Source organism: Uloborus diversus, chromosome 8, assembly GCF_026930045.1.
Source record: "Uloborus diversus isolate 005 chromosome 8, Udiv.v.3.1, whole genome shotgun sequence".
Classification (NCBI taxonomy): Eukaryota; Metazoa; Arthropoda; class Arachnida; order Araneae; family Uloboridae; genus Uloborus; species Uloborus diversus.
In genome coordinates this window covers 4,295,654-4,367,742 of record NC_072738.1, presented here as the reverse complement: position 1 = coordinate 4,367,742, position 72,089 = coordinate 4,295,654, and the positions used below count along the sequence as shown (strand labels likewise).

Below are 72,089 nucleotides of genomic sequence, written 5' to 3'. Positions count from 1 at the left end.
AGAGTATTATAGATACAGATACAGATCGTAGATTTTATGAGCCAGAGCAGACCCCTTTTACTCCGTGTGAGGGATGATAATTTTGAAACGACATGAAGTGGTGATCTGAAATGAAAAGAGAAAAAAGGGGGCAAGGAGGAAAGCTGGGAAAAGGAGGAAGGGAACAGGAGGTGAAAAGCCGGAAAAGCAGCACCAGGCGGTGAAGCTAAGGTGGCGGGAGGCTGGAGCCGAGTTCTTGTAGGATACAGATACAGATACAGATCATAAATATATTGAGTCAGAGCGAAGCTCTTTTACTCTGTATGAAGGATAAGATGTGATGGAGTTGACATTAGTTAGGTCATGAGGGGAGGGGGGGGAGGAAAAATAAGAAAAAGGAATCGTTTCAGGGCCACATTATATACATATTTACATATTTACAACATGAGATAAGGCAGTGTAATAGAAGAATAATGAAAATCCGGATAAATAGGAAATACTAGGATAAATAATAACATGACATTGAGAATAAGTATGAAGTATATACAAATTTACATGAACGAAGTCAAGAGTTGGAGAAAAGCAAACTGCCAGACCATACCTGGCAGTTTGCAGCAACTCCCACGAGGGGGAGCAAGTGAACAATGTCACTAGCTATACTAGGGTTGCTAGCCCTGGTATAGGAGACTAATAGAGAGCGTAATGAATAAACATTGAGTCAGACGGGAGATTTTTCCCGCCAGAGTTAAAGGTATATAATACCTGTTCATGAATAAGGGGGTTGGTGTGATTTTCAAGATTAGTGAAGAAGTGAGTAGAGGTGTCAATGATGAAGTCAGTAATGTGATTGACTCCAGAGTCATTGTGTAGGGTAGCGTTGGAAACGTACCACGGGGCTTTAAATATTTTCCTAAGAATCTTATTTTGAATTGTTTGGATTTTTGCAATGTTAGATTTGGCAGCATACCCCCATGCGGGTATACTGTAGACAAGGGCTGGTCTGATGATGGTAGTATACAGTAAGAGACGGTTTTTTGTGCTAAGGGAATTTGTTTCGTTAAGTAAACCATAGAGATAGCCAATCTTAGTGTTAGCTTTTTTTATAACGTTATCAATGTGAGGTTTGAATGTGAGGCTTTTGTCGAGGTGGACTCCGAGGTATTTGACAGTATTGGAGTAAGGGATAATATCGTCGCCAACTTGGATGGGCTTAGGATATTTTTTGATGTCGTTATTGTAGAAGCAAATAGCTTGTGTTTTACTGGCATTTATGGCGATCCGCCATTTGTTAAGGTATTCTAGAATGACATTAACATACTTTTGTAGTCGATGTCTGGCAAAGCCACGGCAATGGTCGCTGGTGAGAATGCTGGTATCATCACCAAAGAGACAAGTTAGATGAGAGTTGTGAGTGGGGAAGTCATAAGTGTAAATGTTATAGAGGGTCGGTCCTATCGCCGATCCCTGGGGCACTCCAGCCATAATATTATGTTTACTTGATAAGTAGTTCTGAATTTTAACTTGAAAGGTACGTTTGTGGAGGTAGCTATGTATGAGGTGAATGATGTAGTTGGGGAACTTAAGTAGAATGAGCTTGTGTATTAGTCCGGCATGCCAGACTCTATCAAATGCTTTAGCAATATCGAAGAAGACACCAATAGTGTATTTTTCTTTGTTGCAGTTATCTTGAATAAAATTTATCATTCGAACAAGTTGATGGGTGGTAGAGTGATTCTCTTTAAAGCCAAATTGGAAGTCAGGAATTAGGTTATGTGTGTGAATATGTTCTTTAATTCTGGTGAGGAGGATTTTCTCGATTAGTTTGGATAGAGAAGAGAGGAGGCTAATGGGTCTGTAATTTTGTGGGAAGGAATGATCGGAGTTGGGCTTAGGGATGGGAATGACGACAGCATTCTTCCAAGAGCTGGGGAAGTAGCCAAGTGTGAAAATTTTGTTGATAACTTTGGCAAGGAATGTGATAGCTTTGAGGGGAAGGTGCTTTAGATGAACGTTCTTAATACCATCTTCACCACCTGCTTTTCTAACGGGGAGGTGCTTGATAGTAATCATGATCTCAAGAGGGGTGATGATAGGGGGAGGAACAGATGTGGGAGGAGCTTGGAAGAAACGATTTATGCTCCGATTAACATATGTGATTGTATCCTCGTCATACTCATGAGCATTAAGCTGAAAGTTGTCTTCAAGAGTGCTAGCGATAGCGCTAGCTTTATCTTGGGTGGTATAAACCAGTTTGCCATGATCGGCATGTATAGTGGGCATAATATGTGTCTTATTAGAGAATTTTCTGACAAGTGTATAAAATGCTTTTGAGTTATTGTCAAGTGAGCCCAGATAGTTGTTAAAAGTAGTCGACTTATGCTCTCCAGTCAGTTTTTTAATTTCATTTTGTACAGCATTAAGTCTAGTTTTAACAGCAGGATCTTTGGAGCGTTGCCAGTGTTTTTTAATTCTGTTTTTATACTTGATGAGATTGATGATATTGGGAGGAAATCGGAGAGGGAGGCGTTTAGAGAATTTCTTAATACTGGCTCTTTCAAGAGCAAATTTCATGTTGTCAGTAAGTGTGGAGATGCAGTTATCAATGTCAGATATAGAGGTGATGGTGGGATTTCCCTGGATTCGGTCATGAATGATTTTGGTGTAGTAGCTCCAGTTGGTAATCGTAGAAGTGAGAGGAGCTTCGGGGATGCTCATAGAGATACCAATGTCAAGGAAGACAGGGCAGTGGTCGGAACTAAGTTCAGTGACAGCTGATATCCTAGTATGATAGTTAAGGCATTTTAACAGTGCGATATCAAGGGTGGAATTTGATGATGTACCGTAATAGGTGGGGGTGTCAGGTGCGATGAGCTGGACATCATTATCAATGATATAATTTAGCAGTTTCTCACCATTTGTATTTGGGAGACCATCAGTCCATATCTCATGTTTGCAATTTAGATCGCCAATTAAAATGGAGCAAGAATTGAGGAAAAGTAATTTGTCAAAATCACGTTCATAAAAGGTATTCCCAGGGGGAAAATAAATGGAGGAAATAGTAACCAGTTTGTTGTCTTTATTGCAGACAATAGTGGTATTTTCAAAACCAGAAGTGGAGCAGGGTCTAGAGTAGTGGGGGATATTAAACTTAATGAAGATCGCAGTGCCGCCACCACGAGAATGTGTACGGTCATTACGATAACATTTGTAGTTAGGGAAGTACACCCTATTATTGGTAAGGTGCGTCTCTTGAACGCAGAAAACGTCAGGAGCGTGCTCAGTGAGGAAGCTTTCGACCTCCCCCCTTTTAGAGAGAAGGCCATTAGCATTCCATGAGCAGATGCGAAGCATAGGCGTACTAATCATGTTTGAAGGCACCACTGAGGTCATTAAGATCCCGCATGAGAGATTGCATTCCCTTGAGGATATTAGCAATCAGATGGGGGATTTTGGTGAAGTTTTTGAGCAAGTTGCTTAAGTCTTGAATTTGATCAGAGGGAGGGGTGTGAGTGGAGAGGGGAGTCTCATCAGTGGGGGAGCCTTGGAGCTTTTCAGCATATGTTGGGAAATTCACTGCGTTTTTGACAATGTTGTCTGGATTTTCAGTGGGGGAAGTTTTAGGATTTCTATCGGGGGGCCTCTTGGGGCAACCCCTAAAATTAGCAGTATGGTCACCGCCACAGTTTGCACATTTGGCGGGAGTATCTTTAGGTTTGGTACAATCCCTAGTCGGATGGTCGCTAGCACATTTTAGGCACTTAAAAGGCTTGTAGCAATTTCTGCTAGAATGGCCAAAGTCCTGGCATCTAAAGCACTGTGTTGGGGAGGATTTAAGCCTGAGTGCTTCAACTTTGATTTGAAAATATCCCAAATAATTTATGTGGTAAATCTGTTTGCTTTCCTCGTTACGAGGTAAATTGACCAGAAATAAGGGGAGAGCTTGTCGATTTTTCCCGTGCATCTGGGATATATTGTCGGGGTGAAACCCGAGATCGGCAAGTTTTTCCTTGATAAAGGAAGTGTCTGTGTCACGGGGGAGACCCCTAATGACAATTTTTAGGCATTTATCCCCATTGAGTGTGTATGTGTGGTAATGTATATTGTTTTGGGTTAGGTGTCTGATGATGGTGCGGTAGGCGTCATCAGTGGGAGGTTTTACAATGTATTTGGAGCCCGTATATTTTACGGTAATTTTGCTGTTAGTAATCTCATTAAGAGTTTCAATGAATTTAACAGAATTTTCAATTTCATCAATAATTATGGGGGGAATTTTGTTGTTTCTTTTTAGTTTCTGTGATTGAAATTCACAGTTATCATCATTAGGAATGTCATTATCATTGGTTGTGAGTGTTTCTAAGTCATCATATTCAGACTCGCCATTAACAGAGGTGAGGTCGACTGATTCTGGACGTACAAATGGTGTGGTTTCCATAATAGGACTAAGGGCTGTATTAGTCGATCCTTTAACAACATCCTCTATAGTTTGATCAATGGAATCACGTTCTGAGTCTTGAGATATGGAAATTTGTTTGGTATTTTTTCTGAGTACCCTTCTGTTGCTACTGCTCTTGGGAGCAGCGAATTTAGATTTTTCGACTTTCTTTACAAGTTTCGTGTTAGTCAGTACTTCGAACTGATTCCCAACAGGGATACTGACTTTGATGGGAGTCGTGCTGTTATTTGATGCAGCTTTCTTTGAAGGTTTAGTGTCGAGGGCAGTGAGTCTAGCATTGAGTTTAACATTCTGATTTCTCAGTATTTGGTTTTCCTCAAGTAGGCGAGTAGTTTCTTTATCATTCAGGTGATGTGCAAGAGAGACACGGACATTCATAGCCCTTTGCTTGGCCATTACGTGGGCGAATTTAGCATTTATATCGTCAGTAGCATCTATCTTTTTGTCATAAAAGTCGCATATAATGCGTAGATTATCATCACATGTTGCCAGTTCGAATACATCGTTTGTCTGTAAGGTATAGAGGTTTATCTTAGAGACAAGTTCCTCAACACTTTTGACAGGGAGGGAAGGGAGGGGGTAGTCAACTCCAAAACATCTTACCTCGTGAGGTTCCCAATCTCTTGGAGCGTCTGTATCTGACTGTAGACCAACGTCTGGGCGGGGAGGAGAAGACTGTGACATCATGAGTTAAAGAATGGGGAACTCCTATGAGGAGGTGCTCAAATATGGCCCTGAAAAGAGCCGAGCGGGAAGCGACCCGGTTTTGCCGGAAGGATATACCGGACCTATCTCAATAGGCCGCGGCAAACCAACGGGCTACTTGCGGGAAGGGGGACCCTAATCCGTCGTGTACGGAGAGCGAAGCATCAGCGGGTGGCCAGGCAGGAGAAAAAGAGAGGTTCTTCCTTCGGAGGGGGGAGCGCAAAACACGAGTTCTTGTAGGCTGGTGATGAAACCCTCTATAAGGCCCTTCATCCTAGTATGGTAGTCCTTCTTGTAGATTTCAGGAGCGGAGGTCCTTTGTCTGCTGCTGGTAATCGGGAACCTTGCGGGGTGAGGCGCATGAGTCCGGATCTTGGGTCTTCGGGGGCAGTTCCAGTCAGAGGCTGAGTGTTTCCCATCGCAGTTTATGCATCTGAGGTTTGCTTTTTGGGTGCACTCTCTTGAATCGTGTGCAGCAGCGCAGAATCTGCAGACAGGTGTTTTCCTACATCCATGTGCCGAGTGGGCGAATCCTTGACAGTTATAACACTGTGTGACGTCGTTTTCTTTTTTCTTCAGTTTCTCCATGCGGATCCTGAAATGTCCGATAGTCCGGACTGCGGAAAGTCCTTCGTTTTCTGGAGTAGCGGGGGCAATGACCAGGTAGAGGGGGAGTGGCGATTTATCCTTCCTAGTGAACTGGATGACTTTTTCAACGGTAAATCCTTGGTCGTCTAGCTCCCTGGTAATTTCCTCTGTAGTGAAGTCCTCGGGGAGGCCTCTGATGACTTTTTTTATGGGTATTTCATCTATAGGTCTTCTTGTCCAGTACTCGACCTTGTTGGTTTCCACGAATTTCTTCACGAGGGCAAAGTCTTGTTGGGTCTCAGGCTGAATTTGGATTTCTTTTCCTCTGATGGAAGCGTCGATTTTTGCTTTGGTAGCTTCGGTCAGGTCCTTAATAGCTGAGCTGGGGTTTGCAACCTTGGCGAGGGTGATGACTGGGCATTTGGGCTTGGTTTTCTGGGTGGCTTGCTCGATGTAGCAACGCTTGCGTAAGTAGTTTTAGCTTCTAGTTCCTTCTTGAGTTGGTTGATCTCGGTCTTTAGTCGGAGGTTCTCTTCTATTACGTTGGAACGGAGTTCAACTTCCCTTTTGCATGATGTGTAGTGGCTTTGGTAGAGTCGAAGGATTTCCATTACTTCATCGGGGGGTAGTGTCTGGGTTTGTCCTGTAGTTGATAATATCCATGAAAATTCTATGGATCGTCTGATTGATGCTTTGGACTACTGGGATCAGCGGGCAGGACTTGATTTCCTCCAAGACTTTCTCGTGGTTGTAGGCGTAGTGTTGGAAAATGTCATCGTAAGGCATCAGGTCGTCCATCTCATCGTCCGGATCATTAGGCCTAGGGCTGGGCGCTTGGTTGTTGATCGACTTCGTGGGAACATTAGACGGGGTTTCGGTGACGGGATAAATCCCACCGGCCCTGAAAAGGGCCCCTTGGCCCGCGTCTGTAGCGAGTTTGCCCTTTTTCCGCTTCCTGTGATCCAATAAGTTCGAAGGAGAAGAGCGAGGTACGTAAGAAGGAGCGTTCTTGAAGGGATCCTCCATCCTGAATGTAATGAATCTGAATGAAAAAATGAAATGTGTAATCTCCCACTAACCGCTGTGACAGGATATATGTATAGTATTATATACTTATGTTGCATTTAAATATGTTAGTTGTACACAAAAATAGTTTTATTCGTAGTCCAATCAAAAGTTGCAGCTTATAAAGTATCTGTCAAGTAAGCAGAACGTATACCAATTGCAATCATTTTAGATTATAGTCGCCTCAGAGGAACGGTAAGACTTGCTTAGGACTAACCAGTCAATGACTGCCTATTCCATTTAACGACGTGTTGCGTTAAATGGAATATATTGTGCCATGGCCCCTCATATCAGAATGAAAAATCGGGGACCCCATTATTCTCAATCGCTCCATTTTCGAGAGGCATTCTTCGTATGTAATCTCTCGAGGCATTTTAAATCTTCCTATTTTGTAGCTAGATTCACTCCGAAGAGTTTCTGCGTAGGCCGCGTAGGTCTTTTTATCCATACAAGGAATACAGAAAATCATTCAGAAAGTTAACGAAGCGACATAGCCTTTGCCGATTGCCAAAACTGACTTAACGAGTTTTTTGTTCAGTTTATATTTCTTTGACCAGTGGGGTATTGAATGCTGAAGAGAAACGTTGATTACACTCGTTACAAAAAATCTTACATGCATACCCAAACTTACTGCATGAACGAACATCCAATGATTTGTTTCCACATTCAGTGCATGCCAATTCAGACAACAAATAGCCCCGCACTTCTTTTGAAATTATCTCTAACAAATGTTCCTTTTTAGCCTAGTTTTATTAAGTGCCACAGTATGTTTTCGAGCTATCCCGAATTGCTTATTACTTTCACTGGATCGAAGTTGATGTTGATCTGATTTTTCAGGTAACAAGGAGAATAAATTTAGCTCGTTACTTTAATTTTTCTTAAGAGGACCAGTTTTATATGGTTACAAATCGTATGCATTCACTCAAGGCTTATCTTAAACATAAAACTTAACTACGCGAACGCCACTCTCCTGCGGCCTTCGCGAACGGGACCACTTCAGGGTCGTGGCGTATGTTCCCTACACAGACGCGCGCTCACACATACACACACGTAGATAAAGCTAATATATCTCACCAAAACGAGCGTCCTCAGCACGTGCGGTTTACATATTGGTCGTTCCCAAGCGGTAATTCTGTAAGCCACGCTATGTTTTGTAAGACGGCTTGGTTTCTTCCGCGCTCGATAGATGGCGCCACTACCTTTTCAATATATTTTTGTGCACTTTTTAAAAATGTCTTTTGTCTTTTGAAGTTTTAACTATGGATAGCTTACCATCCGGCTTTAACTTTCAGAGTAAAAGAAATCACTGATGAAAATGCTGCAAATGTAAGTTTTAATTTTTTTTTCTTAATTTAATTGCGTATAATCCCGAAAATAATGTTATTAAAGGGACAGAACAGTCGATTTAAATTAAAAGAATTTTAAAAAAAATGTGACAATCCATGTGCCTATAGGTTTAAAGTTATAATTAATAATTTAATGAACGGTCTAATTGATACAACTATATCAATTCGATAACATCATATGCAGTATTCGGGGGGGGGGGGATACATATATATAGTGTGAAAATGTAAGTCAACATTAAGATTTTTATTTTTTAATTTAAAAAGATCGTAATTACATTAATTTCAAGCTATTTTATTTCTTAATCAATTGGTTAATTACATGTCAATAGGTGAGCTGACTGATTACTTTTAATATCTTCTCACAAATTACCGTTTGGGAACGGCCAATTTGCGTGCGGTTCGATTCATAAATTGAAGACAAGATTTACTGATCCCTCCTTATGGAAGAAACCTTGAACGAGAATAAGGTATGTCATTTGCAAATTAAGAATAAGACATTACCTATTTTAATATATAAGTAAGTTTGTTACAAAACTCACTGGTAGTAAAATTAACATTGGCAATCAATATCAAAGCGCGAAAGAACCATGGATGAGTAGACCTATTTGTGTCTTGTCCCGTTGTCCCCATACGCGCTGAACTATCCCGTTTTCTGAAGCGACAGAATAGAAATATACCAATAAATATAATTGTGCATAATTATTTAACCTATTTTATGTTTACCGGTGCCTGATTCAGTTGTAAAACGGGTAATATCGCTTATTACTAACTTGTGAACCATCGGAGAAGAATATTTTGCAAAAACTCAGGTCTTTAAGCAATGCTAATTTTAAAAGTTCATTGCACGAAAATATGCCAAAAATTTCATTTTTATTTAAATTTTGTGCAAAACATACTCAATCAAGTTTGTTATATTAAAAAATTGCATAAATTTCTCTCTTTTCAGTGTTCATCTCGGTTTTTGTCCGTGATAACCTTCAAAAAAGGCCACATATTTTTACACGAACTTGCAGATGCCCTTAATTGATAAATGTTCCGATTAGAGGAAAAAAAATTAAATAATCAATTTAACCACGGAGAAATCTTCAGAGATAGAACATTGATTAGCTGGGATTGTAGAATTGTTGTCAAAGAAATTTAATTGATTTAAGTAACAAAAGGTTGTTGAATGGCCACGGACAAATTTGAACATCATATTTGAATAAGACTGATGGCATTTGAGTTAACGACATTTAAACATGGTTTTGCCCTACGTGAAATACACCGCCAGCTCAGTCATTTCCAGCCGAGGACTGCAGTTTCGTGCTTATTAGCACTCATCAGCCCGGCATAGGAAAGTGACTGAGCTGGAGATGGAAAACCTCTTAAGGAAGCCAAGAGTGCCAAACAAACTGGTAGCTAATATAGAATTAGCGCAAACCAGACGAGTGACCGAAACAATGGTTCGGTTCAAACCAGACGAGTGACCGAAACAATGGTTCGGTTCAACCGAACCATTGTTTCGGTCACTCGTCTGGTTTGCGCTAATTCTATATTAGCTACCAGTTTGTTTGGCACTCTTGGCTTCCTTAAGAGGTTTTCCATCTCCAGCTCAGTCACTTTCCTATGCCGGGCTGTTGAATGCTAATAAGCACGAAACTGCAGTCCTCGGCTGGAAATGACTGAGCTGGCGGTGTATTTCACGTATTTCTGCCTTAGCCCTGGCTATAGGGCGGTAACTTACTGAATATGGTTTTGCCCTGTTTACGGATCAAGTTTATAAAATAATTCCCACTGATTGGCCGGAGGTTTTCCTGATAAAACAACGAAATCTGGTTAAATGTATATTTAAAAAAAAACAAAATAGCCTCCGGCTACTTGTATGAACTCAGTTTGGCGATATAAACATCTGAAGCAACAAAATTTTCTAGTGCCTTTTTAATAAATTTAAAAATTAATATAAACAAGTTTTTTTTTTTTCTTTTAATATAACTGATGCAAGCGTCTAAGTATTTGTAGGGTAATTGGTAAAAGGTCCCTTATTCCGTGTTTGCTTAAATGTTCATCCAGTTTAATAAAACAAAGAGAATAATGAAAAATGCACAATATTTCTGAAATAAAACATTTTACCGCAACAAATGAAATTCTCTACATAAAATTATTGTAAATATTGTGCAATAAATCTGCGGGAATGTTTCAGGTAGAATAGTAATGTAAACATAATATCTCACATTGTAATTAAGACAAAAAATATTACAATGATTTTTGAAAAGAAGCAGATATTCCTGTGTAAAGGTTTCTAACATAATAAATTTAAGCATCGAAGTATTTAAAAATATGAAATATGAATATTCACTCTAACAAATTGAAGCTAGTAATATAAATACTTAGTTCCAAATCTCTCCGGTAGATGATTTCCTTTTTGCCAGGGATTTTGCTGTGTTACTATAGAGAAATATATCGGTACTCTAAATATCCATTTGGCTGTTATTTGATCACTCCTGAAGAGGAGGGACCGTTAACGAGGAAGTTTTATTCTTTGACAAGCAACATGTGGTGGTACTTGTTTACATTTCTATGCAAGTTTGTTGTAAAAGTGAGGGGTAGAAAGCACTTTCGGAAAGAATAAAATTGCTTTTGTATCATAAGTTATCTTAACTAAGTTTTTTTTCCTCTCATAATCAGAAATTACCATTTTCATGTTGGGAAAATATGATAGGTGGGGTTCGTGTAGCAAAAATTTCCACGATGCGAGGACCGTCATCAAAGTTTATATGGGGGGGGGGAGGTTTGTGATCAATACATTTATAGGACAAAAACATCGAAATACGGAAAAAATACCAAGGTTCGTTTTTTACTATTTTTAAGATTCAGACGGTCATTTGACCTGCCAGGAGCATTACGACAGAGTGTACAAGACTAGGGATATGATTCCACATTGTGCAAAAAAAATATCTTTAATACGATTACAGCAACGATTACACAAGCCCATCATTTAAACGTTTCCACCCGGGGGGGGGGGGGACATATTTGGTGCAATCACTGTGGAAAAACATCAAAATAGATGTAAAAGGCGTCATTAAAATCTGTTTGTGAAAATCCCTGTCGCACCTGCGATTACAGTTGACCGAGGTTCTCAAACTGGGTGCCGCGGTGTCCTGGGGTGCCGTGGTAAGAGGCGAGGGGTGCCGCGAAGTGTCCATATTATCAATGTATGTATGTTAGTTAGGTTTGCGTAATAAGGTCATACAGACCAAGGCTTCTCAACTATTCAGAATGGACCCCTGTCATTGATTATAGATAGAATTGTTTCGTTCAAATGTAGAAGCAATTTTCACCCGTCATACCTTGGCGGCCCGTTTTCCAGTTATTTCAGGAAAAATAACTCATTATGCGTGACTCTAGTGTTAATAGTCATTGAATACGAACGAGTGTTTTGTTTGTCTTTGTTCTGACATTCGTTGATCTTTCAAGTTGAGCTGATGCAGAAAAAACAATACGTTTCGATTTTGAGTCACAAACGGCTAAAATCAGTTTTTCAACTCCAAGCACCTAAGATATTTTTTTGCACCCTTATGTTCAATACAGGGAAATCTTTTCATTAAAAGGTGATACACAATTTGCGTTTACAACTGTAATATCATGAGATTTGTGCGAAACTGATATTTAATGAGCTAATTTTATCTGAAATTACAAAGGCTAGGAAAAAAAATTACTTTTAGCTAGCAGCAACGAAATTAGACACAGTGACTATTTTTCAGCCATTCTGCTAAACTTAATGGGGTTGCCAGATTTACCAAAGCTCTCTCAGCTGGCAGAAAGGAAATATTTCGCCAATGGTATCTGTTTTTGAAGTTTTTAGACTGATATGAAACAGTGAGAAGCAGAGGGATGTAAATGGACTTTGAGTAAAACGTGTTTGCGTAAAACGCGGTCCTCGGAAGACTTTTAGTGAAAGGTTTTTCCAAATCATGCTGTATGACAGAAAATACCAAAGCTACAATTAAAGGAATGTGAGGAAAAGTAATATTGTTCAGATGACTGAGCTTTTTCAAAATGAACAAAATGGAAATTTATTTTGAAAATTACAGTACATAAAGAAAGAACATTCGATTCTGTAATACAACTTGCATTGAAACAGTATTTTTATTTTTTGGCAGTAAGTTTGCGCCTTCAAAAAAAAAAAAAAAAAAAAACGTGGAAAATTTACTTTTTCTTTCCATGGAGCAAAGTGAAAAATGAAATATTTTTTATTCAACTATATTCTTTTTTGATCAAATGAATCAGTAAATAAAAAGTTTGATAAATAAATGAAAAGATACTGAAACAATAAACTGAAAATTAAATTAGTTAAGTAATTAAAAAGTGAAGAAAAATAAATGAACAACTAAAAGAGCGAATGAATTCGAAAATAAATGAAAGAATGAATAAATAAGTGAATTACTAAATGGAGGAATGAAAATGAATAAATAAATAAATGAATACGTAAGTGATTTTGTACTTAATTGAGCGAGAAAACAAAATAAACAATATCACTTTGCCCCGCATGTACTTGACTGATTGTAAAAAATATTTAAAATACAAATAATCTTAATATTAATTGAACAACTATTTTACATAGCATTAAAAGGTCTCAATTAATATTTAAAATGGTAATAACAAAATTTTTATCATTGTATAATAACAAAACTAATTTTTGCCTTACAACAAAATATTACAATAAGAGTATCAATTTTTAAAAATTGCCTGTATTATCATATGCTTTAATCTTCGTTGGTTTTTTTTTCCTGACTGGAATAGATTACATGTGCTACTCTATAGATTTAAAATATTGCCAGATAGGTGGCGCTGAAACCAGAGTAAATATTTCACCATTTCACTTTGCTCCGCTATTTCACATTATCTCTCGCCCCAAGAGAGAGGAAAGTTTCACCTACCATTGTATAGTTGTCTCCAAATTTTAAAATTTGCCACATCCTTCCTACATTACATCCTTCTGCTTCTCACTGCTTCATATGTACAGTAAAGTCGTCCAGGGTATCTTTGAGTCCTTCCGGGTAACTTTGCTCTACTTCATATTTTTTAGTTTATTTGCCTTTTGGAATATAAAACTGCAAGTCCCAGAGATGAGCTCTACTGGCGAGTTCATTAAATAATATTTCTGCACTCTTTGCTCTTAAAATATACTATAGTAAGAGAAATATGAAGTGGCGTAAGAAGAACTTGCTCAAAGATACAATCAGTGAATGTACCGGATTCATTCCTGTGGGGAGGAGAGGGTTTCGTTTACATTAATCCTTCCTTATGTAAATTTTGTAAATCTTAGCAAAATAATAACAGCAATACTAATACTGTTCGAAGTCATTGTGTAAAGAACATACAGTGCAACTACAGACAATTTAAGAGTATGCAGCAATGGGTCCCGCAATACGTTTCCTTAACTTACCAAAATTTTTCCCTTCCTCAAGAATCTTTATTTCGCAAAATAAAAAGAGATAAACTGCCAATTACGGCAGCCATCATGCTTCCTGTCGACAGTGGCTTATTTTCTTTACTTACTGTCACGGGTTTCCCGTTGAATGGCGCAGATATGCTGCAACAGAACTGAAATGAACTTCTTCACGTGCTGCTTCGAGGAAAACTCTGCAAATTCAGTGCCTTTCCACGATTGTTGAGGAACGTAAACAATTGTTTCAAATTTTCTTGTTAAACATTACAAAAAATTTACTTTTTCGCTTCACAATCAAATGGATTTCGTTTCGCTGTTGCTGGTTATTGCGTGTATTTGTAGTATGTGTGTTAAATTAGACAAGTCTGTAACTATAATCAAAGTTGAAATTGACCTATCGTAATCAATTTCGATTTTTTAAGTTACAGCAATCGAAGCTGTGGTCACTTCGTAGTTGACTTTTTGGCTTGAGGACGGATTACAATCGTAATGTATTACAATTTGTCTCATCTCACTGCTCTGTGAGAGCGTGGAAAAATAATTTTCTCTCCCCCCCCCTTTTCCCTATTTTTCAAGCATAAGAACAATTTTGATCTTCGAACTAACTGTTGGATTTTGATTGAGAGAATAAGAAAACTTTTGTTCAGAGAACTAACGAAGCCAAAACAATTTACCGATACTGTTTTCGTTATTTCTCTGCCAGTTCGTTTTTAAACAAACTTGCATATTAATTAAAGAAGGTCTAGCAAATATTACGCAGCATGTCTGTATAATATCATCTTCTTAAAAGTCCTTTACAATGGAGGGATTGAACTAGCTCGTTGGTTAAAAACAATCCTTCGGTGTGTATAGCAGAGCGACAAAAAGTGTCAACCAAGACCCCCCGTCATCGAAACCGTCCCCCAGGCTAGCGCATCTATTTCTCCGGCGTCGACTACCTCTACGACTTCCTCTCGGAATGATAAACCAGGACACAGATATCGATCTACGGACCCACATTTCCAGGCAGTGCTCGACAGATATCGATACGACTACCAGTATATCAAGAAAAGACTCGATGATGCGGTCGACGAACCAACTCTCGTAGGCATCAGGGCCTACCTCGAGAAATTCATCTTCGATATGCCTATGGAAGCGAGTATCAATAATGAAGGAAACATACACAAACAAGCAACCCAACTCTCGAAGGCAGCCAAAGTAAAGATCCAACAACTCTTTCACCCTGATGAACCATTGGACATTGACACCACCGACTACGTCCCGGACAGCGATACCGACAATGATCCTGACTCACCACTGCAGTCCCCCTTCAAGAAAGTCAAGGAATCATCTCCTCGCAGGACAACGCCAGACATGAATGACTATCCTACAATCCACCTCAGCAACAAATTCGAGCCTCCCCATCCAGAAATGACGAAAAATCCTAGTATGATTGAAGCACCAACCAAGCCCACTACTCCTAAGCCAAGCCCCCCCCCCCCCCAATTACGGTCGCCAATGCTACAGAACCTGTCAAACTCCTGGACACCCTCGCCAAGATGTGTGCTGGAAATCTACAAGGAAAGATCTCCGGAGACGATCTCCTAGTCTTCCCGTCGCTCATCGACGACATCGAGCTTATCGAAGGATACCTCCAAGACAAGCAGCTTCAATTCCACAGCCGCACCCTCCCATCCAAGAGGCCCCTCAAGGTCGTAATCCGAGGACTCCCCCTAACCCATCCTACCGAAGAGCTCATGAGTGATCTGAAAGGCCTAGGCTTCGATGTTTTGAAGGTTCTTCAAATGCAAGCCGGACCCGAGAAAAGGCCTCTCCCCCTCTATATTGCTATCATCAACAAGGGGGAAAACTCCGATGACATCTTCAGGGATAGTCATATTGGCTACCTCCGCATCTCCGTCGAGCGTCTCCGGCCCAAGTCCTCACCCATCCAATGCTATAAATGTCAACGCTACGGACACACCGCAACGAAGTGCTTCAGGACTCCCCGCTGCCTTAAGTGTGCACAGGAGCACCGCTCATTCGAATGCCGAAAGGACTCCACCTCCCCCTGCCTGCTGCGCCCTATGCGGGGGCGCCCATCCCGCAAACGCACCTACGTGTCCCGAGAAGCCGAAACCTCGACAGCCCAGGACTCCAAGGACATTTCCAGCCCAGACAAATAACGCTTGGACCCACAGGACCCGCAGTTCTACTGTTACGGACTTTCTACCACGACCAGTTGCTCTGCAACAGCTTTCTACTCCAGGACAAGACATGGGGCAACTCATGTCACTCATGACCCAGATTCTCAACCAACTCCAGGCCCAGCAGCAGCAAATCAACGCCCTAATAAGCGGTCTCGCAGCCCTAGCGAGGCCCTTAAGCTTATCCCCCCCCCCCACTTTTTGGACTTTTCCCAGGCATCCTAAATGCCTGGAGGCTAATTCATCATTTTCATCTCCTTCCCTTCTCATTCTTACCCACCCTTGAATCTGGGTAAAGGCGCGCAAGCGACATAGGCTCAACGTAAAATGTCTACTCATCAGTGTCAACCAAGACGCGAGCAAAGTCCTGCGTCCACTGTCATGGCGTGCATCCCAAGTTGAAAAACACTGAGACGCATGGCGACCGAAGACACTCTCAAGGGTGCCCATCCGGGGGGACCATTGAAAAACCATTGAAAACCTATCATTGAAATTTTTAGGGGGTGCTTTAGGAGTTTGTTTCCTCTTTTTTGGGGAGCTCTCGCTCTCATTCTTTGAGGAGGTCATTGTGGTGTGTGTGTGGGGGGGGGGGAGTTCGCAATTGCTCTCGGGGGAGATAGGCACCTCTGGACCTTCAAAAAATTCAAAGTTCAATTCACATTAAATGACATTAAAAACAGTCCATTTACTTTGAATTATTAATTCAAAAAAAAAAATTCAATCCACCGTGTATGATATCTAATTTTCAATAAGTCATTAATTTTTATCTTTGAAAAGTGAGGGAACAGATGGTGCAGACTGCGCCATCAAATTGTTTAATGAGTTTTTTAAGGGATATTATTTTCTTTCTATTAAATTGGGTATAATATCCATTGGGGGGGGGGCATGAGCAGCGCCCGTATGTTACGTACGTACACCAGTGGCGTGCCAAGCATTTGTGACACCCGGGGCGGTAATTTATGAGATAACCCCCTCCCTCTTCTCCCCCGCAGACGCATAAAACAAATGGCTTCAATGTTCTATTTGATCAAGGAATTTATAACATTTTCAGAAACAACTACATTTGTGTTTTACGAAATTTTAAGTTTGGCTAATGCCCAAAAAAACAATAACAGTTCTGTAAGCTTTTTATCTAACTCGCCCTAGATGCGTGTAGGGCCGATGACAGCAAAGTGAGGAGGAAAACGGAATTGTTTGATTTCAGTCTTTATATTTTTCAGAAACTCTAAAATACATTTTGGGCGTCACTCTCCAGCAGGGTGTCAGCTGGCACAAATGCCCCCTCCTCCCGTGTTTGATAGATTGAATATACACTGTTCGACAATGAAAATGCAACACCAAGAAGGAGTGTTCAGAAATTCATGCAAATTTTAGAGTAGACGTACATCACTGAGTTATGTAAATGATGTGAAATGCGCAGCTCTCCGACGCAAGTGAAGTAAGGTATAAGAGGAGGAACTTGCAGGATGGACAATATTTGTGTCGTTATTTCTGACTGGAGAATTATCGAAGAAATTTTGTTTTTGTCTTGGAGGACACGCGCAACACGAGAGAATGCCAGGTCGCCGTCAACGAAGGCACTTCCAGCAGATAGACGATTTTGGAAGGTTCCCAAACATGTTTAGAGGGACGATTACAGGTTGCCACATAAATCAAATAGGCGGGCGTAGAGCCCCTATAACTGAAGAGGCTGATGCATCCGCCATATTGGAGCAAGCGTACAACAGGGAAAGCTACCTTTATTGGCAATCATTCGCCAAACAGGGAACGAGAGAGTCGGAGAGCGAAGGTGAACATTAACGACGTTTTGGAAACGGTGTCGTTTCCAAGCTGCTAGTCACTTCGCGGGCTATTAATTATCCATTTCTTTTCTCTTTCTGCATCTGCTGGAAATCTGAAGAGCTGAAATCCCTTTTTGACACGGAGAGTAACACGTCGACGTGGCACCCGGGGCGAAGCCCCATATCCTCTGTGTGAAGTGAGTGGGAGGAGCCCCCAAAGGGAGCGCTGGCTTGCTATTGGTCGATTTCGACCATCGAGTGAATCCTTGGCAAGATCCCGCAATGGGAAAATGAAATTGTGAAAAAATTCTTGAGAAAGTTTACGGGGCTGCGTTTAAGCTAAAAATAGAGAGGGGAAAAGAAAAGGAAAGAGAAAGAGAAAAAAGAACTAGTCAAGATCAAAAAAGATCTGGGCTAGAGTGGATAGCTTATCCAGGGTACTGTGGCTGTTTTTAAGTTTAGGGAGGGCATTCTTTAGATTAAGGATTAATTTCTTTAGGTTAAAAAATTGATTGAGTTCTTTAAATATGGAGACTATTTCATGGATGCTAAACTCCTCCTGGGGGGAGGGGGACTCAGGTAAAGTTTTGGTGTCCGAGGACACTGCAGCATAAGAGGCTTCCTGCCTAAGGTTACTTTTAAATATGGGCCTGCCAATCTGAATTTTGGGTTTGGGGAAAGCCTTGCAACCTCTATAAGAGGCCGCATGATTTTCCCCGCAATTGCTGCAGCACACTTTTTCTTGGATCACCAAGTTGGGGCAATTAGATTTTGCGTGCTCCCCACCGCACACAACACATCGGACCTTGCGGTTGCAATTAACTGCCAGGTGGTTGAACCCCTGGCAGGCGTAGCATTGTCTTACGACTTTGCGGTTACGGTATTTTTCAACCGTAACCAAAGTGAACATAATGTTTTTGATTTGCATAAATTTAGCGGAATGTCCACTGTCCGGTAAAGTAATTTGGAATAGGGAGAGGGGAGTATTATTTCTCCGTTTGAGTTGGGCAACTGTAATGGGTGAGAAATCTAATTCTTTGATATGAGACGCAAGGTCCTCAGTGTAGGTACAAGTCAAGCCAAGCCATGCAATAGCTAACAGGCGGAGGGGGGAACCCCCTTTTACCTGAAAGCTAGAAGAGTTGGAGCAGAAGAAAGCGCCGGAGCGCACCAATAAGAAAAGAAAAGGGGGGGGGGAGGAGAAAGCATTATGGCCTCGCTAGGGCTGCGAGGCCGCTTTGAAGGGCGTCTATTTGCTGTTGTTGAGCTTGAAGCTGGGAGAGGACTTGAGTGAGAAGAGCAAGGATCTGGCTGGAGTCAGGGGTGGTGAGTTGTTGCAGAGCAACAGGACGGGGAAGAAAGTCCGTGGTGGTCTTTGGTGCAGTGCTTGGAGTCCGCTGATTCCAGGCGTTGCCGACTTGTGTAGGAAAGGTCCTGGGGAGCTTTTGCTGGCGGGGCTGAGGTCGTGCGGGGCAGACCGGGGCATTGGCAGGATGGGGACCTCCACAGAGGGCGCAGCTGGCTGGAGTAGACTTGTCCTTCGTGCACTCGAAAGAGCGGTGCTCTTTGGCGCACTTCAGACACCGTGGAGCTCTAAAGCACTTCACAGCAGTGTGGCCGAAGCGTTGGCATCAGTAACATTGTACTGGAGTAGACTTTGGGTGAAGGCGCTCGACAGTGATGCGAAGGTGCCCGATGTGGGAGACTCCGAAGATATCCTCGGCGTTGTAGGTCTTGTTCAGGACAGTCAGGTAGAGGGGAAGAGGTTTCCTTTCGGGGCCGGTCTTCATTTGGAGAACTTTGGTTACTTCAAAACCGAGTCCTTTGAGATCGTCTTGAATTTCATTTGTTGGGTATGACAAGGGGAGACCCCTGATGACAACCTTGAGAGGCCTTTTGCTGGGGAGGATGCGACCGTGGTATTCCATTCTGTGGTCACGGAGATAGCTCTCAACGAGCTCGACGTCATCAGTGAGGGAGAGGTAGACCTTGAGATCAGGACCCGTGATTTTCCCTTGAATGGAGCCTGCACAGAGCTTGTCGAGTTCAGCAAGTAGTTTAACTGGGTCGGGAGCGCTGGCGATCGTGATGGGAGCCGGTCTGGATCTTGCTGTACTAGGGTTGGCAGTAGGAAGTGAGGGAGCTACACTTGCTTCGGTGTGATCGTCGTCTTTAGCGTTGTTGCCGTCCACTTGAAGGGGAGAAAACCTATTGCTTAAGGGTAGGTCAGTAGCTGGAGCGGGAGGAAGTGAAGCTTGTGGTGGGAAGTCCTCGGATCACAAATTTCATGAGATTAGGGCCTTTGGCCCGCCTGGAGTAGAACTCCACCTGATTAATTTTGAGGTATTGAATTAATTTGTTACGCTCAGTGGGATCGTCACAAATAATTAAGCACTCGTTGGTGCGGGTTAAACTTCTACTTTTGAATAATTTGCAGTGAATGCTAAGATCCCTGACAAAGTGAAAGTAGTCTTGGGAGGATGAGATAACTAGAGGGGGTAATCCCACTGTAGAGGGGGGAGGAGGAGTTTCCTCTGTATTAGGAGCAATAACGCTCTTATCTAGGGGGGAGAAATTATTGGAGGTTTTTACTGGAGTCACAGTACTGGGGGAGGGGATGGTTTAAAAGTTTTCTTAGGGGAGCTGAATGGGGAGGTTTCTAGTTTAGCTACAAGAGCTTTACAGAGTTCAGAGAATTTAGGAGCACAATGAAGGAGTCTTACCAAGGACTCGGCGAAGGCTGCATCTTGGGTGCCAACGTCGCGGGTCTGGTAGAGGTCGTTCACTGCGCTCGCAATGGCGGTTCCAGTGTGTTTAGTGATGTACTTCTCATCTCGGAGGTGAGTTCTGCCCAGGATTTAACAAAATTCATCTGCAGCGCATTGGAAAAATCGAATGAGGGGGTAAGTGCTGGCATTGGGTTCGGACGGTCGGGATTACTCCCGACCGCCTCACCGCTGGCCGACACCGCATTCCTCTTCGCCACTCCTGCGGCGGGTTTCCCTTTTTTTCCTGTCATGAGGAGACGTCCGTCTCTGACGGAATCCAGAACGGGAATGGAAATCCCTTTTTGGAGCTGTTTGCACAATAAACACCCGAACAAACACCCATTTGACTCAATTTAACACATGCTAAAGAAATGTAAACATCAGCAGCAATGCTATCGCTACGAAGCACTGGATCAAGTTTGCTCCCAAAGTGGATGCGTCGGCTCCTCCTCTATAGGGGCCTTAGGCTTTAGATCAAGCAATTTGCTTCCCACCTGTGCTATGCAATTTCTTACTTCGCTAAGGATGGTGTTTCAAAGCTATTGTTACTGAGAGTTTTTGCAGCTCCGAGATAGAACAATAGAAACGTCAAATTTATTATATATTGAATAACGCGATAAAAACTAGTGGTGGTAAACTTCTTACTTGTCAATCCTCATTTCTTAATCTCTTCTAAAATGGACAAAGAAAACTAAGTTGAATAGCGTTGTTTGTGGCTTGTGGCTTTAATCTTTTCCGATGATTGCTGTAAATTACTTCTCACTGCGGAATATTGATCAAACTCATATGCGGTACGAACACTTTATTTTTGAGATTCAGATAAAGCCACATTTCAACTATGAATTTATTAGTACATCCTATTTGATTTCAGATTTTTCTTTTTTTTTTTTTAATTTCAGCCTTAAAAGCAGCTTACTACCAAACTTTTATGAGTCACGGAATGGAATGTGCGGCGTACGTAGAGGGTTTGAAAATTCCTTTTAAAATTTTACTCACGTTGTGAATTCGTACATTATCGAAGAAAGTTATTATTTTCTTTGTTCTTTTGCTTCTTACATTGACAGCAACATAAAAGTATTGAATTAAAGAAAATTTCCATCTTCCAGTTTTCCACGGGATGGAGATGAGGGGGGGGGGGAGGACCGTACTTTCTAATAAAACTTATTTATTAATTTATGTTTCTGCCATATTTTCCTCATAGTGTGTTCATTAGTTAATTTTCAATGAGAAAATTTTTAACTATCATGAAATAAGTTCTCTTTGTGTTGTGGATTTTTGAAAATCATTTTACAACGTTAAATATTTTTCACCACAGTGTCATCGTTTTAACTCAGCTTATGAACAATAAAAATTATGATTGTTTTCATAAAAAAAGTTTGTTTACGTTTAGGAAAGAACTCTTGGCGATATTTCGTTTATGTCAGTCAAACCATTTTTATGATGACTGGATTAAAAAGGTATATAGATTACAGAATTCGTTATGTTTAAATAACTGATGGAAGATCAATTAAAAAGGAAACTACCACCATATATCCGTGAGAAGTTTTTTGATGATTTACGTAGCATGACAGAATTAAATCATTTAATTGGGAAATTAGAAACATATGAAACAGCAAGAATTAAAATTCACCAATTAGGCAGTTTGAGAAATAACTCTGCTACAAATGTAAAACAATTTGCGCTTTCCAAGCATAACAAAGACTTATCATCTTCCTCTTTTAATAATATGTCATATTGTCATCGAATAAAAATGCCTTGCATTAAATGTTTTTTTTTTTTTAATCAATCTTATGACCACTATCAAAATGAAGTTTTATCAAGAATTCATCATTATTAAATTCAAAATCGTGGAAATGGCTGCTTTAGAACAATTTGCTATGGGATTTGAATGAATTTCGAACGTTTAGTGGCTATAGTTTATTGGAGTTGCGAATTGGGTATGCAATGTATTATGAATCATTTTTTTCAGCAGCACTACAGCATGATGCAAGCCAAGGCTTTATCTGTCTCCTTCCCCCCAAGCGGTAGGACTTTTTACTAGGTTTCTCCATTTTATTTACTCCCAATATCCAAATCTATCTCTATACTGTCCAACCACCTTTTAGCTGGTCTTCCTCTTCTGCTAGTAGCTGCAGTCTTTGAAAGGCTAGTTTTTGAACTGGCTGGATATCTGACCGTCAAAAAATGTGTCCCAGTCATCTCATTTTGTTGGATTTTATTTATGTAGAGTCATGAGTGTGTGTGGGGGGGGGGGGAATCTTACGTTTTCGAAGAGTATTAACATTAAAGTCGCATGTAGGGTGGCATTTTGTCTGAAACATTGTACCCTACTTAACTCCGTTAATGAACTGTTGTTAAGGGGACATCTTTACATTAATATTAACTTTAAACCTTTCTTTGAGAACCCTCCTTTTTATAATATATTTGAGAGCAGTATCATTTTTTGAGTCTGTATACGCATTTTCATTTTATTTGTTCCATTTATCCAAGTCACACCCAAAGTTACTGCGAAAACATGACGTTTTAGCCTACATGAAAGAAGGCTTAATGCATCTTGAAAATATTACAAAAAAAAAAAATAAATAAATAAATAAATAAATAAATAAATAAAAAATAAAAAATAAAAATAATAATTAAATAAATATCGAAAAATTAAAAATTGGAAAGTAGGGTATTGAGATGGGGGGAAATGTCGCTCTGTCTGTCTGTCCCCCCTCCCCCTAATATCTTTCGAGTGAATAGTCCGATTCGAACAAATTTTTTTTTGTTCGAAAGATCTCGGCGAGGACACCTCATTTCTATATTTCATTTTTTGATTTGAACTATTTTTTGTTCAATTTTGAACAGTTCAAAAAATTTAACATAAGCGACTACGGGGAAATTCAAGGCAATTCCGAACTGTGAGGCGAATTTGCTTCAAACAAACTTTGTAGAAAAAAGCTTTTGTTGAAAAACTTGTATATAAAATATCTTTTTGATTTGAACAATTTTCCGTTCAATTCTGAACAGTTCAAATCCCTTAACATTAGCGACTACGGGGAAACTGAAAGTCAATGTAGATTCCGTACTTGAAGGCGGATTTATTTAAACAAATTTTGTTGGAAATAGCTCTTCACGACAAACTCCAGACTCCGACTCCTGTGCCCGAAAATTAGTCTGACTCCGACTCCCCGACTTCGACTCTGACTTCTTAGCTTTGGTAAAAATTTATACACGGAGGACAAATGACTGACTCCGATTCTTGGATATTGGACTCCGACTCCTTTATCCCAAAATTAGATTGACTCCGACTCAGAAGCTATGTTTTTAACTGTGAAATAATTATTCTTGATATGACTTGTTTTTATTTTCACGCTAAAGTTTCAATTTAGGTTTTCAGTTTTCGGCGGATAAAATTGAAGTCATTTCTTTTTTTACACAAAGATACGCGCAGACGATTTTTTTTTTAGACAGTGAAAATTATTTCTTTAAGTTGACATTTTTTGTTTCTATTTATTTTGGTAAGTGCATTAATTCATTTAAAAAATTATTTTTGGCAACAGGGGAAAAAGAAACGAATATCTTTTTCCTTTTTTTTTTACTCGTTTACTTATAGACGGAACTTCTTGTTCGTTTCATGATTTAGTATTTAAGAACATGAGAGGATTTTAATTTATTTTTTGACACGAATTGTGTAAAAAAAAAATCGTTTGAATTTAAAATTGCTTATGAATAGTTACATTTTCTCTCAATAGATGGCGTTAGTATGATTATTTGACTATAGTATAGTCCTTAGAACTTCTTTCAACTGAAGGAACTAGTTTCTTAATGTGAATGAAACTTTCCATCTAAAATTGGAGAACTTTACCTTTAAAATTTCGCATTTATCAGAATGAAACAAATTAACTATGGTTTATTTACCGGGCTCGTTGCTTCATATTTTCATCCTTAACACCGTGACCCTTTTGAATCCCTCTACAGTCCCTAAAGGCAGCTAGGCCCCGTTGAAAAGCCTAGCATTGGTGCCCCACCTTTTTTTATACTCAAGAGACCGCACCTCTTACTAAAATTGGTCTCGCGTGCTAGAACACAGATAATATCTAATTTTCAATATTTTCTGCAGAAAACATCGGAAAAAATGAAAAAGGAAAGAAAATTAAAAACAGAACTGTTTTAATCATTTTTTATGCGAACGAAGGAATCGTCAAATTTATTATATATTGAATAACGCGATAAAATCTAGTGGTGGTAAACTTCTTATTTTTCCCTCCTCATTCCTTAATCTGTTCTAAAAGGGACAAAAGAAAACAAAGTTGGATAGCGCTGTTTATGGCTTTAATCTTTTCCAGTGATTGCTGTAAATTACTTCTCACTGCGGGATATAGATCAAACTCATATGCGGTACTAACACTTTATTTTTGAGATTCAGATAAAGCCACATTTTAACTATGAATTTATTTGTACATCCTATTATTTGATTTCCGATTTTTCTTTCTTTTTTTTTTAATTTTAGCCTTAAAAGCAGCTTACTACCAAACTTTTATGAGTCACGGAATGGAATCTGTGGCGTACATAGAGGGTGTGAAAATTCCTTTTGAAATTCTACTCACGTCGTGAATTCGTACGTTATCGAAGTAAATTATTATTTTCTTTGTTCTTTTGTTTCTTACATTGACAGCAACATAGAAGTATTGAATTGAAGAAAATTTCCACCTTCCAGTTTTCCTTCGGGGGACCATGCTTCCTAATAAAACTTATTTATTAATTTATATTTCGGTCATATTTTCCTGATAGTGTGTTCATTTGTTAATTTTCGATGAGAAAATTTTTAAGTATCATGAAATAATTTCTCTTTGTATTGTGGATTTTTTAAAATCATTTTACGACATTAAATATTTTTCACCACAGTGTCATCGTTTTAACTCAGCTTATGAATAATATAAATTATGATTATTTTCATTTTAATGTTGTACGTATTTTCTTCGTGTGTCATTTCTTTCTGTAATTGCTAATGCTAATCGTAAAAGCAAGTGAAAAGGCAAAAGAAAAGGGCAAAAATTTACATTCATTTTCCTTTTCTATTTTCATTACTTTTCAAATTCGTTATCCCAACGCTGAAAACAACGAAATTCGGATTAAAAGCTTTATTTCATCTGTTACACCTCTTCCGGGCTCTAAAATGATCTTTAAAACTACATGTTACGTAATATTTTGATATTATTTTTGCATAACTTGTACAGCAAGCAAATTATATTGATTTAAACAAAAAGCCCTCTTTCTTTGAAAAAAAAAACAAATGAATAAAATATTTAAAAGCTTTCTTCCTTAATTAACCACTTACGTATTCGCAGAATTGTAAAACAAAATTTCAGTCAATAGTTTTTTCGTTAATTTTATAATATTGAATTTAACTTGTTAACGTATCACTGATTGACAGCACTTTCAACGTGTCCAAATGACTACAAATACAAATATCAGTCAACGCCGTAATCTCAATAACCTAAATTTTGCTCAATTGTGTGCATAAGATTTCGTGAAGAGTTTTATCCCTGTTTCTGGAAATTTAAATTAAAATCTACTGAGTAAAAACGAAGAAAGATATAAGAACATAAACTGTCGGACAATCATGTATGGAAGGAACTGATCTCAGCCACTCCATTGGTTGAGTTTGGGTGGAGTCAGTACAGCGCAAGTGCAATGCGTGAACAGTTCAGGAATTGCGAATGAAGAATGGAACAAAATCATATAAAACTGCAGAAGAGAAAGTCACTAAGGAGAGTGCTGATCTCAGCCACTCCATTGATTTAAATTTGGGTGGAGTTTGTATCGCGCAAGCGCAATTAGTCTGCTGTCGCGTCAAGAACTGAAGATTTGCGGATCCTAATAGTTATAGCTCAGAGAAAATTTCAAATATAGCTTAAGCCGGAGAACGGAAACGCTAGAACTCTAAGCGAAAGTGTAAAGAAAGTGAATTTTTATAATGAAAATTAGTTTTATTTTAATATTTTGATGGGCAAATCCTTTTTTCCTAAGTGAGATACACTTTTGATTGCTGGCATTCTTAATTTGACCAAAATTTATAAAAGACATTTTTTATATTGTCATGGTAAAAAGTTATCTGTTTAGCAAACTCTGTTTCTCTTTCGGGTTGCAGTCAGAATACGACGAATTTCAACTTCAATTTCTGAAAACTTCAGACAGGTGCGAAAATTTTCCTTTCATATTTGGTTTACATAATGCAACTTTAAAGTTTTAGACGCGATAAGTTCTGGGTATTATGCAGGTCCAGCATTTCAAATGTTTCCAGGGGAGGGGGGATCAAGGGGTACATACTAAATGCATATTATATTGAAAAAATGCAAAAAACACTTCCCCTTGGAAATCATAGGCCATTATGTATTAGGCTAGGACTGCGTTAAGATTATTACGTAAACACACACACACATATATTTATACAGGGTGTTCCGTTTTAGTCTGCAAGACCTTTATTTTCACAACCGTTAGCCCTAGATTTATACCTCCAAATGCAAAAATGTTCAAAATCAGTTGCAGAGTTAAAGATATTGAAAGTATGAAGTGAAAATAAAAATAAGTCAAAAAATACAAAATTTAACTTTTTATACGGGCCCTAGGTCCCCTAACTTATGTTTAGGGAAATAATCTCCATTAAAAAATTATTCCAACACAAAAAGTTAGAAATTAGTACGACGAATATTCACCGAGATATGAAACGCAGTGTTTTGTGACTTAGACCACTTTTTACTCGTCGTCAATAACACCTTTTGGGGGAAAATATAGCAGTTAACAAGTGTTTGAAATTATATGTGTGGTTTTTTACATTGTTCGAGGATTTGTTGCGGGTTTTTACGTATCACGGCATAACATCTGCATTTATTTTTGAATAGCAATGAAAAATGTAAATACCTTGTTTTTTTTTTTACTTAGACTACTTGTCACTCTTCTGAAAGGGCGATAAGTTCCAATCTTATCTTCTGTATGGTCCCTTAAAACTTTGAAATGGAATATATCCTTGAGTTTTGGTCGCACAAATGTCAAGTTTTTTGTGTCAGTAATAGTTTTCAATGGAGATTATTTGTCTAAATATTAGTTAGGGGACCTGGGGTCTGTATAAAAAGTTAAATTTTGTCCTTTTTATTTTTGCTTCAAAGTTTCAATATCTTAACCCTGCATCTGATTTTGAACATTTTTGCAATTGGAAGCATGCATTTAGGACTAACGGTAGCGAAAATAGAGGTCTTGCAGGTTAAAACGGAACACCCTGTATAAACAATTTTTCAAAATTGACGCATCATAAAATGCCTTCAATCAGTGTTGAAAAGAAATGCCTTTGGCTAGAATGGATGATTTTCCAAATGTGACACGAAAAAAGGCTTAAACCAAATTTTATGGATTATACTAGCATGAATTCTCGAAATTTTTTTTTCAAATTTGACACACAAAACATACTTTTAAAAAAGTTGAACAGGAATATCGTTCTTTTCTTGAACGGATTCTTCTACGATTTTCCAGATTTGACCGATCAAAAAGTGTTTTAAATTAAGGTTCATTGTTTTTGATAGCATGAATAGGGAAGTTGCAACCTATTAAATGTTCATATTTTGACTATTGGATATTGCTAATTGACCCTCAAAACTAAAAAATTCTCCATCGCCGAATTTTAAAACACCGTGATTGATTTTTAATGAGTTTTTAAAAATCCACGCGCAAACGTGCGCTCTTGTGAAACGTCACGAGCTTACGTCACAGGGCACTAATGGGCAGCCTTCCGCCGAAGATCCCTTGTTTTCGCTACGGACATTTTGAGCGCGCTGATATTTTTATTTTTAGAAATTCAATGATCCTTTTGAACATACTATGGAGGTCGGATCCGTTAAAACACAATCTAATAATCTTCCTCAAGTAACATCAATGATGGTATTCGAATATTTCCGAGAGGATGAGAGGTTTAATGTTCCAGAAACGCGAGAAGTTAAATGCGAGGAGGTAAGCCTTACGTTTCGTCTTCGAAGCCAACTGCACGCCCTTCGGCTTCTCCCGCGGCGGAAGAGCGCATGACGTCACTTCCTGCGTCATTTGACGTCACAATCGCTTGAACTTTAAAAATTAATTTAAAAAAAACTACTTATCGCAGCGCAAAAATTTTTTCACATATGATGTTCGTACATGTTACTCTATCATATAAAAATAAAATTGAAAAATCGAAAACTTCCCTATTCGCGAGTGACTTTTCAGATCAAACAGATCAAGAAATATTTGAAATCAAGTTTCAGAAGAGTCTAAATTTTTGCTTTCATGGACTCTGGAATGACCATTAAGATTTGACACACTAGGAAAGGTCTTGGAACAAACTTTACATGCGTATGGTTTTTCTCCAGTATGAACCCGCAAATGAACTTTTAGATTTGACGACATAGCAAAAGTCTTTGAGCAGAGTACACAAGCGTATGGCTTTTCCCCCGTATGGATCCTGACATGTTGTTTCAAATTTGACATATCCGAAAATGCAGCAGCGCAGACCTTACAAGAAAATGGCTTTTCTCCAGTATGACTCCTCATATGCCGAACCTTTTGTGAGGCACTACAAAGTGACCTTGAACATATTTCGCAAGTATACGCTTTTTTCGTTCCCTTGTTACTCAAATGTGAAGACGGTTTTCTGTCAGAATAGATTTTCAAATGCTCTTTAAGTCTTGCCTTGTCAGGAAACGAACGAGAACAGGTTTCACAAGCAAAGGGTTTTTCACCAGTATGAACCCTCACGTGACTTTTCATTGTTTCAAAACGAGTAAAGCTCCTTGAACAAATTTCGCAAGAGTATGGCTTGTCGCCGGTGTGGCGTTTTAAATGATTGTGCAGAGACGTCAAATGAGCAAACGAAGTTGAACAGTACTTACACGAATGTGGTTTCTCGCCAGTATGGATCTGCAAATGCCTCCTCCACTGCGAAGATTGCGCAAACGACTTTGAACAAAGTTGACAAGAGTATGGCTTTTCGCCGGTATGACACCTTACGTGCTGTTTCAAAGAGGACGACTGAGAAAACGTCTTTGAACAAAATTCACAAGCAAATGGTTTTTCACCAGAGTGAACTCTTGAATGTATCTTCAAGTTCCATTCCGTGGCGAAAACCTTTGCGCAATGTTGACAAGTATATGACTTTTCAGCACTGTGGATTCTCATATGAGTTTTCAGGCAAGTAGAGGTTGAAAACATCTTTCCGCAAATCTCGCAAGGAATTACTCTTTTCTTTTTCAATTCTGTATAAGGATCAACTAATTCTGGAGATATTGTAGATATTTTTTCAGGCGCTTCAACTATGGGGAGATTCTTATCTGATTTTGTATCTTCTGGTTCTTGAGTGTAGCAATCTTCGCTACTTGATCCACAAGAGGGTTTCTCTTCAATGAATAGTTCGGGATGTTTTTCCATATTTTGGTACGAGTCTATTTCTCTTCAATTATGTTTATTTATTTTGTCTCAGGTTTAAAGTTTTTAGGTTAATTCACTTCCACGGCCACTTGCTAGTTTCATCTTAAAGACATTTTTCACGAATAAATATTGAGTCTTCGATGTTTCAAACACTAGAAGTGACTTTTCAGCAAGTATATGACTTTTCAGCACTATGGATTCTCATATGAGTTTTCAGGCAAGTAGAGGTTGAAAACATTTTTCCGCAAATCTCGCAAGGAATTACTCTTTTCTTTTTCAATTCTGTATAAGGATCAACTAATTCTGGAGATATTGAAGTTATTCTTTCAACAGCTCCAACAACGGACGGATTCTCACAAGAGTCTGTATCTTCTGATTTTTGAAGACAGCAATTTTGGTTACTTGATGCACTAGAGTATTTCTCCTCATACAGGAGAGAGTATTTCACTAGAGTATTTCTCCTCGAAGTACAGCTCCAACAACGGACGGATTCTCACAAGAGTCTGTACCTTCTGATTTTTGAAGACAGCAATTTTGGTTACATGATGCACTAGAGTATTTCTCCTCATACAGGAGAGAGTATTTCACTAGAGTATTTCTCCTCGAAGTACAGCTCCAACAACGGACGGATTCTCACAAGAGTCTGTATCTTCTGATTTTTGAAGACATCAATTTTGGTTACTTGATGCACTAGAGAATTTCTCCTCATTGAATAGTTCTGGATGTGTTTCCATGTTTTGCCACAAATCTATTTCTCTTCAAGTTTAGGTCAGTTCAATTCCACGGACACTTGCTAGAACCAAATGAATTTGGACGAGTGGAAATTGAGTATGCAGTTTCAAGAGCTTGACTGCTCTCTACACTTCATACACAATTTTAAATACAAAAAACTGTCTTCACTGCACGGTAGATATCAGAACATTTAAAAATTGAAATCAATGGATGCTCTCATTAAAGGTCAAAGAAGCTAAGTGTTGTTAAAAGTCAATTTCAATTTCAGTTTCACCACCATAGCTGAATCGTTTGCTGTTAAAATTTTAGTTTAATTTTGGAGATTTCTTTAAAAAAAAAAATGTCAATGCTTTTTTTTCGTTCGTTTTTACGCTTTTCAACTACAACAAGAAGTTAAGACTGTTTCTTCTTGTCCGCAGATACAGTGCATATTTTCATTAGCGTGAAGAGTTGAGACACCACGAAGGGAAACGACACCTGAAAAATTGATGAAAAGAATCGTTAATTTCAGCGAATACATGATACTTGAAATACAGTGCAATATAGAAGGAAAATTTGACACTGAATATGTTTTAAACTTTCACTAATCTTGCAGTTGATTGATTAAGGAAACAGTTTTTCCAATGTTGGTCTGAAAAGATGAATTTAAATCATTTTAATATATTGTTATACCATAGAGTTTAAAAGCTAAGGAGCTATATGTTTCCGCTTCCAAAACGCGGCAATATAGTTTCACTTCACCAGATTTGCAACTTATTCGACTGAATTTAGAGTAAATCTGCTGGTCTTATTTTTACCAGAAAAACAGAAAACTTCAAGAAAAAAACTTTCCTGTGAAGGATTCATTGTGTCATAAGAAAGAGTTTTCTAGTGTTTATAGCGACGAACAAAAGTCAAAAAAGAAAACCCATCTTGTAAACAGTGAAATCAGGATGAAAAAAAAAAATCTTGTCGATTTTGTGAAAAACTGAGAATTAAGGCTGTTTGACCTACAGTCTCATTTTCGAAAAGTACCCGGGTCATTATACAAAAAATGTAGGTTTTTAAAGTTGGAATTCATGAAAAAAAAAATTAATTTGAATTTTCAAATTCAAATTATGTTTTTCGCAATCACGAGTGTGTGTATGAGGCATGTATGTTTGTGTGTGGGGGGTATGTTTTTGTGTAGGGGGTATGTATATGTGTGTGTGTGTGTGTAGGCATGTGTGTTTGTGTCTGTGTGTTGGCATAAGTGTGTGGGTAGTTGTGTGTATTAATGTGTGTGTCGGGGGGGGGGGGTATGTGTATGTGTGTGTGCAGGCATGAATGTGGGGGTAGTTATGTGTATGTGTCTGTATGTATGCGTGTGTGTATGTGTTTGTGTGTGCGCGTGTGTGTGTAGGACATGGATGCAACCTGCATACGGCTTTCGCTATAGGAGCAGCATCGTGAGGAGCCGGTCGACGGTGATGGTGTGGAGGGTGGAGGTGGGGAAATAAAATGATAGGACGCCAAAAACAGTCAAGTGAAAACAATAAGCAATTGTGATTGCTCAAAAAATCTTCAATTTTTATAAAAGTTACTTTATATTGTTCCTTTTAGGAACATTTTTACTCTCACATAGTTAGTCACATTCTTTATTGGTTATTTTGTAACTTTCTTTGGTAGTTAAAATTTTGGATGTGAACGGAGGGTAATGGATAGAGTAATTATATATTTTAAATGTTATTTTTAAACTTTTCATTTAAATAGACATTGCATCTTGTATGAGGAACACGATTTGAACTGATTAAAATGTAGACATCTTTCTTAAAATGGATTTTTAAAGAAAGTTGTATGCTATATTTATGATTGTATATCCTCCATTACAGGAATCATACATTATCCTCCGTTTCTGTATCCTCCGTACTGTAACGGAGGATACAAATACTTATGTTTTGCTATGATCATTGTGATTTAGGGTTAATGCAACATGTTATTTAGCATTTACTAAAAAAAAGTGATTCAATTTTAACTAGAAAATTTTTTTTGTACACAAACAATTCTTTCCTTTTTAACCCAAGAACGGAGGATACACAAAGTTAAAGACCTATTTGACTTCAAAGGGAATAATGCTGAAAATCTGTTACACTAAGTTCTTTAGCTTCACTATGAAGACCCAGAGTTGAAAAGGGCTAACTTGTGATTCTAAAGCTCTGTAATGAGCTGCCAGTACTGCCATCTATAGGAAATTCATTTTCTTAATTAAATCCCGAACGGAGGATGCAAGAAATACTGTGACAGTGATTCAAAAGATTATGAATGCTATAAATTTTTTTATTTTACAATTTAATTCTTTTAACCTATTAAAAAACCATCAAATCATTTAAATTTCACTATTAAATCTGTTGAATTTTTTTTTTTTTTTTTTTTGATTGAGTAAATAAATGAAAAAGTACATGAGAAGAAATAGTTTGTAAGCTTTTCACATACCGGACAGAGCCTGTTCACGGACTGTAGGTCGGAGACAGTCTGCCATAGGAAAAGAGGCTCTAGCAGTGGCGCAGCGAGGGGGGGGGGGGACACCCCCAAGAGGCATTGGTTTTAACATAAATGCATATTCTAATACAGTAGTTTAAATGTATGAAAGGACTGTTTTGATCAAGGAACCCCCTCCTAAATGTGGTTTTGATCAAAAAGCCAAACCCAGAAGGTATTTTTGATCAAAAACCTGCATTCAGAAAGTATTTTTGATCAAAGATCCCCATCCCCCCAAGGTAATTTTGATCAAGAAACCCCTCCAGAAGTTTCTCTGGTTGCGCTAGTGGGCTATTGGAATAAGAAAGCCCACGGTTCCAACTTATAGAAGATATCTTTCATTTACAGTCTATGTCTTCTATTGTTTTTGATAGATCTAACCACCTGCTAAGCGCCTATACAACAAGGGAATGCCATATTAAGCGCCTTTCCTCCAGTTTTATAGGGCAATTTGTGTTCTAGGGTTTTCTCATACAGCAAAAAATATAACCTCTTTATTACTGTTGCACTTTGATTTAGAAAAAAAAAAACATCCAATGCAAAGCATTCCTTTTTATAATGCTTTTCACAATCACAAATCGAATTGTGATACTCGTTGGGTTTCTTGTTTCTACAAATGAAATGGAAATGGTGAAGAAATTCACATCCGTCATATCGGCTGATGGTTTTCCAGATTAGATAATATGAGGTAAATCCATAGAAAAAAAAGAGAAATGGTAATGATGAAGTGATAATAAAGATATAGATATTATGGTCAATTTACACTCGTGAACTTAACGTAAAGATTTGCATATTGTTATCTTTTTCTTTATTATTATTATTTCTTATCAATCTTAAATGATAGGAATTTTCAATGTGGAAATATTGCATTTAGAAGAAGTTTTTCGATCCAGTTTATCCATATTATAGCTGTTTTTAATGAAAAATTGTGACTTTACACTACAAAATCCCGTTTTTTCATGTAAAATATGGATGAGTTAAACCTTGAACAAATGCAGACGATTTGTAACCATGATGACGAAAATTAGTTCCTCTAAATATGCTTTCAAAACAACGAGCTACACTTATTCTCACCGTCATGGTAATTTGCAAAATCAAAGGAATATCAAAAATGGTGAGTTGAGGTAAATAAGCAATGTCATAGCTCAAAAAGGAAAGTTTTTGAGGAATTCCGCAAATCTGAAAATTGAAAAACCTGGAATTTTGCCAACTAGAGGAAAATGCATTTATCATTTTTCTACCTTTACCGAAAAAATCATATTTTAAAAGAATGTCACTTTTGTATCACTAGAATATTTATTTTGATGACTGGTTGTTTAAACGATTTACTAGCTTTTTACGGGACATGGGACATATAGTACATCTATAAACTTAAAACTGAAATTTTACTGAATAAAAAGAAGTTCCACTTATTTACTTGGGAACAAAACTTAAACACTTTCAGGTCTGAGCTATTTCGACCGCATATCTCCCTTCAGACTGGGGTTTTTTGGCTTTTCTAATGATTTTTTAAAACATATTTGGAAGATGTGTATTTTAGTAATTTTTATTGTGTTACATACTTCAAGATGTTTTCCTTCATAATAAGGAAACAATTTGAATGAATTAAAAATCAATTTTTAGTAAGAAATTATCGTAAAAAGCATGTTTGAAACTAAAAAAAAAAGTTCCGCATAGGAGAACATAATTTTTAACCATAAAAAATTACTCAGACTAAGTTAAAAACTTACCTAAATCTTGAAAAAATATTTGAAAATAGGTATAATTTGAAATTTAACATTATTTAATGAAATTTGCTTTTGTATAATACATTTCAAAGCACAAACTCAAATTTATACTCCCTATTCTATTACGATTCATGTTGTTATTTCTGCCTGGTGCTGCCATCTATGTATAAATTTTTTTGGAAAGTAAAAGGTTCATAGAAAGTATCTAAAAAGGTTAGAAATGTACAGAACTCTTACTTTTGTAATTAAGAGAATAAAAATTTGACTCCAAGAGAATCTCGGTCTTAGTTCCCTTCACCAAAAACGGCAATCCGAGTGACACTCAGGCACAGACTTCACAGGATGATCGGTCGAATTTTCTCTGGTTTAAATTATTCCCAAGGATTTTTTCATGATGACCTATCATTACATTCTAATGCACTCTACCCGCGTCACACTGTCATTTGCAAAAGTAAAATACAAACATACACACAGCCAATAAACAAATAAAACATTTCATTGCTTGTTATAACTCCTTAATTCTATCACATATAAAAATGAAAAAATATTTATTGACTTTTTTTTTGTAAGTGAAAATTTTAGTTACTTTCAGGGCCCGATAACTGAATAAAGCAACTAGGATGTATTTTAATGCCCCTGCTTTTTAGGGCCCACAAAAAGGCTGAAACTGTTTTAGCCAATTACTAAAATTGTAAATTTTGACTAGAAGGGACCCAGAAAAAGTGTTTGGCCTTGGGTCCCCAGAGATCTTAATTAGGACTTGGTGACTTTCTTTTTTGCAAGTAACACTTTGTGATATCATTTCATAACACAAAAGAACCTGGCAATGATTTATCATAATAATATTTTTTATTTAAAAGCATCAGAGAAAGTATATTATCTTTTATCAGATGCAATATTCTCTTGATTTTTTTTTACAATCATAAGATAACAATATAATATTTTTCAAAAAGTGTAATTTACTAAATTAACACATTGATTGCAAAAGCTGTTTTAATTTTGTGGATTTCAAAAATTATCAGTTTAATCATACCATGTACATTTAAAAAAGCCTATTCAGGAAATTTTTTTAACAGTTTATGAAATAAAAAATCTTAATTAAATAATGAAACTAATGTATTAAAATTTACAATTTACTATTAACAAAATATCATGCTCTTGAATCAACAAAAAAAAAAGCAAATTCAGCGACACTGAGATAATTCACACTCGTTTATTTCAGTCATGTACATAGGCTACGAATAATCTCGTAGTAGGCATTTAAAGTGTTAAAATGCATTTAAAAAGTTAGTAATAGCTAGTGAAAGTAAGATAAGAATCAAGTTTTAAAATAATAATTTGAATTTTGATATCTAGAAGTCAAATTATGTTCCTTGTAATCACATATTACCATAGGACCCTCCTCGCTGGTTTTTATTTTTGTCTCAGCAAACAGCATAAGACTAATGTCACAAAATCTGTTCAAAATCAGCTTCAGTAATCATATACTCATAGCAAGTATCTATGAATAAATGTAACACTGCTCTGTTTGAAGAATTGGATTGTTTCCCCACAAAAATATTTTCCTCGAAATGAGCATGGTCAAGAATATGGGGTGAGTTACTTTTTTCTTAATGCTGACTTATTTTCTCTCCTAAAAAAATAATCTCAAAATACATTCAGTCGCTGTTTTCATTTTCTCTGCTGACGCCACAAGTGAATGAGTCGCTAGGGTTACCAAAACAAAGTTTCAGGACAGTGCCAAACTTTGTCAAACGATTATTTTATTTTTCTAACAATTCTCGTTCAGCTAATAATTGCTCGCAGTGAAAAATCACCAAAAGCTAACATCTTGCCAGAAAAGACAAGCACAAGCTCCAATTCAAGATGGCTGTCTTCACTTGTGACGTCACACAAAGAAGCATTTTGTTTTAGAAATATAACATTTAAAAAAAATGTTTAAAAATTAAATGTTGGGAAAATAAAAGTATTTTCTGGTTCTTTTGACTGAAGGAAACACCCCCTTCACTAGTTTAGTAGGTGACATGCACCTTGTTTTTTGTACTTTCTGGACATAAAATCTGTACTTGTTTGCAATCAATTACGCATCACAAAAAGCTTTTTTAAATTTGCTTGGAAAATTTTTGTGAAAATCGAAGTTTGAAACGGTTAACTTGTATTTACAATTAGAAAATTTTTCAAGAGATAAAATGAAACTTTGCTAGAATAAATTCTCAATTATCCAATTGACTACCGTAAAACCTAAGAAAAAAAATCTGAGCAAAATTTGCAAAACGGAAAAAAGATGTGTTTCTAATTTTTGCAAGGATGAATACATGAATAATTTTTCAAACTTAACACATCAGCAAACGTCTTAAATCAGGATTAAGTATCAGGTTTTTGGCTAAAATGGCAGGCACATTGAAAGATTCATTAAATTTTGCCCGTAAAAAAAGACTAAATCATGATTCATTGATTTTACAGGCATGAGTTCTCGAATATATTATAAAATTTTACAAACAAAACATACTGTAAAACACAGGGCCCGACTAACTAAAAGTGAGGCCCAAGGCCCACAATAATTTGGAGGCCCCCTGAAGGCTATTATTTAAAAAATGTGTGTATTTTCTGTATAGTTGTAATGCTATGCATAATTCTTTAAGTAATTTGGGGCCCCTTAGGAAGAGGGGGCCCCAGGCCCAGACCTAGTAGGCCTGTGCGGTAATCAGGCCCTGGAAAAACAGGTTGTATAAAAATAGTTTTTCGCTTAAACAGACTTAAAATTTTTTTCCAGATTTGACAAAACAAAAAATGTCTTAAATTAAGGTTCATTATTTCTACTTGTACGAATTCTCAAGTGACTAACAGAATAAACAAATCAAGAAACACTTCAAATCAAGTTTCACAAGAAGCTACCATAGACTAATAATAAGAATAGACCGAGCTATGGCAACCCTTTTGCTGCTCATAAACCCAACCTAACAACAGCGGGCGTTGATCGTAACAGATGATCAACGCTCGGGAGAAATAAAATAAATAGAATTGATGGAACACGGAAGAATGATCTTTTATGAAGTCCGATTTGTAAATTTGTTATTCTAAGTTGTAAATATTTTGTTAATATAGTGAGTTTTTTGTTTAGATAGTATTATGCATTTTCTTTAGTCAATTTCAATAACTCTCTAAGCAATTAAAGATGCAAGCACCCAAAAAGAATCGGCAAACGGTAAGATTTTTACCTACAATTTCAATTTAAAATACCGATTTGTACATTTTTGCGTGAACGCAAAACGTTCACGCCAACGCTGACGTAGAAGTTCCAAATGAAATAAAAGTTACTGAAAACTGTGATCAAAAACTAATTACTAATGTCAAAATAATGCATAACTAAAAGAAAAACAGTACAATATCTGCGACTGGAAAATAAATTACAATGAAAACACATTACGTCTTAAAAAATACATGTCGAGTGCCAAACTATAGATAATGTTGCCATCTAGCAACCATGCTGCCAAAGTTTTCGCCAAGCCTCCCACCAGTCACATGATGTATCCATGAACCAATTTTTTCATCAGCAAGTCTGGGAAAGCTCGGTCTACTCTTATTATTAGTCTATGGGCTCTACTTTTTTCTTTTCATGGACTTTGGAGTGACTTCTAAGATTTGACCTACTGAGAAAAGTCTTGGAACAAAACCTACAACAGTATGGTTTTTCCCCGGTGTGGACTCGCAAATGAACTTTTAGATTTGAGGGTATAGCAAACGACTTTGAACAAAGTTCGCAAGAGTACGGCTTGTCCCCCGTATGGATCCTGATATGCTGTCTCAAACTGGACATGTCCGAAAACGCAGCAGAGCAGAACTTGCAGGAATACGGCTTTTCCCCGGTGTGAATCCTCATGTGCCGAACCTTGTGTGAAGCATTACAGAGAGACTTTGAACAAATTTCGCAGGTGTATGTTTTTTTCTTCCCCTTGCTCAAATGTAAAGCTGGATTTTTATCAGAATAGGATTTCAAATGCTCGTTGAGTCCGGACTTGTCGGGAAATGAACGAGAACAAGTTTTACAAGTAAATGGTTTTTCACCCGTATGGACCCTTACGTGTCTTTTCATTGCATCAAAACGAGTAAAGCTCCTTGAGCAAATTTCGCAACAGTATGGCTTGTCGCCCGTGTGGCGTTTTAAATGATTGTGCAGAGACGTCCAATCAGCAAACGCAGTCGAACAGAACTTGCACCAATATGGTTTCTCGCCAGTATGAATCTGCAAATGCCTCCTCCAAACCGAAGATTGCGCAAAAGACTTTGAACAAAGTTGACAAGAATATGGCTTTTCGCCAGTATGACACCTTACGTGCTGTTTCAAAGTTGACGACTGAGAAAAAGTCTTTGAACAATACTCACAAGCAAATGGCTTTTCACCAGAGTGAACCCTTGAATGTATCTTCAAGTTCCATTCCGTGGCGAAAACCTTAGGGCAATGTTGACAAGTATATGACTTTTCAGCACTGTGGATTCTCATATGAGTTTTCAGGCAAGTAGAGGTTGAAAACATCTTTCCGCAAATCTCGCAAGGAATTACTCTTTTCTTTTTCAATTCTGTATAAGGATCAACCAATTCTGGAGATATTGTAGATATTTTTTCAGGTGCTTCAACTATGGGGAGATCCTCATTTGATTTTGTATCTTCTGGTTCTTGAGTGCAGCAATCTTGGCTACTTGATCCACAAGAGGGTTTCTCTTCAATGAATAGTTCGGGATGTTTTTCCATATTTTGGTTCGAGTCTATTTCTCTTCAATTATGCTTATTTATTTTGTCTCAGGTTTAAAGTTTTTAGGTTAATTCAGTTCCATGGGCACTTGCTTGTTTCATCTTAAAGACATTTTTGACGAATAAATATGGAGTCCTCAATGTTTCAAACACTTGACCGCTCTCTAGATTTCGTAGGAAATTCTGAATAGAAAAAACTGCCTTCCATGCACAGTGGATATTAGAATATTTAAAAAGAATATACTGCACAAGAAATAATGTTATCAATGCACAATTTCAAAAGTGGTAGATGAAGCTAAGTGTAGGTCAAAGTCAGTTTAAACCTCAGCATCTTCACCATAGTTGAATATTTTACAATTCAAATTTCAGTTCAAATTTGAAGTTTGAAGATTTGCGTAAACAAGAATAAGTCCATTTTTTATACGTTTTTATGATTTGAAACTAAATCATAAAGTTTGTCCGCAGATACAGTCGCACAGCTGGTGTTTTCAGTTACTAAAAAAGTTCATAATTGTGAAGATGTCAGACACCACGAAGGGGAAAACAGCTGAAAATTAATGAAGGCAATCATTAATTTTAGCGAATACATGGTGCTTGAAATACAGTGCAAAGCATAATGAATATTTGATACTAAATATCTTTCAGAGATTGACTCATTGTTTATGAGGCAAAGAAACTTGAAAAAGGTACAGAAACTGTGATTTTATTTAGAAAACATTTTTTTCGCTGCTGATCTGGAGCACTGAATGTAAATCATACTTTATATTAGATTATACGGTTGCAAGTATGCAGAGGAAAAAATAGTAGAAAATTTCGTTGTAGTATGAATACAATAAAATTTAAGTTATCTGGAATGAAAGCTAAATAATGAAGTACATAAAAAAACTAGTGTTACTTTTGGTTTAACAGCGTTTCATGAGTTTTTTTCAAACCTATAGGATTTTAGTACAAAGTGTTGTACAGTAGAACCTCGATTATCCGAGCTAATTGGGACTGCTAGTGCCTCGGATGTTGGAAATCTCGGTTGATAGAAACTTCGTAGAAAATCTGGTCAAAGTGGCAAACTTTTAAAATGTAATAATTAAAAATACAATAGAATATTTTTAACAAGTTGAAAATGAACACATAAAAAGTAATATTTTACAGGTAAAAAACTAAAATAGGAAAATAACTTGTAGTAAGATTTAAAAAAATAATCGAATTTTTGTACAATGCCAAGTTAGATATTAAAAGATGCATTAAAAAACATCACAAATTTCCATATTCAAATAGAAAATTCATCATTTCATAAAACATACGTTATTTTCTTTAAAAAATAGACATACTTATCCGCTTGGTTAATCGAGGTTCTACTGTATGTAGATAGTTTCGATTATGCTCCATTAATCACCGCTTAATTACAGGCTAACCATTTGAGGGGGGGGGGAAATTAGTGAGGAAATCACACCCTCTGAAGTTTTGTTCCAAAAAAGATTACAATGTTTAAAGATGAAGTATTAGCATCCCATATTTTTGCATTAATGCAATTTATTACACGGTTCATATTCAAAATGGAACAGAAAATTCTATGGTACTTTATGGTATTTACACTTTCGACAAGGACAGATCCAGAAATGCTTCAAGTAGGGGGCGTTTGATTTTTTAACTTAACTTTTACTATGTATCTGATTACACATGCTTGAGGGGAGGGACATCATTTTTATTTAAAACAACAAAAATATAGAGATTTTTCCAAGGAGGTCCTCAAATTCTTCCTTTCCCTTTCCGCTGAAAGAGACATTCTGAAATTGAGTTTCAGAAATTCAATTTCATAATAATTCCGGTGGAATGTTTTGAAACTCTTTCCCTCTAACATCATCGAAGGTCGTCTAAAATTGCGCTTTTTGGAAGGGAGATTTGAACTACATTACTTTCTTTAACGTAATCAAAAAGAGAGCTTTCAATTTGGAAAAATTGCATTTGCAGGGTCCCTCAAGGGAGGGGCGATCGCCCCCATCACCTATCCCTTGTATCAACCCCCAATTGTGCCCGTCCCTGACTTTCAATAGATGAAAACGTTTTGATAAAAAATTTGTTGAAGTTAATCAACTTCTAAACTAAGAGCACACTTTTTGTGCAAATGTATATATTATTAATAATTTAGCTAATTATTAATTTTAATATTTGGAGCTTGTTAAGTGGCACATGAGTCATTTGAATACAGTACAATGCAAGTTACAATTCTTCACTTTTTTTGCAATAAATACCTTTTTGACTCGCTATTATTGTTTCAACTAATAAATCAAAAGATTCTTCAGTCACGCCATCACAACACCGTTTGTACTCCTCCCCTTACAACCACCTCATTTTTCTTTGTTCTTCGGTGGGAAGTTGATTTTTTTGATAGAGTCAAAACAAAGTGCAACAAATAAATTAAGAAATGGAAATGTACTGATTTTGTACTCCTGTATATGAATGGTCCATTTCTGCATGCTTGATTTTAGTAAAGTGATTTACATAGAAATAAGCAAAAATCCTCAAGCCCGTACTGTTTCAAAATTCTTTGGATATCTTTTTTTGGATTCTCGTATTTTTTGTATAATCTAGCTTTTACTACTAATTAGTCACTTTGGACGACTGTAAACAGACAAAAGGAGCATAACTGTAGGATAAATCAGAAGATGGAAGAAAAACAGAAAAGGGAGTTAAATGTCAAAAAAAAAAAATTTAAATGGAATTTTTAAAATTCAAATTCCAGCTTTTTCATGGATGTTCAATTGTGTTATGAATGTGTTTTTCTTTCTTTTCTTAGTTTTTTTCCCCCTTTTAATTGCTATTAGTAATTCCCTTCAACACCCCTGACACACACTCTATTAGGAACTCTGCTGGCTTAATGCATCTTTATATTTTGAAAATGATTGTTTTGCATTCATGCTCTTTGTTGGATCTAAGACACATCGATCGTACTTCGGACACTTAGATATAATGTCTTGGATTTATAAAGCTGAAAGCCAGGGTCTGATTAAGATATCAAGGGGCCCTAGGCCAAATACTTTTTTGAGGGGGCCCCTATATTCAAACTTTATAACTTTATCTGTTGGCTAAAACAATTTTAACCATTGACTAAAGTAATTTCAGCCATTTTGGGGCCCCTAATGCCTGGGCCTAGGTGGCCTATTCAGTAATTAGGCCCTACTGAAAGCATTACCCTCCTTAACATGCAACGCATTGATTGTTTTTGCTTTGTAAGCATTAACTTTGCTCATTCATTCTTCTTCAATCTCAAACACTGGGTATATTCTTAAAAATAGAATAATAAACTTGCATGACTTCTTGAGACTAGCCAGTAATGCCTAACAAGAAAAACATTTAATTACGCTCCCCCCCCTTAAATGAAGGAACTGAATCTGAACACACATCAGTACCAATGCACATGAATATCAAACAGGAAGTTACCAACCATCCTAAGGCCAGTGCTGATGCAGAATGACTTGAAATGCACTGACAATCCGGTGTACGGTTGTAACCGGGAAAGTGGTTTTACCCAGCATCCTTAGCGGCTATGCCCACCAAGTAAGCAAAATCCTAACGCAAGCATTTTGCAAAGTGCATTCTGGGTAAAAACCCCGCTTTTACTCTTGTTGAAAGAAGGTGGAATGAAAGATTTACAATTGCCCGGGTCTAAAACGTCATAATGATATCAACACAACTTATTTGAAAACGAGTGTTACAAATAAATAATTACTAATCCATAGAAATTCCGTGTTCAAATATATTGAATTTTTCGCATCATAAATGAATGCGAAAGGAAACAACAATGGAAATGTTTTCTTCAGTCAAAAGTACAGTTGGATCTACATATATCGAAGTAGCATCTTACAGATAAAAACTTCAATACTTCAATGTAAAAAAGCGAGCTTAATTTTATCGTAACTACTAGAGATGCATCAAATATTATGTTGGTATTCTGCACAATCAGCAGACCAACTGAATATTCAGTTCAGCTAAATACAGTAAAATCCCTCTGATGCGAACACTAACGGGACAAAATTTTGTCCGCAATAGAGAGGGGTTTAATAATGTTGATTGCATTAGAGCTGGGGAATTAAAAATTGTCCGCATAAGAGGGGTGTCCATTAGGAGGGGTTTTACTGTACTTCCATATTTGGCAACCAAATGGCAAACAAATTTAAAAGTTTGATAATTGGTACACAGACATTTTTTTTTACACTGCATGAAAGTTGGAATGTAGTACTACAATGCAAAAATAATTACAATTATTACTTATTAAAATTTTATCACATTCTTTGTAAATTTATTGTAAGGGAAAACACTTGGATGTTAAATTTCAATTTTGTTGCTTTTCAATTTTCCTTAAATCTTATCTTTACTAATAATAAAGCTGAAAGTCTCTCTGTCTGTCAGGATCTCTGTGACACGCATAGCGCCTAGACCGTTCGGCCGATTTTCATGAAATTTGGCACAGAACTAGTTTGTAGCATGGGGGTGTGCACCTCCAAGCCATTTTTCGAAAATTCGATTTGGTTCTTTTTCTATTCCAATTTTAAGAACAAAAATATCATAAGATGGATAAGTAAATTACGAAATTATCATAACATGGAACCGTAACATGGGCACGAGCCAACTGGCGAGATACGAAATTATCATAACGTGGAACCGTAACATGGGTACACGCCAATTGGCAAGAAAATTCACCATACATTATTTGTTAATATACAGGCGAACCAAAAACCTTTAAAAATTTTCTATTACCGGCAAAGCCGTGCGGGTACCACTAGTCACACATAAAATTAGCCTTACTATTGCAAATTCATAATGTGACACAGTAACCAGAAAATAGTAATAAATATATGAAGTCAATTAAGTACTAATCAACATTGACTGCTAATTTTTTAATATAAAATATGCAGCTAGAAAAAGATAAACACTTGGATATTAAATTTTCATACAGTAATTTCTTAAGTTTCATACCATATGCAATAACAAATATTGTTTCAAAAACCCCTTAATTAAAATTAATCATTGTAAGCAATGTTTAATATTCTTTTGCACTGAAAGAGAAAAAATAAAAGTATCTGGTATTGTTAGAACCTCATTCCCTAATTTTAGTGATAATGATACAATTTTTTATCAGTTGCCGAAGAAATTAACATAGCAGAAAATCACTTGAATAAATTGTAATTTGTAATGATATCTTGAGCAACTTGGGTTAGCATTTGTATGTAAGGTAGATGCAAGATTCTTTGTTTATGACATAACATGCTACCATGATTATCAGTTATTAAGTTATATATCAGGAAAGAAATTATCCATTTATGCAGAATAGTAGATAAACATGGACCAAATAAGCCATTCATTAAATTAATTTGTTTTTGCATTTGGAATGGTTGATTTTAAATTAATAATTATACTTAATACAGGTAAATTTACAATGTTAAATTATAATGCATTTAGATTTCTAAAAAAGATTGCCCTTTTCTATTTGATATTGGCTTGAAATTCAAATATTACACAAACACAGTTTAAAATTTTTAAACAAATATTTATTATTCAGCCAAACATCTCTTTAAAATTCAACCGAATATATCTTATTCAGTGAAATACGGTATTCGGTGCATCTGTAGCAATAGCACCAACTCCATGGGGCTTGACCCCCTCCCCCCCTCTCCAATAATTTGTGTGTATGTGTTTTTTTTTTTTTTTTTTTACAGGAAATGGCCAGTGCTTTACTTGAAGAAGAGTTTGTTTGTACGTGAGGAGTGTCGGCGACAATTGTGAAATTTTTGAGCAATGTGTAGGCCTTTATGAAATTCCAGATATTAAAAGGCAAAGACCCTACTTAATTTACTAAAAGTTGTTCTCGTATGCCTGGATTTGCCTTTTCAGGTTTTAAGAGGACTGCTAATGACGAGGCATTGCGCCAAATATGAAGATGTTTGCTGAACTTTGAATTTTGGCTTTAGATTTATAGCCACAAGCAATATACCGTCGCCTTAGAGCAACAGTAAGGTATCTAATCCCAGAAATACCACTAACTTACTGTTACTCTGAGGCGACGATATGTCCATTGCACTTCTAACCAAAAAATTTAACTGTAAAAATGCCCCTTAAGACAAGTGACATGGTGTAATTGAACCAGAAAATATATATAAAAGCTGTTAGATTCTTATACCTTAAAAGTAACTTGTCACTATTGCTGGTTCATGCAAGTTACACACATGGGTCATTCTTCAAAAAAGTATAAATTTTCTGTCACACGGCTTTTACAGTAAAAACTTTAAGGAACAATTCATTTAACAATGATTTTTAATTTCATCAATAATATATCTATTAAACCATGCCAACAATTTTTTTATAATAATTTTTATTTTAGTATCAGGGGTCTGGCCAGAGGATATTTGGGTCCGTTAACGGACCCTTCACAAAAATCCGATCAACCAAAACGGACCTTTCACAAAATCCCGGTCAAACAAAACGGACCTTTCACAAAATCCCGATCAAACAAAACGGACCCTTCACAAAATTCTGATAAACAAGATCGGATCTTTCACAAATTGTTTATTGAAAGAGCAAATCAGAAAGCAAAATAACGCATATTTCTGTGTATAAACCGATAATTTTTGGAACCTTTTTTTAAGTCAAATTAGAAGGATCAAAATCGGCTAATTTTGAAAAAAAAAAAAAAATCGGCACTCTTGCGATGCTTCTGCAAGCGATAAATAATTGCTACTGCCAAATAAATATAATGGTTGTTTGTTTTATCACAGCTAATTAGCAGCGGTGTTGTAAACTTTTCTGAAAAGGAATTGGTAAGCACTTTTCTCCTCGCTCATGATTTAATAAACAATAATAATATATATCTGCGAAATGAACTTAGAACTGCAAAGGGATAGTAAGGGTGGGGGAAAAATATGATCGCTTCAGATAGGGTTACCAACTTCAAAATTATAACCACTTAGCGTCTGGCGTTGAACCTTTATAATGACTTGACTCGAAAATATTCTCATCATTTTACCAGCTTGTCAATATTTGCGTTTTTACGGGTGCAATGCGATGTTTAATTGTTATTTTGGGAGAAAATTATATGGGTTTTGATTTTTGGATGCTAACAAGGATGATTAACTTTAAACAAACCCTTTTAATTACCGTTTTTTTTCTTTAGATGTCTACATTTTGAAAAATGCAATCTTTTAACATCCGATATGAGAATCATATTTTGTTCTTTTTTCAAGCTAACTTCGCTTTATTAGGATGCAAATAAATGAAAAGTCTCTTTATTTCTGTTAGAACTCTCATTTCAAATTTGTAAAGCAAAATTCCATTTTCTGTTATGAGTCAAAAATTAAAATGATGAATAGATGGTTTATTTTATTTCATTTATTTATTTATTTATTTTTTTGCATCAACTGTGTCCACAGATATTAATGAACTGTTTATCATAGGTCTCTAAAATGCAATTTTAAAATAATTTTATCAAAAATATTTTTTTACAAGTCGTTTTTATACTTCTGATGCCTTCACTTTGAGAATTGCGATTTCTTTGCATCCGCTATGGGAATCCGATTTTTCGAATTTTTGATGATTATTACGCTTTGTTAAGAGGTAAACAATTAAAATATCCTTTTATTTTTGTTAAAATCACGGAATTTATAAGTTTTAAACGAAATTCTGTGCTTTTTAAGAGTGTCTTGGGTCAAAAAATTAAATGCTGAACCCCCTATTCTGAACTTTATGTTATTTACTTATTTTTTTGTTACAATTATTTTAAATGCTGTACAGAAATATTTCTAGTATAATTTGACATAATGTAGAAGGGTAGATAAATATTGATACTTGAGAGGGCGATGCTCCCCCCCCCCAGGCCAAATATCGGAAAAACACTCCAGAATGATTTTCTCGACAAGGAAAACACTTAACTTTAAGTTGAATTGATGCAGTTCGTGCCATCTCTAAATTCTAAAATTTCGTTTTAACATTTTTTTTTTTTTGCGAAGTTATTTGATTTTTCACAAAATTAATTCATTTTTCACAAAATTATTTGATTTTTCACAAAAAACGGACCCTGTGAAAAATCCTGGACAGACCCCTGAGTATATTTTTAGTTCATAGTATGAATTTTCACCTCCGCGGCATGTCACACGCCTGGTATGACTGTTTATGTTGCTTAATAACTTATTTAATTAAAAGTGTATACTTATTTATTATTCCTTTCACAAGTGTCGCAAATACTAATTGTTTCAGCATATTTATTTTTTTTATATTGTATTTTAGTTCGTTTTAGTAGGACAAGGAGTCATGTCACACAATAAATTCTTACCTCCGTTACCTAAACACAAAATGCCATTCCTCATTAGCACGTGGTAGTAATGACATCAAATTTTTGTTTTCCATCGTACAAGGGAGCCCCCTTGCTTATTTTCAGCCATAATTGAAGTTAAGAGATTTTTGTTGAAAAATAAGATAAATTTTGCTTTGAAAACTTAGTGTGGTTATTCTGACTTCTCACATCCATGAACTTGAATTTCAGGGATGTAAATTAATGTAAAAAAGAAGTGAACGTGTTTTCATATGCTTAACATGGGCAGATTGTAGCAACAAAAAGAAAACTTTTCCTGAAAAATGTATCCATTAGGCCTATATTAATGGAAAATTCCTCACCTCCGTGACAGATCTTATCAATATCATTATTTCTGAGGTGAAAATAAATGACAGAGGGGAAATACATCAATAATAGGCTTTCTAACAAAATTATAAATTGCTAGTATATCCTCAAATTTACAAAATACTATTTTTAACATGCATTTGAAACTACTAATTACGCTGTACTTTAATTAAAAGAGCTTAATATTATTTTCCCACTAATTATTAAAATAGTTGATTCTTTGTCCAATTTTATAAAATTACTACTTTGATACTAAATTGGCCTCGACTGTTACATATTAAAAGTTTTTCTTTTTTTTTTTAATTTCTGTGACAAGGCGTTTTTTAATTATTTTTATTTATGAGTAAAATAATTGGAACTTAGCTGGGCAATTGTTTATGGTTACTTCTAATAGGAAGCACTTTCATGTAAGAATAAAAAAAAACAAAAAACAAAAGGCTTCGAAATTGAAAAATATTTGCGTTCAAAAGTTACGTTTTCCGGAGAATGATCCACACCGAAAAATATTCAAAGGATAAAAATATGAAAAATAAATCTCCGGGATTCCACACCCCCTTGACTCCTCCCCCTCGGAGAGGTCTGGCCCTCTCAATAATTTTTGCAAGTCAGTGCCCCTGATATGTAGTAAAAACTCCAATTATATTTAAGTTAAATCTAATTTTTTAAACAAAACTCCATTTCTAATTTATTTGAGAATTATATTAGATGAAAGTTAATTAATAAAACAGAATGAATAAGAAAGATTTATTGTTTACTACTTTTAGATAAACAGTAATCCAGACATAGGTTACCAGCATCATAGCTTCCTTCTATTAAAAGAAAAAAAACTGAAAATCTTGTTGAATATCTAGTTTTACAAAAAGTTCACCAAAATATTTTTGCATTTGATTCTAACCATTTAAAATTATCAGACATAAGTCCGAGACATAATGTTTGAATCACCTCTAGCGTTTTATTTTTCGATAGCATTGAAATTTTTAGATATTTACTGAAGCTCAGCAGATTTAGGAACGAAGATCAATTATCAGAAAAAAAGGAATTGCAATAAATTGGTTTTACAAAATGAGTTGCAATATAAAATTGAAAACGACTTGGTGGTTTGTTCTAAAATTCATAAGTTTCACCATTGGTTTTCCAACCCCTTAACCTCAACTGACTTGTAGGGTTTATAGAGACAACCACTAACCTTTCTTTTTTTTCGACTTTAATTTTTGTGAAATAAACGGTCTAAAGTCGAACAATATGTCCCACAATGTCCAAAAATAATTTCGATACATACAGATTTTTTTCGATATATGGAAAAAGTTTTTCTATGTAATGAATATGGAGATTTACTAAAAGTTCATTAAATAGAAAATTTTGATGTATGGAGAATTGACTGAACAATTTTCAGTCATGGAAGAAACATAAGCATAGAATAAGTAAAAATAAAATAATAACATGGAGTCAAAAAATACTTTTATTTTCCTAATACTTCAGTTTCAATCAATTTTTTAAAATATCAAATTTCTAAAATGAGATGTTTTATCATGTGACATAACAAGAGCAATTATTAATGGAACTGGAATTGTAAGTTAAATAAAATATTCAGTAGCCGAAATTTGGGAATGTCCTACTAGTGACTTGTTCATTTGTGACGTCAGCAGACAAAATAAAAACAGTGACTGGACGTCTTTCAAGATTATTTTTTCTAAGAGGGAAAGTAAGTAAAAATTAAGAGAAAATAGCACTCAACCATGTTTTCACAGCCATGCTCTTACAGAAAAAAAAAAAAAAAAAAAATGAGAAGTAACCCAATTTTTGATTTTGAAAACAGCTCCAAGAAAAATTCCCTAACTGCACCACTGGATAAATAACTTTGGAATAGCTTGTTTTTTGACTTTCACAATATATCAGTAGTTATTTCATGCAGTAACCAGCTTTTTCAAAAAATAACTAGGTAAAGCATGAAATTTTACATTTATTATGTTCCTCAACAGACTTGTCCTGTTTTCCTTGAAATGCTTAGTTTTTCCATGAAATAACGGAACCATATACTTTACATATACAAAATAAACTATACCTTGAAATAATTTATTAACAAGTTAAATAAAAATTTCCAAATGTTCTCCCATTGAATTATTTGAATCAATAGGCAACATTCAGGGGTGGATACAGCTTCTGATTTTAAAGGGGGTCATTATCAGAGAGAGAGGGGGGGGGGGCAAATTTGTGCTGAAATAGGGGGTTTGAGGAAACTTTTTTCAAATACAGGTACTTAAAATAGTTTTAAACAATATTTGATCACTTTAGGGGGGGGGGGATGCTCTGGATCCGCACTTGGCTAAGTTTTAATTTAATATTTTAATTGAATGATTACATATAATACAAAAGATTTGAAAATACTTTTTCAGATTGTTTTTACAGAAGCTAAGGGACACCATGTTCTAAATTTACTTTATAATTTGAGTACATTTCAGTAAATACAATGTACTTTTTGTGAGACGATATAAAACAATCTTAGAAGAGAATTGAAAATAAGATGCTTACCTCACTGAACATTAACTATAACAGAGGAATTCAGACCTTAGAGTAGTTTTAATAATTCAGCTTTCTTGATGATTACGAAGAGAAAAACACTGAAACATATTTCAAAATTAAAAATTAATATAAATTATGTTAGGCATAATTTTTAACGAAAGCAATGCATGAAATCATAAATCATTCTAGTATTCACTCGAGTTGTACAGTGAAAGGGACTCAGGGTAAAACAGATTTTGAAAAAGGCATTCACCTCCAAAAAATCAGAACTACAGAACGCATGGGTTTATCAGTAGATCTATTTCAAACAAATCTAAGAAGGATCTTCTACCTTTAAATAGAAGTTTGGTAAGACCTCTTTTGGAGTATGCTGTTCAGTTTGGGTCTCCTTATCTCAAGAAAGATAATTCTTTACCGGAAAGGGTTCAAAGAAGGGCCACTAAGCAAGTAAAGAGATGAGTAAAAATATGAGAAAGTGTATACATGTACAAATAAAAGCAATTAAAAATACCCGCAAGCATATTTTCCCTGTTTTGCAGGAAGCTTACAAAGGAAATACTTTTTTTTTTAATTTCATAACATATTTCTAGCGGCAGTTCCGCTCGCATAAATGCCTTATCTATATTTATACTTAACCAATTTGATCGAAAATTTGGTCAGTATGTTGCAATTAGTGTTTTTAAGGTGGATTGCGATGCGTTTTAACTATTGCTATAAATTCATAAATTTTTATTTTTTGCATAAAACTTATTTCTTTACAAATAGTAAAAAAGGAATTCAAATATTAAATGCATTGAAACATATTCAAATTTAAGTTAAAAAGTACGGTATGTAAAAATCAAATGTCTAATATAATCTAAAATGTATATATCAAAACTTTTGTTACAAGTTGGTTGTAAACCTTTGCTACTACACTTGCAGAAAGAACAAATGGTTTCTTCCCTTTCTCTACAAGTTCAGGAGGAGTTTGCACATTTGAAGCAATTACATAGTGCAATAACACTTAACATACTGCAATACAGTCATAAATGTCTGCAAGTTCTTTCCGGGTCCAAATCCTTTGAACTGTTGAAAAAATAAATTCACCTGGCGCTGGTGCAACCAGAAAATAATTTTAACAGCGTACACTTAAAATGTTTCCTATCTGATAGGGAGAGAAATTTTTGAAATTGTAGTCCTACGAACACAGGTTTAGAGTGTCTATGGTGATGTTATGGGGAGGAATATTTCGTGAGAACTTCTGAGGAAATTTTTAGAAACTGAAGTTTTAAAAACGCTATTGTAGGCAATACTTTTTTGACATGCTTAGGGTAAGGGTTTAGCGGCATTTCTAATCGATTTTTTTGAAAACTAGAGTGAAATCGATCACCTCTCTCTCAATTTTTCAAAATTAAAGTTCCAAAACGCAGATACGGAGAAACTTTGAGGATGTTAGAGACGGGGGTACTCTAAGGCTCTCCTCAAAAAACATTTCAAAATAGAAGTCCTAAAAGACAAAGTTTTTAAGCAGTATTTAGTGACACTGGGAGGAGGGGTTTAAAGCTCTCCCTGCCCCCCTTTTTTTCTGGATTTGTAGTTTTCTCATTTTCAGATTTAACACGGGAGCATTAGCTCACTCTATTTTATGGGGACTGAATGCTAAGCGCCTCAATCACCGTTCTAAAAAATTCAATTTTTGATGAATTGGATGGTATTAGAGAAAGGAGGTTCGAGGGTCTTGTTCTGAGTTTTACTGAAATTGAAGTATTAAAAACACGACTGTAGACCACATTTGGTAACGTTTGAGGCTCGGCAGTTTTTCAAAACTGTACTTCCTAAAAAAGCAGTCTTAAACGAATTTCAATGCTGTCAGAAGGTGAGGTCCCCTGGAATTTTGCGAAATTGAAGCCCTGGAAACAAGATTTGCGACGCTCTCGAATAGTATTGGTTAGGAGAGGGGCTTCCAAAGCACTGCATTTTAAAGACTTTACATTTTCCCCCAACATTCTATATTTTTTCCTATTAAAATTACTTCATTTTTCCAAGGCATGTTCCTTTCTTCTCTTTCACAGAATGGAATGTCTTTTGAAACATTAATGTACTCGGACTTCTGAGGAGGAGCAGGCACCGCGCCTCTCCCCCCCCCCCTACCCCGAGGTTTCACCACTGTTACATGAGTCTAAGTCAGCAGCCCCATTGTCAGTAAAATGTCGTTGAAGGTTTGTGTTAAAATAATATCTCAATATATGATCTTTAGCATTTATGCTAGTAAGCAGGAATTTCTCAATGTCAATGTTCTTAGCCTGATTCAGCTATAATCTTTAAATTAATCTAAACATTTACAAAATTACCCTCTTTGTAATACCTGAACCAAGTATTCTTCTACCAATTTAATGCTTTGTTTTGCGTAATACTGGTCAGATGTCACACCAAAATCTCCAAATACTCGTATTTTACAGTTGTGCAATAAAGACTACAGAACAAAGGTAGCAGTATTTTTTTTCTTCTTTTAATTTGGGGACTAGACTGTTTCCCTTCTTTTTGGACCCATGACAGAGAGCCATATGTTTACTCGCTGGTGCTTGTAAATGCCTCTGGCAAAATTTACCAGATCCTCTCCCCCTCCCCATGTTGTAAGACTGGGGGTTAGAATATTTGTAAAGGAAAAACTAATGTTGTATGTTCAGTAAATTACCGCCCATTAGCCAGGGCTAAAGCAGAAATACGTGAAATACACCGCCAGCTCAGTCATTTCCAGCCGAGGACTGCAGTTTCGTGCTTATTAGCACTCATCAGCCCGGCATAGGAAAGTGACTGAGCCGGAGATGGAAAACCTCTTAAGGAAGCCAAGAGTGCGAAACAAACTGGTAGCTAATAAGGAATTAGCAGACCAGACGAGTGACCGAAGCAATGGTTCGGTTCAACTCGAATATTGAACGCGAGGCAAGGTATATTCAGTAAATTAGCCCTGGCTAATGGGCGGTAATTTACTGAATATACCTTGCCTCGCGTTCAATATTCGAGTTGAACCGAACCATTGCTTCGGTCACTCGTCTGGTCTGCTAATTCCTTATTAGCTACCAGTTTGTTTCGCACTCTTGGCTTCCTTAAGACGTTTTCCATCTCCGGCTCAGTCACTTTCCTATGCCGGGCTGATGAGTGCTAATAAGCACGAAACTGCAGTCCTCGGCTGGAAATGACTGAGCTGGCGGTGTATTTCACGTAATGTTGTATGGTTTTATCACAAGAAGAAAAGTTTATTCCTTTATTTAATTGCAAAATGCGTTGCCTCCTGAAATAAACCACCATTGGTGGTGGCAATTGATCAACAAGGAAACAATCAATATTCAGTAAATTATTATTTAATTTGCTATAGGAACTTAGAGACGAAGCTATTTACGTGGCTAGTACATGTGTTCCAGTTCAGTGCTTATTTATCCCACCCTTTAACACCTAAAAATGCCAGTGTAAAGCCACTAAGTGCTCACCACCTTGTTTTATCGACTTCTTTTGAAAAATATGCCAGTTTTTAAAAATAAATGACTCTATTAATCAATTTCAATTGTCAACCAAATACACGAGAATGCATAAAATCCCACCTATAGGATTTTTATCCTATCTGTTAAGCTTTTTTAGTGAGTATCTCATTACTTTTTTAGTTTGATTAACTGTTGCATTGCTTTTTTTCTTCCTTTCTAGTTTTATATTTTAAATGTTTTATACTTCTTGTATTTTGTGAAATTTTTAAGAATAAGCTTATTTTTTCTGCCGGAAGCTCCGGAGGGGGGGGGGGGGGACTGGGTCCCCCAAGAGGGCGTCAATCTGGGCTCTGAAGGCCCTTTGGGAATCTAGGTTTGTGCAAAAAATCAAAGACGCACAAGTTCGAGGGCGCAAGAAAAAAAAGCAGAAGTTGCGCATGTTCAGGGCGGTAAAAAGGAAACAAAGGCAAACAGGTTCAAGGGTGGAAAAAAAAAAACCAAGCCGCAAAGGCGCATAGAAGGGGGAGGGGGGTTGGCCAGGTTGCCCCTGGAAGCACCACTCGAATTTGCTCCCCCCTGAACTTGCTGCCTGGGGCAAGAACTCTTGGGGGGGGCTTGCCCCCCCCCAATAGATCTGGCTCTGCTTAATACTTTAAAACATTGAAAAACTTTGAAGCTAAAAAACTTTTAATCCTTTTCGATGGAGTAAATAAATGTGTTACAGTAATCAAAGGAAATTCTTGCAAAACAAGGAGAACTGTTAACATTTTATTTTCGCAGAGAGGAAATAGCAATTTCAATATCATAGCGAATGCAATTTTCAATTCTTTAACAAAATTATTTCCGTAAAATGTGATAAACAAAGTTTGGGTATTTTTATTTTGTTTAATGAACTTTCAAGAATTTATTGAAAATATTTCCGTTGAAGCTTTTTAAAACAGAGCGAGAGTTATCAAAAGCAGCATAAAAATTACTTTTTGCATTAAAAACTGGGATGCAGTCAATGTTTATAAACATGCATAGTTTATCTGTAATGGCGAGTAATCGAGATAAAAGATTGACCAGTTCAAAACTGAAATTTATTAAAAAAAAGCTAATACATAGGTGATAATACCTGCATTTTTCATGAAATCAATTTATTTTTACTTAAAAATTGCATTTCTTAAGTCTATACACCTCAGATTAATACTGTAAGCAAAATTTTAAAATTAAACATTGTGCTTCTCTTAATTTGTGCTGCAGTTTAAGATTAATAGCGGGAAGTTTAGAAATTTTCAGTTTCGTAGTCGCAGATGAAGTTGACTTAGAATTTCAGACTTAATAAATTGGAATCTATCTAGTGTGAATACGCATATTGGCCAGTATTTTTTTTTAATGTAAGCATTGTATTTTGCATTTACGACTGTTACATATTTAACACTAGAAAGACGAGGTTTTGCGTATACCTAGAAAGACTAGCAGCGGTCACTTTGACTGCCATACTTAAAAGATTGGAAATTTCCTCCTTTCAGGATTTTCAATCATAGAAAAGATTTGTTTCAACATGTCAGAGTTTAATTAAACAATTAAATCGTAATATAGTCTGCAAATAAGTCTCAAATAGTTTTTTTTTTTTTTAAATTTTATGTTCGATCAAGTGAAATACACATGCTTTACACAATTGGCACTGAGAAAGAGCAAATTTGTACAAAAAGAGGAAATTTTATTAGCATGTAATAACTAACAAGTACTATAATCAACCATGCATGTGTTTGGTTTAAAAAATATCTAAATATCGTAAGATACCGTACATTACTATCTTTTACAGTATTTTGAAATACTTATGTTATCACGTCACCTGTATATTAGCCATTAACAGTTTTTTTTCGGCAATCAGAACAAATGCTCGTAGATTTATTTCCGCATAGTTTAATTTCACACTATTTTAATCTTTTTCCCGAGGTAGATACTTATTTATATGCAGCAAAATTGATCAGTGGAGGTGACTTGGAGGAAATTGGAGAAACAGCAGTTCTGTTTTTGAAATTTTCCCCTTTTTTTGCGGCCCTTTTTCCTTTCAATACGTTTTATATTTTGAGCATCAGTTTTTATTAGTGAGGTGTCTTCTAATTCTGACTCAGAAGAACAATCCTTTTCTAGAAATCTAAGCTCCGAAAAATATTCGCAATAATCATATGAAAGCAAACTCTTCTCATCGCTAGGAATATATTTCTCTTCAAGTCAGACTGTTCATTCGAACCATAATCTATTTTATATAAATCTACAACAGTTTCAGGAATTAATGTTCCCATAAGTTTTTCTTGTCAACGGTTCTTCTCGAGATCATGAAGATAATTATGTGACTGATCACTTCATTATCATCGAAGAAAATAAACGTCAATGCTTCAAGCATTGGTGCACAAAAGAATTCCAGCAAACATTTTTGGAATTTACCTGTTTATATTTACTTCTTTTTAGACCCAACGTAATTTCACGTGTCCAGTCACATGCTTTTCAAATTTACCTTTCTCAACTTTTCCCCCTGTGCAGATAGCAGAAAACTTAAACCATGCAAACAGCAGGTGTTTCGCATTTTCCTAACAGTTCAAAGAATTAAACCTGACCAGCAGGTACTACTCAAGCTCAAAAGAACATTACAACTAACAATAGTCCATAGTACACACAACTGATAAGAGAAAAAAGATGAAAACGGATGCATAAAGAAAGGTTCACTTAGCGGTCAAAATGACCATAGTCAGTCTTTCTAGATATAAACATTTATAGGAACTATAATAATAATCCTAAAGAAAAAAAAATACTGTTGTAAGATCTTAATAAATAGTTAGGAAAAGTCAATGAAGGAAAAAGAGTTTGAAAATTAAACGCAGCAAATATGAGCATTTGAAAATCATTTGCGGTCAAAATGTACGCTTCCGTCTTTCTAGTGTTCATGACACTCCCCCCCCCCTCCAGAAAATTAATGTGCACGAGCCCGTTTGTTACAAAATGGGCAAAATCGTTTTCACGAAAAGAAATTTGTTTTTTTAAATATATTGTTAAGAAATGAATTTGTTACTTATTATTTCATTTAAAAATTTTGCAATCAATAAGTTTTTCTTCAAAAACTGAAAAGTATTCAATAACTTTGCCTACTTGATATAAATAACAAAAAATCTTGGAAAGTGCATTATATTTTAAAGTAAGCAAATTTGTGTAATGTTGTTAAGTACATCCGAAAGTTGTAATGCCTGAGCAAATTTTAAATCCACGATTTGGGGGGAGGGGGGGAGGGACAAATAACAGCTTTTGGGAGTACCACGAAACCAGAACCCTTCTGCATGGAATTCTGGGAACAAGGGAGGAAAATCTTTTGTGTCAAAAACAGGTCTTTTTAAAAACCTGGCTTCAATACCTGATTTATCCTCCTACAGATTCAACCTGGAGTGAAGCCAGGCATGCATAGGCAGGGCAAATGTGGTAGTTGAGCGAAAAAGGTTGGAGACCCTGGCCTGGAGCAAAGAAGAGTCAGAATGGACATGATTTAGTTGTTGAAATTCATCGAAATGAAAGATATCAAATTTTTGTACAGAAAGCGGGACGAGGGGTCATTGTTTTAAGCTATTCAAATCGCAGGCTAACCAGAAAATTAGGTAAAATTACAAATTTAGTACTACGGTTGTGGGCTCTTGGAACAGTTTACTGGAAGAAGCTGTAATACGCAAAGGGATAGATAGCTTTGAAGAGGACCATTGATTTTCATTGTGGAATAATAAACTGACTAGATCTAGCCTAGCTAGGCCCAGAGACTTACTGACCGTCACATTTGCACTTGTATTTTATATACTTCAGCAGTTATGCACTAAATCAAATTAAGAGAAAATAGTACTTTAGTAAAGTAATAGAAAGTACATTAGTAGATCAAAATCATCTCACTTAATATTTACAACAGAGTAAATTCTGGAACACTATGCGTGATGATTATGATAGACTAAACACTCAAATTTTAAAAGTAAGTTAATATTCAGCATCAATCGACCATTCGCAGATAAAGTAAAAAATGAAAATCCTGAAAAACACATTTAAATACTAAAGAAAAAAACAGTACCAGCGTAACAGACAAACTTGGAAACTAAAACTCTATTGAGAACGAGATAAGACATTGTTGACATTTTTTAACAGGTTGCAGTTAAAAGAGAACTTTTAAAGAGACTACGGTTGCGTTCGATAAGCGACCGGTAGCTAAGCGGTTAAATAATGATGTCACCTCCAATGTTTTGCAAACGTCACCAGCTGTCACGTGACAAATAACCGATCTACGGTGCGCAATATTTGACAGCTGATTTCGGTCTAAGGGCGCCGTAAATTGGGCTCCGGGAGCTTTGGGCACCCAGCATTTTGGGGCTGTAACGCAAGCAATGGATATGTCTTAAGAAGAATTCTCAATTAAGTGGGGGGAGACTGTGAGGACTCTCCTCTTCTCTATTCAGCGGCGCTAGTGTCGCGTCTTCTCTATGTACTTTAACTTCTATGTTGTGTTTACTACGGAAAGCAGAGCAGCGCCATGTTTAATACTGTAAATACGTGTATGTTCGAATAAAGTAAATTAAGTGTTTCTATCATATTTGTTCTATCCAGTAACATTGCCTCTACAATTATATGACGGTCACCACAATATGATTCTAAACTCAATTTCTATCCTCGTGAATTTTCCATTATGAGATGTGGTGGTTTCTTCGACTTTACACATCATTTGGTGGATTTAACAGCTGTTTTCACACCGTATGCTGGAGACTTGACCGCTTTTACCATAGAAGGACTCTCACTATTACCTTCCAGAGAAGAAGGAAAAAACGGTTCTCTTCGACGAAGACGTGGAAGATATCGACAAATGCTGGCAGAGTTTCGATGCTTTTCCGTTCCTATCGCCACCCGCCGGGAAAATGGTGGCATGTCGATCGTCTGGCATCGAAGTGATTTTAAAACGTATGAACATTCCTTTCATCAATTTGAATATCTGTGGTTTTCCCGAGTTCGATCCTCGATGTCGTCAGGACGATCGCCCGTCCGTCGTCATGCGGAAATTACACAAAATTCCATCGTCTTGTCATAGGCGGATTTAGAACCAAGTTCCGGGGGGGGGGGGGGGCAGGATTTTTTTTTTAGGTGTATTGATTACAACTGGCTGGGATTTAGACTCTACGTGTCCCTAAGCCATTTCAGGTTTTGGGTCTCTTTAGTAGTCCGGCAACTTTTCTGTCTGTGACAAAAAAAGGCCATTTTTAAAGGCTCCTACTCCCCACTATTCTTTAAACATAAGGTCTAAGGTGGAATAGAACATCCCCAATTTTAAGGGGTCCTGGGGTTTCTCTCCCGGAGGAATTTTTGGAAAACAGATATAAAATTCTGCTTTTTGAAGCCTTATAAGGGGTAATTGGAGCTACAAAAATATTGGAAACAAATAGCAAAATATTCTTTTGAAAATTAAGATAATACACAATAAAAATTGTTTTCAAGTTGACAAATCAATGACAGCATTCCTCAGAGAGAAAAAGCGAGGAAGAAGAGAAGATTATGCATTGTTATATTTGCTTACATTGGTTGACTGTTCAATTCAATTAGTTTTTGATCTTGCCTCCAACCCACCCACAAATACAACAATGAATTAAATACAAAATGATCAGTAGTAAAAAATGCTTTAAAAGAAATGATGTATACGTATAGTTAACAAGAGAGCAATATGCTACCCATTTGGAGAATTCATAATTTATACACTTGATAAGAAATAAAATTAAAGCATACTTTGCTTAGGAATTTCAAAGACTCATGTATAATCCGTTTCAAGGACTCGAGAACAATTAAAATTATTAAAGGCACTTCATTTGCCCTTTCCAGTCCCTGAAATTTAGTATTAGATTTTAAGGTTTTCTATTTTAAGTTTTAAAAAAAAACTAGATTTCTCATTACAACAACTTTTTTTTTTCAATTAAAAGCAGTGCAAAAAATGAAAAAGAAATAGAGGTAGTGTTTTTCTCCCCCTGTGCTGAACAGATTAACAATATGCAGTAGATGCAAAGTAATACAAAAGAATTTCCTAAGTTATTGCATTTGGGAAACTGTAATATATGAAACATGTGAGTCGCAAAAATTTATCTCAAGTAATGTGTTACAGAAACATGAGAACCATTATTTTTACATTTTTGATGCAGGATGTGGCAAGGAGCTAAATTTGACACATATCGACATTTCTCCTTTTACGCCCTCCCATATGTTATAAATTAAGTTTGTGGTTTGCAGAGTAGACACACTTTTCCAAATATTCAAGGTTTTCAAGCACTTTAAAAAGAAATTTATTTTTTCAAGTACTTTTCTTTTTTTTAAAGGAACAAATGATGAGACTTTTGGTAGTTGGGGGCCTTCAACAAAACGGGTGCACTAAGCTATAGCTAGTTTAGTTTATGGGTAAATCCGTTTTTTTTAGAAGTCTTTTTCAGTTTCTAATTTGTTGAAAGAATAGTTGATTATTCTAAGTATTTTCAGCTGATTACATAGCTTGTTCAGCCGATATTTTTACTCATGTACTTGCCCTAATGGTTTTCAATTCAAAGTAGTCGTTTTCAACACATTTCAGAAACCCGGTGACAGTTTTACTCTCTTGTAATACCGTGTACGGAGCCCCCCCCCCCCCTCCCCCATCAGAGAAGGACAGTCTCTATTCTCTACGTTTTCACTTCTGAACTATTAAAAAGGAAAAAAGATCATATTTTTTTTCTTTTATGATTTTGGAAGATGTGTTGTTACCATGTATCGAGTCCTCCCAAGACTGGGGGGGGGGGGCCTTGCCCCTCATAAATCCGCCCATGCGTCTTGTGCATGGGCGTCGCTGGCTCTTCTTTATTCAGGGGGATGATTGATGTAATGCAGAGCAATCACCAAGGGGTTATACCCCCCCCCCCCATTTTTTTGAAAACGGGAACTTTAATTTAGTGATGTAAAAAGAAATGGGAAGCCTTCCATCTAAAAATAAAAAGAATGAAATACTGAATGTAAGTTAGAATTAAATACCTGTGTGCTGAAAAGTAAAAGAAGACAAAACAAAGTTCATACCCACAAATTTTCAGGAAGCAGCAAGCATGTGTTTCTGAGTTACAAGAAACCCTTTTTCTATATTAAAGAAGGGAGTTTATGGATAACTCATTTTTATCGGTCGTGTTTGTTCATCAACATGATTTCTATATATATTATCTGTGAAGTTTTATCAGCATTAAGGGAACCAGGACGTTCTTGGCAACGAAAAGTGTCAAATTTTTCGTTGCAAACACGAGGTGTTTATCCGTTTAAAAATCAAGTGTGACTTAGAAGCTATTGTGTATAGAAAGAATGTAATCTTTTCATCATAAACCTGTAAAAATATTTTTTCCCTTAAGGAATATTATTTTGAATAGTAAATAGAAAATATATAGTTGCACGATAGTTTGAAAATTCATGACTGCAGATAGGTATGCTTAGCAAATACAATTCTGAATTAAATCACTCTAAACTTCAATACTATACAGGCAAAAGGTCACAAAATACAGTGAGCTTATTATTTTTCAGTTACCTTCAAATTAAAAAACCACAAAAAATGTTAAAATATAGTATTTCATAAAATCCCGAAAAAGTACGATATTTTTAACTAAAATTACCCTCCTAAAAATACAATATTACCTAAACAAAAGAAAAAATAAGTTTAACACATGCAAAATGCTTGTATATGTTATAATACGAAGTTTCATAATCATACATTGCATTGATATGAATTTTATCTAAGCGTACCTAAAGTTCAAAAAAATGTGTTTTCTGAAAAACGGGGAAAACGTGTTGACCTTGACAATGCTGGTAAGCATGCGATACGCTTCCCAAACTGCTTATGCAGACGCAATTTCTAAGTTTACGTTTTGTAAATAGAAAAAAAAAGAGTAAAAGTAACTGAATCATGAAAAATTTGATGAAAGAAAACAGTGGTTTGTTAACATTCAATCCAGATACCGTCCCTTTAAAAGGGGCGTGGCTTTTTTGTTTACATTTCAAATAGTAAATTAATTAGCTTTCGGAATTTGATACCCACTCAATACATACATTTTTGGAATCAGGGAAGTGTCCCTTATTTTATGCAGCTAAAATTAAAAAATTGATTTTTTGAACGTATAAAACATCCCGGTTCCCATAACCTAAAAACGTTTTAACAATGAAAATCGATAAAAGCGGATTTTTTGCAAATTTTGTAGGAACAGTATTAATGAAAGAGCGTTTTTCTTTTAAAACTTAAAATCTTCTTTTGTTGGTGAAAATAATTTTTTGAAAATACAAGCAAAACTTATTATAAAGGTTGTTTTTTTATATATTTTTTGATATTCCCATTCGGGAACGTTGATGTTCAAAAGGCTAAAAATGCTGTTAAAAAAACCACCTCAAAAGAGCGTATTCTTAACATTTCAATAAGATAACTGAAAATAAAAAGTTAGTCTCTAAATGAGAATCTTATCCCATTAAAAGCAAAGCAAACAAACATTTTTGAAATCTTGGACCCTGTGGATAAAATAGTTGAGTGCATCAAGAAAAAATGCTAGAAAATAACCAATAAAATAACAATATTTACACTTTTTATTTTCAAGGGAGAACAACTCAACTTACTTCACAAGCAGCCGTTTTAAATTTCCAAAAAAAAACTACTTACTAGATAACGGACCTCCCCTCCCCTGGTATTTTCTAGTGCAAAATACCAGGCATTCCCTTAAAATGCAAAGAAATTTCGAGAGTCGACTGAACATCGAACACAAAATTGAATATCCATTTGATCACTGATCGTAAATATATCAAGATAATAGTGATATAAAAATATCAGTAACTTCAATGTTAGTTTATAGCAGCAGAGTTATTATTTTTGATACATTTTGCATTATTATATTATAATATATTTTATTTATTTCTTTAACGTACTTTTTTCGTTTCGCATTTACTATAAACAGTAAAAATAACATGAATAGAAAAATGTGTTCTTTTAAATCGGTTTTTATCTTTGAAAGATAAGGAAGAACAAATTGATTCATTTCTAGAAGAATAATGGCAAAATAAGCTGTACGATTCAATTTTCAAAGAAACAACAACTATAATTAACAATGTACGTGAATTCACACATTGACCTAAAATATACTCAAAAACCTTTTTCTTCAAAATAACAAATTAAATCAAAACTTTATATCTTTCACTTTTCTTTTATAGTCTTATATCAATGTTCATTTTGTAAATGAATTTAATTATCTAGAGAGAATTATTTAGGTTTTAGATCAAAATTAGATGTGCAAGGAAGGAGCATTCTCCTCATATTTGAGGTTTATAAAAAGTAAAAGTTAAAAATTCAGCTTTTATTTAGGTTTTATAATTCTCTGGATATTTTATAATCCTAGATTATTATTAATAATCTTGATCAATGACTGGGAATTGAGTAAATTTTTATCTCTACATCAAATATTTAAATAAATAAAACTGAATTTTTATACTAATAACAATATAATAAAATATAATTTTAAAAGAAATTTCTTAAAGGTTCTCATTGCTGCGACATCTGTCCCGGTAGATTTTAAAAACTAAAATCCAAGCTTCATAATTAATAGTTTTTAATTGATATCTCCGCTAATTATTATCGGAGGATTATGTTAAATAGCCAAACATGAAGACGGGAAGATTACAAATCCATCAATACCTGGTTCGATGGTCAGTTCACTGTCTTTCGGGAAAAGAAGCTTGGACATACATAGATACGCTCAGTTTTTAATTAGTTAAGAGATTAAAAGTAACAATTACCTTCAATTTGATGTATTACTTGCAGCAATGAAACAATTTTTTAAATTTCAATCCTCATGCCCACTTTTTTCGTGGAATTGCTCCAGCTTAAGTTTTTCAATGATATTTCCCGCCTGAAAATTTCTAGCACTCCGAGAAAAAAAGTTACTTTCAAACGACTTCTACCTTTAATAAATTTGTAGAATTTTTCTTTCAGCTGTATATCCTCAAAAGGCATTTTTAGAGAATGCATTTATAAGAAAACACCAGACCATGAGACTGTCAAATGCTTTTATGTTCTCACAGAAAATATCAAACCTTCCCGAAAACACTTTTCCTCAAGCATGAATCTTAAAAATTTTAAGTAACATGCATAAAAAAAGAACTTTTAAACAAAACTCAAAACAAACTTTTTTTATTGTTCAATACACAATTTTATGGAACAAAATCTAGCAAGAAATATAATTTTATGCTAGAACTTTCAAACTTAACACATTAAAAAATGTTTTTCAGCAATTTTAAACGAGCATTGTCAACTGGGATGAATTTTCCCACTTTTTACACTTTTTTTTTTATAATAGAGAAAAATCAACCTCTTAAATATTCCTATTTTGACGATTGAAAATTGTTAAGCGACTTGCCAAAACACAAAAAATCTCCACCGCCAAATTCAGGAAACCAATAATTGATTTTTAAAGGATTTTTTTAAATCCCATGTACAAAAAAGTAAAAAACGTCAAAGAGAAGCCGACTTTACTACACTCGTCAACTTTCCAAGTAGACTTTGCATTCACAGCTATTAGCTTTCTCATCAGGGATATATATTTTCCCTTTACCATTATTAATTAATAAAGGTCTATTAATTCACTATGAAGATTGAATTCGTCAAATGGCAATTCAATCCCTATAGGTGTCAGAAATAATGGTTTTAACCTTTTTCGGAGAAAGCAAGATTCAAATCTTTAAAAATGCATTACTTAGGCAACATTTCTGGTAACTCTGAAGAACCTGTCTGCACCTTATTCTGTCTTTTGTCAATTCAACGAAGAAAGCCCAATAGTGCGCGCTGATAAAGGGTGTCTGTTCATTAAGTTGCCTGCACCTTGCTGCCCAAGAGCGCTGACGTCACCACTGCTTGATAATGTTTATGAGTGTTATTAGTGTTAATGTTATTAGAGCGGCACTTTCCAGTATAAAAATAAAACCCTATTTCTGAAATTTGGCAACTTTCCTCTTACTTTAGGCAGAAAAAGAACTGTGTTAAATGTAAGGTGCATCCCTTACGTTTGCTTTTAACCTTCAGAAAAGATAGTTATTAACATTTGAAAAGTGGGCAAAGTCACATCTGCTGATGACTTGATTTTTTTTTCTAGATGAATATTCAAATCAGTCTTTGAAAAAATGATGAAATTTTTTTCAACAATTCTCTAAATCCCCCCTCCCTCTAAAATGGGAGGGGGGATAAATATTTAATGATTATATAATTTTTTATGATATTTAACCAAATAAAATATTTTGTTAAAAATTCGACTTCTTGTTTCAATGGAATCTCAAATTGTGCTTCAAAGTTCATCTCTGAGAACACATCTAAAAACATAACTCATAACCATGCCAATACAAAGTCCCAAATGCGAAATGAGAAGCAAAGGGATGCAAGTACCAAAATTGAATATTCGAAGACAACCAGTACAAATGGTAGGTGACCCGTTTCTCTGTTTTGGAACAAGAGATAGAACTAGTATCCCCAGTAAGTGCTGCTATACAGAATGATTTAGAAAAACTTTCAATGAAAACCTACCCAGAACCGGAACTTTAAACCCGATTTACTCAAAACTTGAAAATGTCCACTTTGCCTTTGCTTCTCACTATCTCAAATGTTTTCTTCTTCCTGAAGATTTAGAAAAGGTTTTTGAAGAAAATTCACAAGAATAAGGTATGCATTCTCAAGTGTTGTCTTTTCTGTATCAATAGAGAAAAATTTAGTGGGCAAAATTCACAGGTGTGCTGATTATCGCTAGTATTATGAATTTTTATATGTCTATGTGTCAAGAACAAATTTCGCATGCATACTTGCCAACCTTCAAAAAAAAAAAAAAAGATTCCACTAGAGGTACATAGGTGATTCACCTGCGACATATCTTCATAACAGAATTATTAAATTATGCTTTTAAGTAACATAAATACTAAATTTAAAGTGAAATGGGGATTTTTCATCTAGATGTAAGCTAATTGGTAGCAGCAAGACAAACATACCGCAAATAAAAAACCAAATAATAAGGAATGCATTTGCTTAAAGTTTTGTACATTCCCCAGTCTCTACCAAAAAAATAGCTACAAAAATTTAATTACTAAAATACACATAAAAAATCAACATATCTATACATATAATAAAATAAGATGTTTGTGTGTGTGTGTGTGTGGCGCGCTTTCCGGGAAAACGGTAAGGCCTAGAAAGATGAAATTTGGTATACAGGTACAGTTTCTGCCGAAGAAGTGCACCTCGGGCTTCGATTTTTGATATTTTAATTAGAAAAAAAGTTATTTAATATTTTATGTGTTTTTTTGCACTTTTTAGTACTTTTTACCTCACAGACCCCGAACCAATCGCACCACACAAATGTTTTTGTACTACAGTGTTGGAAATTTAATTTTAAATATGATGAATGAAAAAATTTTGAAGATAGAGCAATTTTTGTATTTTTTATGAATTTTTGAAAAAAACCTTCAATTTGCATTTTTTCCTGGGTTTTACATTTTTCTAATATCATCCTGCGAGAAGTATCAAAGCCTCATTTCTAAAATTTAAGTTGGTAATAGTAAAAACATTTCGCCCTCTTCAGAAGAAAAACGTTCTTAAAAATACGCAATAGGTTTTTTTTCACAATTTTTTTAATGCTGAACACATATCCAGACATGTGACTCAAACAGAAAGAAAAATACTGAAATTGCTTGGCTGTGTGAACTAACACAACACTGTTAGTATATTTTACTACAACTGAAAGCTCTCCTATGTATTTTTGTGTCTATATAGCAGACTATTTTAATTGGATGCATGAAATTAACTGGAATATATTGAATTTAACTTCCAATGCCCCCTCCTTTTTTTCTGCATACAATACTTTGCTCTAAAAAAATACTGAATTCAGTAAAAATACTGAAAAATCACATGTGTGCATATCTTTCTACGCATCGATCGAAAAAAGCATTCTTCAATCTTCTATGCTTCTGACGTCACTACTTGGATTTCGATTCGATATTTACGACGGAATCTTAATCACAAACAATGTTATTAATCTTTTTTTTACTATATAGCTTACTTCTACATTTTATGACGTGATGACCACGTGTTTTTCCGGCAGCGCTTGCTTTCTTTCTTTCCTTTTTTTTTTTGTTTAATTTAGGGAATGCATTTATTTCATTTTCCATCTCCCCTCCCCCCCCAAGCTGGACGTTTTGCTGTTTCAATATTGCGTTACATTTCATAGTTGTGCGCATTTAATTCAATAAAAACAGCGAGATTTTTTTTTCTTTGTCAATTACTTTACTTTTTTGCACACTACGGGGAGATTTGGAGATAACTTTTTTTGGTTCTACTTAAATAAAAAAAGCGGTTTTTTGAGTGATCTTTGTTTTTATTAGGAAATGAGCGGGGAGGTTAAACTAAATAGAGATGTAAAAGAAAATTTAGAGATTGATCGTAAAGATAGATAGCCGCCGAAGGCGGCAATCTTGGCGTAAAAATGTGAATGGCACAAAAAAAGATAAAGATGGATTAATTAATACTGCAGCCAAATTTGTTTAAACAGCCGCCGAAGGTGGCAAACTTGAAGTAAAAAGGTAAATGACAAGTTAGCCAAACAGCCGCCTTAGGTGGCTGCTTGCATAGAAAGGTGAATGGCGTAAGAAGGCGAACCAGCTGGTCGCCGCAGGCGGCTAGTAATGAAATAAAATATAGAATAAGTAGGTATAGGGTAGCACATGTTAAAAGAACTTCAAACTTTCAAAATAATTGAAATATTTTCAAGATGCAAAAGGATTGAAATCTGCTGCAATTTTCGGCAAAGCATGTGCTTCGTTAAAAATGCTATGGGGAAAGCTTTCTAAAAATTAATTTTTACTAAATGAGTTATTAATTGGATAAATTCTTATTCCCTGCAACATTAGTAGACTAGAAAAGGGCAATATCTATTGAGAAGAAAGTGAAACTTTTTGATGATTGACTGAAAAAACTGCAAAACGGGAGAAAACCGTAAGAAAACAGGAAATAGAAGCAAAAAACGGGAGTCTCCCATTTAAAACAGTAGAGTTGGCAAGTATGAATATGGCTTCTCACCATCAGTATGGGTTCTTAAATGTCTACGTTTATGATCCGACTGAGAGAATGTGAGTGAACACAATTCACAAGAATATGGTCTATCTCCTGTACAGGTTCTTAATGTTCAATCGTCAAAGCCAGATTGAGTAAATGTCTGATAACAAAATTCACAAGAATAAGGTATGTGTTCTCAAGTGTTGTCTTTGCTGCATCAATCGAGAAAATTTCTGTGGGCAAAATTCACAGGTGTACTCTTTATTGCCAGCATTATGGATTTTCATATGTCTATCTAAATGGTCAGAATGAGAAAATGCTCGAGAACAAATTTCACATGAATATGGTTTCTCACCAGTGTGGTTTCTCAAATGTCTACTTTTAAGTTCCGCACGAGAGAATGTGAGTGAACACAATTCACAAGCATATGGTCTTTCTCCTGTATGGGTTCTTAAATGTTTAGTTATCGCGCCAGATTGAGTAAATGTCTGAGGACAAAATTCACAAGAGTATGGTCTTTCATCCGTATGGATTCGCATGTGAACTTTTAGACTATAAGGTCTGGTAAACGTTTTCTGGCAAAGTTCACAGGTTCGCAATTTTTTCACCTTAAGATTCTTAATTCTAGATCTTGATGAACTTGTTGACTCTGACATTTTCTTAGTAATTGCTTGCCCTCCTTCTGCAGATTCTTCAATTTTATCATTTTTACTTACATTATTATAGTTTAGTGCACGTAATTCACAAGCAGATGTTTTCACGATGAAAAATTTTCTACGTTTCTCCATAGTTCTTTGGAGATCAACTTTTCTTCGATGTGTATTAATCAAAAATAATGGTTCTTGATATCGCTTTATGTATTTTCATCTTATTGTGAGTTAATTAAAAAATTATGACTCTCCACATCACTTTGGATGCTTACTTCTTTCGATTATTTTTGGTTCCGATAAGCTGCAAGAAACACCAAGAAACAATGTATTTCCTTCTCATTTGTATTTTCTAAAACACATCATTCTGAAAGGTTCTTGAAAGAACTTTTGCATCTTCTTTAGTTTGGGAAACGCACAGAAACGAAGAAGTCAAGCAAGCATCCGGTTGTTTTCGAACAGCAAATGCGATCTGAAAATGAATGAAGGCAATCAATGCTTTTATAGCATAGTAATTACACACATACTGAAATAGAAAGAATGGGATTGTTTCCGAATTTTTTTTCTGAAACAGCATGCTTAAAAACTCAGGATTTAACCGTTTTTTAAATAATTTGAAAGTTTAATATTTTTTAACAATTATTTTAAACTTTGCAATTTTATTTTTTACACTTCTGCACATGACATCACAAGTGATGAAATGCCATGTGTGCAGAGGGGCAATTCCACCGTTATGGACGTAACAATCACAGACTTTAAACACTCATAATTTCAATTTGGTTTCATAAAAAGCTACAATTTTTTTCTCTGTTGTATAGTTGGGTGTTATTAATGCTATCAAAAATTTGGGTGCAGATTGCTTTATTAGAAAAAGTAACAAAAATCAAAAACTGCCTGTTACGGACGTAACTCAGAAAACAGCAAAATGTATACATTGTCATACAATTGCCAATATTCCTGTGAATTATTCAGAGATTTCTAAAATTTTCTTTGAAATACTTGTTCTAGAGATTTTAAGCTTTCTAAAACCATTAAGTTTTCATGGATACTGTTTGTAAAATTTATGATAGAAATTTATATATTTGTTACGGACGTAACAAAAAAATGTTACGGACGTAACATGTCTGATATACTAATTGCACAAAGCAAATAAAAGCTTATGTATACTAATAATTTTTGTTAAGAGAGTGCATTGGTCTAGATTAACACATTATTTTGACCATTTAAGTTACACTTTAATAGTTTTTAAAGATTTGGGGAGGTAGGGAGCAGCCCCTGTCCATATACCACCATGTAAATAAATATAAAATATAAATTGGTGCATCATAAAAAGTGAAATTATCCAAGGGGAAATTAAGCAAAACAAAAGTGGAATTATTCAGTTACAAATAAATTTTTCAAATTTTTAACATGAACATGGAGGGAGAGCGGGGGGAGGGGGGTCTTCTACAAGGAAGAACTTTTACAGTTTAAGAATTTTCGATGATTTTCTCTATCTCTCAACAAATATATTAACTGCCAAATTTCTTTTAAAGTTTAACGGTTGCCTTTGATTTCGATCGCTTTTTAATAGAATTGGCACGTTTTTGCCAAAGGTGGAAAAAAAACTGTCGAAACTGACATCGGAAAAATGCATTTTGGCCAACATTTGCCTAAGTAATCTTGCTTTAAAACTAAATTTGCCTTATCTGAGGATCAGATGTAGCTAGTTTAATATTTAGTATTTTTAACTCTAATCTAATTATGCTTTTTAATTTAAGTTTTAAAACTATAAAATATTCAACGCATCAATGAAACAGTAATCTAAATATTATTTTTTTGTGGAGAGTAAATAACAATAAAAAGTAACTCAGTAACTGGTTTAAATTATTAAACAGGACAAATTCTTATCTCTAAGTTAGTTTTTAAATAAGAAATAATATCAATTTGGCTATGCTTTCAGAATGATAGAAGTTTGAAGAGAAAAACTATAATTAATATCTGTAATATAAATTTAAAAAAAAAAACTTTATTGATAAAAATTACGCACAAAATGCTTTGGATTTCATCGTGTTTAATGATCAAGGAATTTTCACAAAAATCTACTGGGAGAACACTATTTTTTTTGTGTCATAGTGCATTGATGGAGCAAAGTTTAAGAAATTAAGGAACCCTCTAGAATATTTTAATGCATGTTATTAAGCATTGATTGCTAATCTAGAATTATTAACACCAATTGAATTAGGATTTGGAGGACAAAAAAAATCTTACATTGAGAGGAACATTTCAGAGCAACAGTAGGATATCTTGTCTTATTCCTAGGATTAGATGTCTTAATGTTGCTCTGAGGCGACAATGTGTATTTCAATAATTTTAAAAAATGAAATAAAATATCTACTAATATTTATAACATTTTGAAAATCACAGTATCAGAAGTTCTGTTATATCATATTACATGTCATACCCAATATTTTCATTGCCTATCCTGTATTTTTTTTCTTTTTAATTGAAAATATACATGTGTTACGGACGTAACGTACTGCTTTTTGTTACGTCCGTAACAAAAAATGTTACGTCTGTAACGCCATTTTTTTAAAAACTAAAGAAATTCTAATGTTTTAAACTATGGTAAACAATTACTCTGATGAATTGCTAAAAGGACAAAAAAGGATTTCTTTTAATTTTGATTTTTTAGGAAGCAACAACAACTTTTGCTAAATTTTTGTTACGGACGTAACATTGAACTTCATTTTTTAAAAATTTTAGTTGCCTAATTTCATTTTGTAAAAAAATAAAAATAAATGCGTGTTATTATAGTATTATGTTAATAATTTAAGCTGTACTGCAATTAATTTTGTTTATTTTTATTTTGCTATTAGAAATAAGCGTTCGAAAATGGGGTATTTTTTTCTGATTGTTTTGAAGACCCGACTATCATACTTCCAACTAGGAAAAAAATTTATTATTTAATTTTTATTAAAAAAGCAATGCAATATTCTGAATATACACATTGCAAGCTTTACAATAATGTATAATATAGCAAAATAACTGCAATATGAAATTTTGACCTACTGGTTTCACTTTTGATGGAATTGCCCGAGAGCAATATTCAATTCTATTCTGATCTATCATAAGCTGAAAACGCGGTAGACAGCCAAGTGTAAGCATTAAGTGCGCCAGTGGAGACATGTTAAAGTACATCACTTGTGACGGAATAAAGACCATGCCTTATTTTCAAAATCACAACATTTAAAAAAATTAATTAAAAACTAAGCATTGGGGA

The 72,089-nt window shown here is 35.5% G+C and overlaps 2 protein-coding genes across 2 annotated transcripts; both read right to left on the bottom strand.

Moving 5' to 3' along the window:
* Window positions 1-27,580: 27,580 nt before the first annotated feature.
* Window positions 27,581-29,938, bottom strand: LOC129227871 (zinc finger protein 227-like). Its single transcript, XM_054862491.1, has one exon. The coding sequence runs from the start codon at window positions 29,726-29,728 to the stop codon at window positions 28,559-28,561; it is 1,170 nt and encodes a 389-aa protein (XP_054718466.1). The 5' UTR covers window positions 29,729-29,938; the 3' UTR covers window positions 27,581-28,558.
* Window positions 29,939-30,853: 915 nt separating this feature from the next.
* LOC129227879 (zinc finger protein 271-like) lies at window positions 30,854-68,985 on the bottom strand. Its single transcript, XM_054862499.1, has 3 exons — window positions 68,358-68,985; window positions 38,765-39,455; window positions 30,854-30,937 (listed from the first exon to the last, which is right to left on the bottom strand). Exons 1-3 carry the CDS (start codon window positions 68,966-68,968, stop codon window positions 30,854-30,856), a joined length of 1,386 nt encoding a protein of 461 aa, XP_054718474.1. The 5' UTR covers window positions 68,969-68,985.
* Between the last annotated feature and the right edge of the window lie 3,104 nt (window positions 68,986-72,089).

Bases quoted from the DNA above. Each gene is read 5' to 3' on its own strand.
- LOC129227871 (XM_054862491.1), bottom strand. From the start codon at position 29,728: ATGGAAAAACATCCCGAACTATTCATTGAAGAGAAACCCTCTTGTGGA.
- LOC129227879 (XM_054862499.1), bottom strand. From the start codon at position 68,968: ATGGAGAAACGTAGAAAATTTTTCATCGTGAAAACATCTGCTTGTGAA. The intron at 39,456-68,357 runs GTGAATTTTGTT...GCATAATTGAAG, and splicing joins AGAACACATACCTTATTCTT to AGAAATAGACTCGAACCAAA. The intron at 30,938-38,764 runs GTAAGGGTCCAT...TCAATTTTTCAG, and splicing joins TTGATGCAATGAAAAGACAC to GTGTCGTTTCCCTTCGTGGT.